This window comes from Chanos chanos, chromosome 4 (assembly GCF_902362185.1).
Source record: "Chanos chanos chromosome 4, fChaCha1.1, whole genome shotgun sequence".
Lineage (NCBI taxonomy): Eukaryota > Metazoa > Chordata > Actinopteri > Gonorynchiformes > Chanidae > Chanos > Chanos chanos.
Window position 1 is genome coordinate 6,325,813 of NC_044498.1, and position 69,672 is coordinate 6,395,484.

The 69,672-nt window shown below is 44.1% G+C and overlaps 4 protein-coding genes across 6 annotated transcripts; 2 read left to right on the forward strand and 2 right to left on the reverse strand.

Annotated features, from left to right (window-relative positions):
• Positions 1–722: 722 nt before the first annotated feature.
• On the forward strand, positions 723–15,100 carry firrm (fignl1 interacting regulator of recombination and mitosis). Its single transcript, XM_030770864.1, has 25 exons — positions 723–803; positions 954–1,061; positions 1,176–1,215; positions 1,449–1,537; positions 1,663–1,767; positions 2,156–2,296; positions 2,667–2,829; positions 3,016–3,100; positions 3,440–3,578; positions 4,259–4,348; positions 4,446–4,510; positions 6,728–6,876; positions 7,595–7,724; positions 10,033–10,219; positions 10,453–10,535; positions 10,719–10,770; positions 11,548–11,637; positions 12,003–12,188; positions 12,794–12,910; positions 13,153–13,248; positions 13,438–13,551; positions 14,063–14,167; positions 14,319–14,399; positions 14,529–14,657; positions 14,894–15,100. Exons 1-25 carry the CDS (start codon positions 723–725, stop codon positions 15,098–15,100), a joined length of 2,832 nt encoding a protein of 943 aa, XP_030626724.1.
• Positions 15,101–16,257: 1,157 nt separating this feature from the next.
• On the reverse strand, positions 16,258–26,829 carry scyl3 (SCY1-like, kinase-like 3). 3 transcript variants are annotated; one of them, XM_030771400.1, is made up of 14 exons: positions 26,813–26,829; positions 24,043–24,242; positions 23,652–23,837; positions 23,184–23,297; positions 22,707–22,763; positions 21,952–22,054; positions 21,144–21,255; positions 20,648–20,725; positions 19,631–19,770; positions 18,808–19,001; positions 18,540–18,711; positions 17,801–17,971; positions 16,798–17,591; positions 16,258–16,437 (listed from the first exon to the last, which is right to left on the reverse strand). In XM_030771400.1, the coding sequence occupies exons 2-14, from the start codon at positions 24,205–24,207 to the stop codon at positions 16,375–16,377; spliced, it is 2,349 nt and encodes a 782-aa protein (XP_030627260.1). In that variant the 5' UTR covers positions 24,208–24,242; positions 26,813–26,829; the 3' UTR covers positions 16,258–16,374. The 3 variants fall into 3 exon arrangements, with proteins under 3 accessions (XP_030627260.1, XP_030627259.1, XP_030627258.1); XM_030771399.1 differs by lacking the exon at positions 26,813–26,829 and adding an exon at positions 24,667–24,858; XM_030771398.1 differs by lacking the exon at positions 26,813–26,829 and adding an exon at positions 24,650–24,858.
• On the forward strand, positions 26,371–35,014 carry prg4b (proteoglycan 4b). Its single transcript, XM_030771401.1, has 13 exons — positions 26,371–26,593; positions 26,694–26,786; positions 27,277–27,393; positions 28,080–28,202; positions 28,757–28,840; positions 29,753–30,142; positions 30,371–30,976; positions 31,402–31,488; positions 31,821–31,957; positions 32,249–32,405; positions 32,558–32,659; positions 33,331–33,456; positions 34,275–35,014. Exons 2-13 carry the CDS (start codon positions 26,714–26,716, stop codon positions 34,394–34,396), a joined length of 2,124 nt encoding a protein of 707 aa, XP_030627261.1. The 5' UTR covers positions 26,371–26,593; positions 26,694–26,713; the 3' UTR covers positions 34,397–35,014.
• Positions 34,553–56,610, reverse strand: tprb (translocated promoter region b, nuclear basket protein). The gene is made up of 51 exons (XM_030771397.1): positions 56,460–56,610; positions 55,682–55,786; positions 55,490–55,563; positions 55,302–55,398; positions 55,011–55,114; positions 54,686–54,850; positions 54,259–54,351; positions 54,082–54,162; positions 53,818–53,905; positions 53,496–53,636; positions 53,190–53,284; positions 52,724–52,921; positions 52,295–52,402; positions 51,936–52,165; positions 50,784–50,947; positions 50,553–50,689; positions 50,210–50,358; positions 49,750–49,912; positions 49,525–49,659; positions 49,049–49,189; positions 48,726–48,902; positions 47,764–47,922; positions 47,496–47,648; positions 47,244–47,360; positions 46,761–46,964; positions 46,278–46,465; positions 44,933–45,080; positions 44,592–44,729; positions 44,334–44,465; positions 44,005–44,135; positions 43,458–43,684; positions 43,074–43,198; positions 42,685–42,883; positions 42,324–42,520; positions 41,706–41,767; positions 41,376–41,572; positions 40,638–40,916; positions 40,242–40,387; positions 39,985–40,065; positions 39,612–39,830; positions 38,447–38,587; positions 38,054–38,147; positions 37,532–37,692; positions 37,227–37,280; positions 36,968–37,071; positions 36,645–36,751; positions 36,168–36,266; positions 35,908–36,064; positions 35,294–35,418; positions 35,085–35,165; positions 34,553–34,834 (listed from the first exon to the last, which is right to left on the reverse strand). The coding sequence occupies exons 1-51, from the start codon at positions 56,608–56,610 to the stop codon at positions 34,791–34,793; spliced, it is 7,065 nt and encodes a 2,354-aa protein (XP_030627257.1). The 3' UTR covers positions 34,553–34,790.
• Positions 56,611–69,672: the final 13,062 nt, after the last annotated feature.

Below are 69,672 nucleotides of genomic sequence, written 5' to 3' on the forward strand. Positions count from 1 at the left end.
AAATATTTGAGACATTTCCGAGGGAGACTTTCTTGTTCCAAAATAATGTCCTTTTGAACACTGTATAGTTCCACTTTCCACAATGTTTTCAAACTTGTTTCAGGATTATTCCAATAAGCAGCAAAGGCTGTGGTAGAAATCAGACCTCTGTGAAGATTGCATACACTTTTCTTATTCATGTACATGTCTAGCTACTCCAAAATTCTTGTTATGTCCATAAGTTGATGCGCTTTTGCTCTCTTCAACGAAGAAAGGTCGCCTCGCAATTGATTGGATAGAAATGAACCCTGATGGAAATCGACCAATCAGTAACGAAAGTGCTAAGACTATGTTGAATTATGAGACATTTCTTACACAAGGGCGCGAAACTTTGAGCCGTACCATTAATTTCCGCTGTATAACGCACATATGTTGTCAAGATACTTTGAATACTCAACGTTACCATAATTTAACGTGTGCTTTTAACGCGTTCTTTTTTGTGTAATTGCATAGTGTTTCCTGTGCTTGCAGGCAGCTTAACATTTTTCCTTTCGAAACCGTACTCGCTAATGAAGTCAAGCAGGTTTCAAAGAAACTGGATGCTGAACATATAAAAAACGCCGAGTACCTGTGGACTAATATTGAATGAATAATGAAGTTCACCTCACTTCTTGGAAGCTAAAATAGTTTACGCATGCTTATGTGTCGTTCCTGTTAATGTCCAACAAAGACGGTAAGTTCAAATGAAAAGCGAAACTATTTCAGGCTGGAGAGTTAGCAAGCTAGTTGCTATATCAGGGGCAGAGCATTCAGCTGTGTTTCAAGTGAACGTTCAAATGACAATTCAGTAGATCTGAATCGATCACTTCCAACTTCACGATTACAGCCCCTTTCCATTCGAAGATAATCTCACTCAGCAGTGTAACGTTAGCTTTTAATGTCATTTAAAAATCTGTATTTCACTGGCATTGCAGAGCCCACAGACTATAACCATGTCCCAGGCCACACTGTTAGAGGAAGTCGTCCAGTGGAGTCCAGAGACGTGTCAACGAGAGCTCAAATCTGTGCTGCCTAAACTTATCATATCCTTTCCCATGCGCAAAAAAAATTGAAATGTGAAACATTTACTATATTTTATTAAAGCTCACATAATGTGAATGAACAATTAAAAAGAACAAATCTTTAACTTTTTGTACTCCTTGCACCGTAACACAGAAAGCTGGAAAGAACACATCGGTTAGTACAGTTTTTATTTATTTATTTTTCATTTACGTAGCGATACCAGTTGCAGTTACTTCACGAGGAATGTAGTGCTGCTCGACGTTGTTCAGAAAAGAGCATGTAAATATTTATTTTGGAGCTAGCATTAAGGCACGTTAGGACATCGTTTCCAAAATAACAAAGTGACAACGTTTGCTTTGAAGCGGCATATCCGAAACTGCATGGTGCTTATTTGTTTCCGATCACAGATGTCCTTCGCATCGTAACAGACTTGTTCCTCCCTCATCTTCCTCTGTCAGAGATGGAAGAAGAATGTTTCTCCAAAGTCTTACCCAAGGTCTGCTTTAGAATGACAATCATACACTTATTCTCTTTGACTCAGATTGCATCATGTACACATTAATTTTTTAACTTTCCTAATTACAGTTCTAATGTTGTGCTGCTGTTTATCCGTGTCCATAGGCAGTAAGGATTTTCACGAACCTGCTGGAAGAGATCTCTAAACAAGTTGGAGGCCTGTCTAGTCAGAACACAGAGCTGCATGCATCTCTTCGCAACATTCTTCAGGTGTGTTGGCCATGGATGATCATTAGTATGTTTAACAAAAATGGGAGACCAGAAACCTTATGAAGCAGACTGAAGATAGTAAAAACAGTACAACAGAGACCTTGTTAAAGATATGTCATTGTTATGGTTGAGTACCATGATGAAAAACGGGCTTGTAAATGAACAATAGGTATGTGCGAGGCAAGGTTTCATGTATAATTTTCACAGTAACATTTTAGAGGAGCAGTGACTCTCATGTGGAGTCAAACCCGTCAAGTCACTGATTCCCAGGTTGGACGACCTCAGTGTGATCAGTGCTTTACAAAGAAAGTGAGGGGGTTGTGGCTTGTGAATTCCACTGAGGTTGGTGTGGATCGTCCCATGACTGAAGTGATCACTGTATAACCAGATGATGGTGAGGACCCTAGAGGCTCTGTCCGGTTGCGTGCGTCACGTCTGCTCGGTCGAGGAGCCGGTTTCCCTCAGCGCCATCCGCACCCTGCCTGCCTGCACTCTCAGGATCCTGAAGGAAACCTTCCGACATTGTAAGGTACTGCAGAGGAAATAATGTAATGGCCATTCATCTGTCACTGCTGACGTCACCGTGTTTGTCTTAGTTCTGCTCTGTCACATAGTGGTCATAATTTTTTCATTTTGTTTAATGTGTTTTTTTTTTTTTAACTCTGTTGCTTGGTTTGTTTAGGAAATCTGCCTACAAAATTCTGTTCACTGGAAATTTTGTATTTACCGTTTAGCCTTCTATAAGAGCTCTAGTAAGTTGACAGAAAGGTCTGACAAATGCAGGTACGTTCAGTATTTTGTGTGTGCGTGTGCGTGTGCGTGTGTGTGTGTGTGTGTGCGCGTGTGTGTGTGCGTGTGCGCGTATGTGTGTGCGTGTGTGTGTGTGTGTATGTGTGTAGGAGAGTGAGGTGGTGTACAACGGACGGCTGTCTTTAGTCGGAGACCTGCTGCAGGGAATGTTCAAGGAGGCCTACTCACTACAGAAAAACCTCATGGAGCTGCTGGAAAAGATCAGCCTGGAGAACAACGCCTCTGAGGACGAAATAGCAGACATGGTCACTGGTGCGTGTGTGTGTGTGTGTGTGTGTGTGTGTCTTGGCCACACTGTTTAAAACAACCTCTTCAGTTTCCATCAGTATAGCTCAGCTGTGATGGACACACACGTTGATTGTAATGGCCATTGAATAACTTTGAATAACACGTAACACAGCAAATAACTTTTCAACTCAAATGTGCTTTCACCCACAGTCATACACAGCCTGCTGGATATTTGCTCCATTATATCAAGCCTGGACATCGCTCTGCACGCCAACACGTGGAAGTTTATTATCAAGTGAGTATAGAGGCTCCCATTGCTTTCACCTCAGCTCGCAGTAACATCACCTTACGATTGTCCGGTCAGTGAGGACATTTCCGTAGAGCTGGCTGTAGAACAGTTAGTCTGTCTACACCTTGCGGATTCACACGTGATATTTCCTGTCTCATATTGGCCTAGGTCATTGGTTTGGTGTAGTTTTGTTGATAAATGTCTCATAGGTTTGCTCAATATTTTGGGGGGGGGGGGGCAAAGTACAGTGAGCCATTCCCAACATTCAGTCAAAAGGCTCATCTCAGACTCAAAGTGTCTGACTTAGTTCAACTTTGACGGTGCATTGATTGAGTCTTGTTTCAGGCAGAGCATAAAGCACCAGTCTTTGGTGGAAGAACGGATACAACACGGTGACATCGTCTCCAGTTTGTGTGAGGACTTGTTAGCTTCCCTGCGTAGCTGTCTGGAGCTGGCAGAGCAGATAAAACGGGTGAGGCTGCAGGTACACAACACAAAACAAATAAACAAAGCCTCCTTGTACATCACGCATTACAATTTTTGATTTTGTAAATGATTTTTTTTTTTTTTGTAACCCACTAAGATGATTCAAATGCCTTTGATGTCAGATTTAGTTTTTTCCTTTGTTCATTATTTGGCATAAAATAGGTAATTGATGGAACAATGGCACACCTTCCATAAAAAAGATTATTATGGTTAGTGGAACCAGTCAGTCTCAAGAGGAGTTTCTTCTTCTTTTCCTGCGTTAATTTCTGTAGAATAACGATTTGTGTTTTTCTGTCAACAGTACTCTGCCTTTGATAAATCATTATTCAGCACTATGTTACTGTTGAGTAGGAACGAGGAATAACACTTCTAATACTTTCAGATTCCAAATGAAACAGTTGTCCTTTTACTGAAAGTTTTTTTATCTCTATAATGCCGGTTTTATGAGAAATTATGTTGTGACTGAGAAGGATCACAGACTTTTTTCTCATTTGTCTGATTGTCAGAGGGGATGAAAGAATTTCTCATTAGTTCTTCCTTGCATTGTTTCTTGTATTTTGGGACTTTTGCTACTAAAACAGGCCATTGGAAGCAGTGCAGTTAGTATGTAGAAACCATTTCAATAATCTGCTGGTTTTCTTTCCTGTTATGCTTCTTCTCTGTCTTCCTGCTTTACAGGAGACAGCTCACAGCCCAGAATATAAGCTTTTCCAGAAAACCACAAAGATGTGCAGGTTTTTTGCCAACACTTTGGTCCACTACATAAAGGTACTTCAGACAAACTTTTTATTTATGAATAAATTTAAAACTGTAAATGCCAGTGTCACTCAAAGACATTTTGTGTTTTCTCTTTTCCTGCTGACAGGAATTTAAGGCTTTCCTTGCTAAACAATGCAGTCGTTTTCATCAACTCTACCTCCAAATCCTAAGGTAACTTTTATGATGGCTTTTAAACATGTGAAACTAGGCCTTGGCAATATGGACTAAAATTTATATCATGGTATAATTTGTAGCACAGACGGTGACGGTATATATCACGGTATATTCGTTTTTCTTAAAATTTCAATATAAATGCGGCTGAAAGGGGTAAAGCACTGGTATGGCAACTGCATGGCAGCTATTACTGTCCTCTTAGCTGTATTGCTAGGACATAGTCTTCACCTAGCACAGAGGTATTTTAAGAACAAGTATACAGTGATGGCATTTGTTATGTCGGTCCACCACTGACATTTTTTTCTCGTCAGGGCAGCCTTTGGAAAATGCCTCGATTAGTCGATAGATTAATCTATAGAAAATTAGTTATTAGTGGCAGCCTGAGCAGTCATTACGTAGTGATATTGAAAGAAAAACATTTGTCATAATGAATTGAAGCGTTTTAGAAATCAAAAAGGTAAAATCATGAAAACAAAACAAGGATGTGGCCAGTTTAAAAGTATTGATGTCAACACATTTTCAGCGTCCGTGTCATCGACTATGTCGACTAATCGTGGCAGCCCTACTGTCTAGGCTTCCACGCAGTGAAACACCTCATGAATTTCGTCCTACCACTTTTTGCTCGAGGGACGTGGTTGCGAAAACAGCAAGAAAGTGAAGGTCTGCAGTGGTCTGTTTGCTCTGACCAGAGCCGTTGAGAGAGTTTCTGCTACGGCTCTGGCCCCGACTATGTTCATGTAACATGTAAACAGCAACCCGTGTTGATGTAGACTGAAATGGTTGCCCATACATCTTTTAATCATATACATGTTTTCATGCTACATGGAGCCTTTAGCCTCTGCCATCTTGGTCAGACTTTTTTTGTTACTCCCGTCTCTCTAGAGAATGTCACACACCAAACACAACTGATTGGTTCTTACATGGTTCTCATTTGGATAAAGTTGGGGATTCACCATCTCAATTTCCCTTTGCTTTGCCACATTCGCTCCGATTTCGCCCAATCAGAACGAATTTCGCCCCCCCATACAAGCTGAATGAGAGCGAAACAAAATTCGCTGCAGTAGAAACCTACCGAAGGCTCTACTGGTCAGGGCGATATAGTCAAAATCCATACCGTAGGGCAAATTCATGCCGGTGTGCTTTCTATATCGTTTATACCGTCCACCCTTACGTGAAACCTGTCTGTGCGTGTGCTCCAGTGCTGCGCCTTATTCTACCCACCCTGATAGCGGGTGCGTTTTATTATTTGTTAGTGTTGTTTGGTAATTTCGACTGTTTTCATGGCAACGCTCTTATTTGTTTCTGTTAAATGTCATTGCTAACTCTTTATTTTACTGTTATAGCTTTTTATCTTGCATCCCGTTATTACGCCCCTCTTTTCTTACTCATTCTTGACTCACTTTCTAAACTCACTCTCTCTCTTTCTCTGTCTCTTGGACCTCCTTTGTTTGCTTTTCCAAAGGGGAGTTGAGTGTTTGACCTGAGTGAGATTTCCTCAGTAATTCCCTGTAGGAAATGCGTAGGGATAAGAATGTCAATACTGCCAGGTCATTCCCGTGATGGTGCTTACAGCTGATGTTAACGGCCGACAGCCACTGCCGTCATGCTTGGCTCTCTGGTCCTTTCATGTGCGTACCTGTGCATAGATGCACTTACAATAGTGTTTGTTCTTTTATTTATTTATTTTTTTAATTTGTCAGTAGATCTTATTATTAGATCTTATTATTGATTATACTTATCAACCAGGCATTTTCACTGTTGGTTTATTTTTCTTTTACATTTTTAGTTGGGTCTTTGCAGAGTATGTGTAGATTGAAAGATTTAAATCTCCGTGATTGCACACACAACCACTGGGCAGCACCCGGGGGGGGGGGGGGGGGGGGGGGGGGGGGGATGGTTCCCTGGGGAGTTAAGCACCTTGGGCACTTGGTCGCGTATGTTATACTGCCAGTCCTGGGAATCAAACCAGCAACCTTTTGGTCTCAAGCCCACTTCTCTAACCATTAGGCCACAGAACCTGACAAAGGGAACTAGGCCTTTTTGGGAAACTGGTATACATACTGGTATTATGTGATACTATGGTCAGATTTTTTTTTTTCCGTAATCAATTTGGAAAAGTAAGACTTTGTGGGTCAAATGACTTCTTTCTTTCTTTCTTTCTCTCCCTCTCCCCTTTCTTATCCTCTGTTTTTTTTCCTCTCTTTCTCTCCTCAGTAAATTCCCCCCCAGTCTGTTTGTTGCGGCTGCGCCTCCTGCCCTGTGTGAGGAGCTCAGTGGAGCAGTCCTGGTTCCCATGGATGCCCTGCTGACTCAACTCTTACACCTCAGGGCTTTCGCTGAGTCGGTTCTGGCCAAACACCAGCGTGAGTCGGACTCACCTCAACCTCACTTCACCTCACCTCACTTCACCTCAACCCCCCTGCCCCCAGCCCCACAACCCCCAAACTAGATACATGAACACTTCCCTGCCACATGACCTTCGTCAGAGTCCATCAAAACAACATGATGTTTCTCATGTTCACTCCTCAGGTCTCAGGACCCCGACTGTGTTTTGTTTTATGCCAGCGTGATGGTTATGTAACGGTGTTTGTGATTTAGATAGATTGTCCTGAAGCCCCTTGCAGGCCGTCCGCCGTTGGCTTTGCGTTGGCTGCATCCTGTGCTGCCCCGTACAGCGCAACTGCATGGTCACTTATGACATGCCGTTCCACGCACTGCATTGTTGAAGTGTCTTTTAAACAGAACTAAAGGTCAAAGAGGTCATGACTGTTTGTTCTGTTTCTAAAGACAAGTTTCATTGTTGCTGTTTTTTTATTTTCTCATGTTTGTCCTTTGGTTGGAGTTGTAGGATTATAGATAAAAGTTTGATAATTGTATCTAGTAGATACTTCTACCCTAACTAACAGTAATGCAGCTGATCATAATTCTAGATAGACATCAAGAGAATGGAGTGACATTAACTAGTGTAGAATATTTAGGTCTATCAGTACATTGTTTGCAACTTGTAGTATTGTGTTATTATTAATAACTAAAAAAAAAAAAATCTATTTATGATGTAATATTGTCTGTTTTGTGTTGTAGATGTCAGTCCGGAGACTCTTCTCCCTCAGTGTCTGCTCCTAGTAAATGTTATCAGTAAACTGTCCTCCCAGCCAGAGGAGGCACTACAGCTCTGGGCGGATGGAAGCCAGTTTCCGGAGGACACACCCAGGTGAACATTTCTATTTCTAAACATTTTACCCAGGTAATATTTCTACCCCTATTCTAACTTCATTTTAGAGGTCAAGGCATACTCCTAAAAAGTTTGCAAAACCATTTTCGTTTGTTGATATTTTGGGGGGGGCGGAAGCCTGACAGTGACATGGTTCACACGACAGGCTCAGCTGATATGAAATTCAGAGTTACACTAACAGATGTTTAGTCTTTTTCTCTCCCCCCCCCCCCCCCCCCAGTGTTTGGTATTTCCCATATTTAGGGCTGGGTACCAAACTTAGATACTTTTATGGCACAGACCGACTTAGATACTATCGAGTATCGAAAAATGCCTTCTCATTTGGTGCCAAATTTCGATATCTAAGGAGTAAATCTTATCAGCATCAGTGCACCAGTAAGCATGCAGCATGTTTGTACCAAGCTCAAATAATGCTGGCGATTGGCCGTCTGCCATAACTTTACACAAACACGTCGTAGAAGCATGGAGGAAAAGGACTACATTATGCCCAGAGACGGGGCTCACGTTCATGTGTGGTGTTGTATTTTGAGAGGCTTGACTACAGTGTGCGGTGCATAGTAGGTACAAAAATGTCCGAGGGTGTGTTCACACGTGGCGTCTCTTTTGATGTATAACAATGGGCGGAGCATTTTTTCAGGATGAAAGAAACACTGGCAGCGTTTGTTCCAAAAAGCAGTCGAGAGCGTCTTTTGTCGCCATAACAACAACAGCTAACAGGCTAGTTCTGCTAACGACAAGCAGTAAACACAAACGCTTCTCAGAAACTCCCAGGATCCGTCCATTTTGACTTCAAAAGGCCTCTTTAGGGTGAATATTATGATACAGTTGAACTCTCATGTCGTACAGTCAAATGTGCCAAAAAAATAGCACAATTGACTTCTCCACTGCTACCTTCTCCATTTTTGGTGGCTGTTATGGGAAACGACAGGTCTCACTACTCTGCTTGTGATTGGTCAGATGTCAAAAAGTGCTTGATGCAGAGTGCTTTGTACTGTAATATTTTTTGTTGGGGTGGCAGTGGTTCAGGAGGTACAGCAGTCATCTGGTAATCTGAGGGTTCCCAGTTGGATTCTAGCTTTTATACATTTTTACTTATTGATATGTTAACAGACAACAACAAGTTGTGGTAAATAGGTTTATGTTTTTTATGTTATGAAACTGCTTTAAGTCTGTAAAAATGCTGAAAAATAAAACAAGGAAAAAAAAGATTTGTACCGTAATGTGTAATGTAATTTTCTTTTTCTTAAAATGGAATTTTGTAAAATTGATATCGAAAAAAGTATCGTTCGGGAACCAGTATCAAAGTCAAGGTAAACATCTTTGAACAATACCCAGCCCTATGCATATTCGCAGCTCTTCTTGTTGTAGATCAGAGGCCTCATTACAGAAATTTCCTAAGTGTTTCTTGTTAAGTCTGTATGGCAATGAAGATGAGGAACATGAACACAGAAATATAATGATTGAAACGCTACTCAAACCGTACGATGACGCTTTAAATTTCCCGGACCATGTATTAAGGGATATATATCGACTGCCAAGACGATTAATTTCGAATTTGATTGTTGTGCTCCGCCCGGCTCCGCCCTTGGTTCCTTTTAATAAAGCACTTCTTCGCTTCGCTTCGCTTTTTTTTTTAACTGCGCCTGCGGTCCTCAGATCTCCGCACGCTGATGAGACGGCATCCGCCGCCTCTTGCCACTTCAAGTCTTTGTCATGAGACGATAACTGAGGAGAAAACTTCCCGTAAAGGTGGGGTTTCCTCTCCTCGACCGACATGATTAATGCCTCCGACTCCTCGCGGCTACAAGTGTACACCCATCTTTTTTTTGTTCATAATTGCAATGAGAACCGTTGATCTTACGCTGAGAGAGCCGTTGATATTTTGGCTCGTCCATCTCGAGAGGCCTACCAGTACATTCTAATCAAAGGTACAGGCAGTCTGGTGTACATTCTAAGCATTGATACAGGCATGACGGGACGACTGCTGATCGAAAAGTCGAATTTACAGTTGTAGTTAAGATTTCTTAAGATAAGATAGGAGACCTGAGAGAGGTTAGGACACAGCCATGAGATTAGGAACTACTTCTTTAATAGGAAGAAAGGAAAAATCCTATCTTTGAAACTTAAGAAACTTAGGACAAGCAGTTAGGATATTTTTCTGTCATGAGGCCCCAGATCTGTAAGATGTGTTTAGTCACGGATACAGATTCATTATCTTGAATGAATTTGCACATGAATTGACACTGTGTCTCTCTCTCTCTCTCTCTCTCTCTCTCTCTTTCCCCAGACTGTCAGTATTTGAGGCGTTGCTTCTCAGTTTCCGGCGTTGTCCGGTAGAGCGGGCCGTGCCGGTGCGGTTGCCGGGGGTGATGCTGCAGGGGCGGGCTCAGGGTAAAGTCAGTCTGCATCAGCACGTGTGTGTGCATCTGTGTGCCTGCATAGCCGTCCTGCCCCCTCGACACTTCCCCCTGTTGGTGAGTATGCTCCATAGCTCCTGTAGGGCTCTCATTACGTCACACTTTTCTATTTGTTTTATAACCTGCTCTTCATTTTCACCCGTTATTGTCCAACCTGATTTCCATTTTCACATCGTTAGTTGTGGTAACTTCAGGGGACTTGGAGCCAAGGAACCAAAAGTCTGAAAATATTAGGGATAACCTAAAATGGTCTCTCTCTCTCTCTGTCTGCCTCTCTGTCTCTCTCTCAGGAGCGGTCATTGTTGGGTGCCGTTCTCCAGTCAGACACGCAGACGGCCGTCTTGGCCACCGACGTCTGGTGTTTCCTGGCGCGGTGAGTGCGTGTCCTGTCAGACATGCCCACTCTTGAACCGCAGGGCGTGCATCTGGGGGAAAGTCCCCAAATCAAATCTATTTCTCTCATTGGTCTGTGTGTATGAGATATCAGGCATGAGAAAGGGTAAAATATCCCTCTGTCCCTCATGTTCTCTCTCTCTCTCTCTCTCTCTCTCTCTAGTTATGGTACAGCGGAGTTATGTCTACACCACAGCCTCCTCTGTGTACACCTGGTGAGTTTAGAATGTGACCTTTTTCTAAACTCCTGGGTTTTTTTTCTGGGACTCTGGTCCGGCGCAAGGGACCAGAAGGCGGGCCGTCTCTCACCGACACCCCAGCAGAGGCGACAATTGGCGTCAAATACAGCAGGGGTGAACCCGGGCGCCTGTCTGTCAGGGTATATGGGAGCTTGTTGCCTAAAGCTCCCAGCCCGATCCAGTTTTGGGTTACTCGTGAGGAACGAGAGAGGCCCTACACAACACTACAAAATGCTCCAAAAAAATCTCTGGGCCTAACAAAGTTACAAGCAACAGATTGTCTGGCCTGTTTGGAGCAGAATGTGTGTTTTCAGCTCCTGGTGAAGTTTCATCAGGAGTTAGAAATATTTTTTTGCCTCAGCAAAGGCAGTTTTGGTGCTTCTCGTTCTAAGACATGTCCCTTTCCTCAGCAACCATCAGACAGGCAAGACTGCCAGTTCATCTAACGCGTCTGTTCTGCTAATTTAAGTCTAACCTTGGCTTTTGTCTCCATCAGTCGCCCTTCAGATAAAAGAAATGTTCATTGTGATGTTAAGAAGCATCTTATAGCCACTTGTCCACAAAGATAATTGAAGTGACTCTTAGAGCAGAATGTGTTATCTCTGAGCAAGGGCAGCTCACCTCCTTTGTGGTGTTTTTGGACTATTCAAAGCTAAACATGACTGATGCAAGGACGAGTCATGAAGACTCAGGATAGCGAAACAGTAATTGTGGCTATGATGTGTGGTAAGGAGTTATTGTTTGGCTTGTCAGATAAAGTCCTGTCCTGGGGAGAGTTACCAGCTGTCTCACCTGGCACTCCTGCTAAGACGTCTGCTCTTTCTCATGACACCAAACCACCAGGTCAGAAACTCTCACTTCACAGGACAATGCTGGACAAGGGCACTATTGTTTTCTGTGGCCTTCTGGCTCTCTCTGCAAGAGTTATGTGACTGTGTGTATGTGTGTGTGTGTGTGTGTGTGTGTGTGTGTGTGTGTGTGTGTGTGTGTGGAGTGTGCATCTTAATGTGTATTATTTATGCGAGAATATATTTTTTAAATGTTTTATGATTTTAAAGTGTTTAACTATGTTTAGGTAATGAATTGATGTAAATGGTGGTGTGTATTTCTCTCAGCTATCAGCTAAGTGTGTGTGTGTGTGTGTGTGTGTGTGTGTGTGTGTGTGTGTGTGTGTGTGTGTGTGTGTGTGTGTGTATGTGTGTATTTAGATGGAGTTGGTCGAGCACTTTCCTCCATCTCAAGAGGATCACCTGTGTGTCTGGCGTCACATTCTCCTCAGGTCCCTCTCTCAGGACGCCCGTCAGCGGGTGGAGGGGGACGTTGTCGGCATGGCGACGGCGGCGGTGGAAGACTGGCAGCGGAGCGGTTGGAGACTGGACGGACTGGAGAGAGTGGTAAGTGCATCAGGACCCCAAATGAGAGAGAGATGGTACGTGAAAATGAGATTGTCTGCATACCTTCTGTGTTTTACCACCTCTTTGCTGTCTCTCGAGGCCTTCGTTTCGTGTTTTTTTTTTTTTTTTTTTTTACTTCTAGCGAAATTGCCGGCACTGAAATTCTAGCGTATGGTGTTTGCAGTGGTGGGGTGTGGCCTGTTTTGGCTTAGCTTTCAATTAAGAGTGGTTATCGGAAAGGGAAAGGGAAGAGAACGCGGGAGATCAAGGTTACTGCTGGAGTAATGTGTTTATATTTTTCAGCACCAACCCTGAACAAACTCAGATAAGCTGACCCAGAATTTTTAGTCCCAGGCCACTGGTTGAAATCTAAGTGCTTTTCATATGACCGCAGAGAAGTCAGGGACATAGTCTTGGCTGTTTTAGACATTGTTATACCGCAGGGTTTACCATCTGTCTCCCAATTACAAATGCATGAACCTTTTCATTTGATCATACAGCAAAGATCTATTTGTATCTCTGTGTCTCTTTATACCTCTTTATTAGTGTGTGTGTGTCTATAATGAAACATTGTCTCTCTGTCCTCTCTGTCTTTGCTGTTGTAGAACAGGGTACTGGAGTGTCTGCTGATGGTGATGAAAGGAGAGTCTCTGCAGACTGAGAGCACTGTATCCTCACTGAAGGTTCTCACTCAGTTATGGAGCCGTATGTGTGCCAGCCAGGTGAGCCAGACAAAGACGCACACACTCACACAGACGCGACTCAATAACATAAAAGTCAAAGTTTGACGTCTCACACACATTTTCAGTATGCTTGTCTGACTGCTCTACGACAGGAGATAACAGTAGATATTTTGCTTCGTTTTTGTTTGAGGGTTGGGGTTTTTTTTTTGTTTTTTTTGTTTTTTTTTTTGCTTTGCTGTTGACTGAAATGTGTCAAACTTTATTTAAAACTTGATTTTCAGGTTCAGACCTATCCTGGCATCCAGCGTTGTGTGAAAGTGCTGTTGTCAATGTCAGCAGTTTTGATTAAAAACATGGAGCCGCCAGTTATATGTCAGGTAGCTGCTAAAACACTTCCCTATCAGAATTCTCTCTCTTTCATCCTGTTCTTTGTCTAGTGTTTGGTCTTATTTAGCCTATAACAGACTTCAGTACTGGTGAGGTTTCACAATAAGAACTGCTAGTAAAGCGAGGCAGTTAACAGAGTATGATCTGATTTGGATTGTGGATGCGTGTGTGAATTGCAGGCCCTGGTGTGTCTGAGTGGCCTCCAGCTTCACCAGTGCCCTGATGACCTTCTCCTGGCTGCTTTACAGTTCCTCGCCTCTCTGGGAAAAGTCTTCTTTCCTTCCCATATTCAGGTGAGGGACTTTTTATTTTTGGTTCTGTTTCGTCAAGAACCTTTTTGTTTTCACAAGTTGGGTGTGTTTTTAACATCTGTGGTTTCATATCTCACCTTTTATCTTTGTTGGGTGTATCTTGGTTCTCTTTTCCTGCAATCTGTTAGTTTATGCACATGTCGGAGGCATATCTGCCTTTGCAGCAGAAGTTAGAATGTGCTTTAAAAGTTGCTGACTTGTGATATACGACGCTGTATCTGTTGCCATCAAACAAATATTAAATTAGCATGAGAAGCACTAACTCTCGGTTAACCAGATGACTTGGACAGACATCAACACTGTCCAATGAGGAGTGTTTCTTAGCTGTTCTCGTATTGGACGGTTTTGGAATGTTAAGTCAAGAGATTTGGCCAACCGTGTGTCCACCTCCCTCTAGTGTTCATTTCAGGTAAACGTGTGAGGCACTCCATATGTCATCCTCATCCTGTCTGTGCGTGCGTGCGTGTGTGTGTGTGTGTTGTGTATACCTCAGTGCCAGGTGTTCCCACGGCTGAGTTCTCTGTTCAGTGCCCTACTGGCACACGAGTCCTGGCTGCTGCACCAACATGCCCTGGAGGCTTTTGCACTGTTTGCTGAGGTGAGCCTCTTCTTTCACCCATAACGCATTCAACTTATTATTCAGTTGAACTATTACCATTATATTTATTCTCTGTCGCATTAGTCTATATGCATTCTGCTAGCTTTTTCTCAAAACTGCTTAAAGACGCCTCTTTAATATTGTGTTAAAGCTGACCAATCACGAAGAGGTGATTTCTCAAAGCTTAATATCAGAAGAGACCAAAACCAAAGTGGTAAATTTCCTCAGCAAGGTATGAAACTTTTTCACCCCTACAGAAACACATCTACAGGTTGTCTTTGGCATTGCGGAGTGAATGACAGAATTAATGAATAATTGTGTGTGTGGTTTTTTTTGTTTTTTGTTGACATGATATTTGTAGTTAACTGCGGCGCAGGAAGCAGATGAGGCCCGTGTGAGCAGGCTGAAGTCAGAGACGGCCGTGTTGGAGAGACACACCGACAGACTGGAACAAGAGGAGGATCCACCTGCGGACGTTTCTGCTCCCGAGGTATGGCTGTAATACACACACACACACACACACTTCTGACACACTTCTGTTACTCACACCTATAAATGACTCGGGCAGCAAACTTTCCCCATGCTCTGTCCAAACACTCCATCCTACTACAGTAGTCTTCCTGCGTTTGGGAAGAGCTCTATTGTTTGGCGTTTAAATGTGGTGTTCTAAACCAGTACAGAAGTCATTCACTTTGGGAGGATATTTACTTTTTCCTTCCTCCGCAGCCATGTTCAAAGCGAGCGCGGCAGGAGACCAGCACAGAGGATGAATGTGAGCGACACCTTCAAACAGCGGAAAGCGCCTTGAAAGCGCTGCGTACGTTAGTGGGGTCCGGCAACCCCCCAACTCCGCCGCAGTGGGTCACCGTGAGACTCCAAAACTTGCAGACTCTGATAACCCAGATCAACACGAGCAAACCCGTGAGACCTTAGCACTGACACACAAGCCATACTCCTCCTCTCAAGTGTACATTAACTCTCCTTTCACTTTCTGCATGAAAAGGACCAGAGGTGTACGTGTGGTGTTTTTTTTTTTTTTTTAATGTGTGTTTCTTTTGCTGTGCACATCAACATGGGGAAAAAAACACACACACAAAGCTGTTACATACTAATGTACATTTTTGTCAGGTATTGTCTGTGCAGAGTCCACTCTCGGAAATGCTGCCCTCACATGAACGTTGTTGTCGATTCTTTGTGTTTTCTTTTATTAAGACGGAAATGTTTTCACCTATGTCGACTCCTGAGACATTAAATTGTATATTAAACTTTATACCTCGATCATCTCGCTCTGCGCTGGTCTTTATGGCGACACGTACTGTTTCATGTCGTCACCCCTTAGCTTTGTCTCATTAACTGCTTAAACTGCAGAAAGGCATTGCTTAGGATCTACCCAGGAACGTCCTTCTTAATCAGGTTACAGTCTTTTCACACTTGCTCAAAGAAAGTTTGAGTGTTTGAGCATTTTGTATCGGCGTGAAATTGGGCTAATGATGTTGAATATGTGTCTGGGCAGATGTTTTTAAGGGGGGGGGGGAAACAGATCTAGGTCAGACATTACCATAAAACCTTTTTATTCCATCAGCAGCTGAAAATACAAATAAATTATCTCTCTTTCACTCACTCTTGCATACACATTTACACATACACACCCCAAAACCCGATCATGTGATAGCCAGTTTTCCACATTGGACAGGCGTGACCTTCCGTAAGGCTAATTGTCATACAGGTCAAACAGAAAGATGAGAAGAAAATGGCACAATGGGGGGGAAATGTGGTGACAGTTTACCCAGTTTATGGAGAGTTTGCTTCCTGTGTTGATTTGGCCAAATGCACATGGTAGAGTTCAAAAGAACCAAGTCTCTGAAAGTCTGATGCAAAATTGACATTGCTCAGAACTTGACCTATCCTCATTCCTGTGTTTCAGTTATAAAGCAATATCAACCACCAACACCCCCTTGCCCACCCCCCCACCCTAAAATCATCACAGTAACTAAGTTTGATTATTGTACTGGAAAAAAAAAAAAAGAAAAATCATTATTTTATATTCAATTGCAACTCTTCATCGTAATTCTACTCAATCTGAGTACAATGGTAGTTTAAGGTCTTCAGAGCTACTTGAGAATGGGAACAATAAGTGAATCGTTCCAGGATTCTAGCTTAACCCCCTGTATGGCTTTGTAAAAAAAAAAAAAAAAGTCAAGGTTCCATCACCAAGCATTTTCATCCTCCCAGCCAAGGTCATCTCCATCACCCCAACCATCTGCTTCCGTCTAGAAATAAAAAAAAGAAAAGTTCTCACATGAGCATGGTGAAGAACAACAAAATACACAACTAGTTTCTTTGGTCAGATAAGGTAAACACTGCTCTAGGCCTGCCCTCTGACCCTGCAGTTGGCTTTAAGTTTCCTTTACAAAATCAAACAACTCTATAAGGAAAACTCAATATCTAAACAAACCTTTTAACTTCAATTCACAATAAAAACCCTCTATCGCACATTTCACTGTATATTCATATCACGCATTTGTCACTCTTCATACAATAAATTGTACAAGGATATAAATACCTAATGAGCTAGTCTATAACTAGGACTCAGTTTACGGAAACTAGAAACCTCATAAAACTTGGCTTACCTCTGTGACGTCTGGAGCAGCAAACTTGTTGGCAAGAGTTAGTGTCCCTTTCGATGACTCTGTCGGCTCAGTGTGCTCGGTAAGCACAGGCGTAATTTCTTTAGCGTCGCCGTCTGAGCTCTCTAGCGACAGCAGCAAAGCTGTCGAGGAGGACAGCTTGATTTCGGGGACCATGTCAGCAAAGAAATCCATTTCCGGATCTTTCTCTGGCTTCTTTTTCACCTCGATGGTGAACTCCTCGCCCAACCCCCCAGTCCCTCCTCCTTTACGTGAAGGTTTGGCTTTGGGCTCAGGCGCCGGGTTTTGTTTGTGGGGTTTTGGATCGTCCTCCGCCTTCTCCCAGCCCGTGTTCCAGGACGTCTGGTTCTCCTTCTTCTGTGGGGCTGCTTTTAAGGCAGAGCCTAGTTTGAGGGCTTTGGAGGGCCTCTGGGTTCCAGAGGGAGGCTCTGACTTGGACTGTGCGGTGTCCTCCCTCAGAGTCTTTGGAGGTAGCGGAGTTGGCGCTAGGGTAGTGGGCGACTGGTCTGACGCCACCTCCGAATCTTCGAAATCCTCCCACGGCTCTTCGGCGACGTCGGCCATTGCATCTGGAGCTCCAGAGGCGCTCTGCTCCTGGCTGTCTGCGGGTCGGATCTGGATCTGGACCGACTGACTCTGGTCCTCTGTGTCGCTCCAGTCGGGCCAGTCCTCGGCGGGGTGCTCTGTTCTGCCTCCGCTTTTCGAGGCCTCTCTCTCCTCTTCTTGTCTTCTTCCACTGAACCCGTTCAAAGGCAAAACCATGTCTTGGCTCAGAGCTAGAGAGAACAATGCAGCTTCAGCAACACAACAATATGTAGTGTTCACATTTTAGAATACAATGGATTAGCTCTATAGCTCGCTAGATAGACAGATAGATATGATTATCACTTTTAGTCATATTTTTATATGTTGTACATATTATTACTACATATTATTATCACATAGACACTCTGTATTGACTCAAGTTCTGTAACTACGTGTGGACCTGGTTTTATTGTCGTTGGGTGTATCTCTGAAGCCTCTCTGGTTGGCTGTAGAGACTGCATGGTCTGTAAGACCAGCTCTCTGTGTGCAGTGGGTTTGGGGAACTGGTTCAATGCCTTGGAGGGCTGGGATACGTGAGCATGTGTCACTCCAGCGACGTGAACAGGAGACGCTTAAAAAAAAGAAAGAAAGAAAGAAAAAAAAACAAACACAGAGGATTTACTACAGACCTTTTCGTTCAACACTGATTGATTTAGATACTAGCAGAACGAGGTGAGATGGATGCCTGGAGAACAATGTACATGAATGACTGGGCCCTGTTCTCAACAGTGTCACATGACTCCTCTACTTTGTGTCTTTTTAAACTTAAGTTACTAAAATTCTCATAGGACTGAATATTTGGAGGTAACGCCAAACAGATACCACATGAATGTCTTACAGAGACTTTATCATGATCTCCTTTATGCAGCAAAATAAGATTAGTGGCCAAGAGAGCAAGCATTCAAGGTAAGGGAACACTGACGAGTATTGGAACACGACCACTTATTAAACTGAGCAAACACTTATTTATCCCAGGCCTGGAAAGGAGAAGTGAGTGCAGTGGAGATGGTTCCCACATGTCAGTACAGCTGCAGATTTCCAAATCATCCACAAGCAAAAACAAAACAACAAAAAGAGAAAACAGAATTCGCGCACACACATGGAACTGCTCAAACACACAACCTAGGGAACTGTCTTACTCTCGGGCGTGACTTCTGTCGACTTCGTGAAGCTTGGCGTTGTCCTTTTAAAGACCTTGGTCCTCTCTCCTCCGACAACTACTTGTGCGCCTAGCAACGGAACCAATACAGCCAGGCTCTGGAGCGTCATGGCAACCAGGGAATCATTAGTGTCCCTCATTCCAAGCAAAACCTACAAAACAAAAGATAAAAAAAAACACAGCCTGTTTTTCCAGCACCCTGTTCATTGTCCTTGCTTATCTATGCCTTGCAATACAAAAAAAGGTACCTGAGGTAGGACTTGGTTCTTAAGTTCGTCGTAAGAGAAGAACTCGGCGTAAATGTGGATGTAGGACAGAAGCACCATCCTGACGTGTTCCTCGTTGACTCTGAATAGTTTGAGGAGCTGAGGAATGACGTGCTTCCGATAGAGAGACACAGACAGGAGACACTCCTCCCCACCACCGCCGCTCACTCCCGAGTCTGTCGACCAAAGAGCGATACGGGACAAATCAGAGGAGAAAATCCTAACGACCGCTCATTTTTAAAGGCGGCCTGACAGAACAGTCAGGATACCTAAACAGGGCATTAACAAAAAGCACAAAGGAAGAAATGAATCCTAAAACGGTGAAATTTAAACAGAGCACGTGGGTCCATCAGACAAAGATTAATACATATTTATTATATGCATAAGGACCATTTAAATGTAGCATATTTATAGATGCTTATTCGCAGGCTGAGGGTCTCATTTAGAAAAACTCATTTTAACGTCAGAGGTCACAGGCCTCTGGAGCAGCCTTGGGAGGTAAGAGCATTGCTTCAAGAAAACACGAAAAGAGCTTCATTTCAATAGAGTTTCATGTCAGTAGAGTTTCAGGTTTGGGAATCATACCCTCTCCCCCTCTGTGATGTTTCGTTTATTGCTCCTCTACAACCACTAGTTGCATTAGCCACCAAACGGCCGTTGTGTAGAGTATTGCCGAAGTCAAAGGCTCAGGTCTTACAGGACTGACCGCCATGATTTACATGAACATACACACTTTCTCTGACAAGGTCTGACGTGACTAATTTTTTTTTTTTTTTTGGAGAAAAAGAGAGGCTGATCATCGTACCCTGCTTGGGCCTGAGGAGGTGGGGGAGGAAGCTTTTCACAGCAGTGGGCTCAGCAAAAACCAGAGAGTTGAGAAGCTCTGGGACTAAACGCGCAGCAATTAGCTCCTCAGGGAGGTTCTGGACCCGGTCCAGCAGAAACCTACGGTTACACACACACACACACACATATACACAAAAACACAGAAGAAATACACACACAAACCAATTAGACTGTTACTCCATTTGTTATACAGTCACACAGAATAATTGCAATGTTACAACTTTATGTCAGAGAAAAAGTATGGCTGAGTTGGGAATCCCTCATAAATCTAAATAAGAGAAGAGATGACATTTCCCGCACAGGGATAACGGTGCAATAGGTGGATGCGTCTTTGTGAAAACAGCAAATGTGACATGCCGAATAGAGGCCAGTAATGTAATTATTTTGTTTCCAAACACATACAGCAGTAATGGTACAATATGATTACATAATGACATTTGAGTCCAACTGGCAATAAACATGATATTTAACAATCAAACTCTAGATGGTTACACAACAAGTTAGCCTGACAACGTGAACCAGAAGTAAAAACTGTCCAACAGGAGAAGAGCTAAGAAACATTCCAATCGGACAGTATTAACTGACTAACTGACACAGTCTTTTTTGTGGAACACGTCTCTGGAGGAACTGAGGGGTATAACACCCGACTCATTTCACTAAATTGTCATGAAGCCTTTTGAATATAAGGTTTCAGTTGTGTTAGATTAGGACCGAAACACAGTGTGGCAGGACTAGTCATGCAGAAGGAAGCTTCAAATGTAAACTCAGAGAGTTAAACAGTCACTTTATCTTGTATCATCAGCACATGGCAGATGGTTTCTGGCCCTTTCCCTCTGAAAAGAGGAAGGAAACCAAAGACGGTCTAATCCTGTCAGTGTGTTCTGCCAAGATTTGAATGGAGAGGCTAAGAGAGAGAGAGAGAAAAAGAGAGAAAGAGAGAGAGAGAGAGAGAGAGAGAGAAATGAGAGACACTCACTTAAAGAACTCATTCTTTTCGTCCTCCGTTTTCAGCGTCAAGCTCTTCAGAAAATTCACAACCTCCAGAAAGTCATTCCTGCAGAGGACAGATTAAACAGTGGCAAACTGGACGTACGTGTTTAATAAGAAGCTCAGCTTGGATAAAAAAAAGAATGCTGTAACCTCCCCACATTCAATACTTTTCCACATGAATATTATGACGTTATTGGAGACCAATCAACTCATACAATAAAAAAAAGGAAAGAATTCAAAATACAAATACAAATACAGTAAGACATGTGTAGACTGAATGCACAGAGATTCATTCTAGAAATGAAAATACGCAGTAAAATTGATTTATTTGTCCTTTCAATTAGTTTTACTCTGGTTTTTATGATAAAATGTATCTATATATTAATGATGGTGAGGGAGACAGACTGGTTAGAAAGAAAACCGGGGGGGGGGGGGGGGGGGGGGGGGGGGGGGGGGGGGTTGTGTTTTGAAACGGGGCCTACCTGAAAAACTCATGAGTCAGCAGACTGCTCAGGGACGGGCGGGACTGTGGGTCAGGGGTCAACAGGCTGACCTGCAGCGTGCTTTTCAAACTCTCAGACAATTCCTCAGACACTGAGAGAGAGAGAAAGACAGAGAGAGAGAGAGAGAGAGAGCGCACGCGCGAGAGAGAGAGAGGTTTTAAATGTAATGTTTGTTTTAAATTTAACTAATGATGTAAGTGAAGAGAGGGGAGCTGACAACAGGGTATAAGAACACAGACAGGGTATGTTAGCACAGACAGGGTATGAGAGCACAGACAGGGTATGAGAGCACAGACAGGGTATAAGAACACAGACAGGGTATGAGAGCACAGACAGAGAGAACAGGAAAATGAGGCAGACTGAAAGAGAGAAAGGTATCAGCGTAGGGGCAGAGAGGGAGAGAGAGGGGGGGGGGAGGGGGGGGGAGTGAGTAAGAGGAGGGAGGTGGCGATGATGGTGAGGCAGGCTAAAGAAGAAAAACAAAAAGTTCTGTTTAATATTCATCAGCATCAGTCGTGACAACATATCCCATTCATCAAAATGGAATTTTCAATAGCTTTTTCCCCCGTTCAAAACTATCAGACCAAACGCTGGCCGAAAACACTCGTGACACACAGCTGGAAAGGTTCACAGACATGACCCTGTCAGACAGCCTAATTCTCAATTAATACCAGTCATACTTATTTATAAACTGCAATGACTTGACAGCATTCATAACAGGAAGTGTTCCAGTCGTATTAGGTGGATAATTTGACACATAATTGTTGAATAAGCAAAGTCTACTTACCGTACCCATTCAGCAAAGGAATCAAAGCCTCCAGCATCACTCCAAAGGAAAACGCATCTCTTGAGTGGGCGTACTTTTCGGGAAGAGTTTTGAAACCTTCGTCCTAAATGACAGTTTAATCACTGAATACACAGATCTTATTCATTGAACCTGTAAGTTCCATGTGAATACAATTTGTAAGTTTATTAACATGTAATATTTTTAAGGACCCTGGGAAGACAGTTTTGAAGAAGGCTAATTATGTAACATGAATGCATGTTGTTTTTATCTATTTATTAATCTACTTTTTACATTTACTCTGCATTTTTCAAGTTTTTATACACGTTTATTCATCCCTTGCTGTATACAGAAAATGCGACAAAAATACTCTAAAATAATTTTGCTTTGTTTATCTTAAACATCACAAATCCTCCAGGCCACAATCTTTCACGTCACTGAATAATTTATTGTGTGTACAGTCAATAACGGCTACAGTGTATGAACTGTCAATCCAACATATACTTTCTCCCTCTGTTTTTAATGGTTTACCGTAACTGCACATAACTAGCACTGGTTTACGACAACTGCACAGACCTAGGGAGAGATTATCGGTTGGAAAAAGTGAACTGCCCTATGATGGTGCAATAGAAAGCGCTGAATTATATAAAAATACATCAATTCTGATGCACAAGTTAAAAGTCTGAAGTCAATTCCCAGGAACCCCAACATTACAAGCACAGATGGCTGATAAAAACAATATAAGAATGTTTTCATACCGATTCCTCTGGAGGAATGCCAGTCTTCTCTCTGACAGTCTGAAGGCTACTGAGAAACTGACCCCCCACAAAAAAAAAACAAAAATCAAAAACACATTTAAAAAAAAAACAACAAAAAAAACAGATTAACCCTTAGGGAAATATTTTCTTTTGCAGTTGAATGTCTAGAGAACTAAACTGGTTCTACTCAGAAGTACTAAAGCTATAAACCTCCGATGAGATTCGGACTTGGACCCTTATGTTATGCGTTACTGCTTAAGTTCATTGTAACCTGTTATACTGTTTCTCTGATGGTACGCTCAAAAAAAAGAACTACTATTGAAAAAAAGCTACTTTGTGCTAACATTTAAGAGAAACAACTCGACATCAGCGCTGACAGAGAGAAGAGAAATGGAAACCTAAGTTTGAGAGCAAAATGAATCTATTGAATTACAAATGTATGAAAAATCATGTGCTGTGCCATTCATTTTGTTTCACCTCTGGTGTTGCTTCTGAAAACTTGCACACTGTTTCCATTCCTCCCAGTTTCCAGTGACCGTCTTCACTGACAAAGACTGAAGACACACACACATTGTTGTGACTGGATTTGCCCTGATTAGAGAGAGAGGGAGGTGCACAGATAAGCACTGAAAATACACCTGAAGCAACGGACAACAGGTTCTCTGTGCGCTTCCTGTTCCTTGACCAATAGAGCTGTTACAAGCGATTATGTGTTTGTGTGTGTGTGTGTGTGTGTGTGTGTGTGCATGAGCAATGCAATGCTGGAATAAGATTTTCACCAGATATTATGTGTTAATTTGAGTGTCTGTAATGTGCATGTCTGTGTGTATGTGTGTGTATGTCTATGTACTGCAGGGCTTTCCACCTCACTGTGAGGGGCACAGGGATCTGTGTGTATGCTTGTGCAAATGTGTACGCTCTATTCTGTTTGGGTCTAGTACTCACCCTGTCATGCAGGAAGACCAGTGCCTGCAGCAGGTCGTAGATGCCAGCGCAGATCTCCTCCGGAGTCAGAGAGTCCAACAGCAGCTCCAGCGGCTGCACCCGCTCCGTCACCAGATGAATGCCTCCGTCCTGCACCGAACAGGACAAGAAACGCAGCAAACACGGGTGCCTCAGGGTCTTCAGGTGCTGCGAAGCAACAGACAGAAGACACCTTTGTTTGTCTGAGCTGGTACTATCAGGCATCAACCTGCTACGACTGATGCTTTGAAACATCAATGGTATGATTGAGCTACATAGCACAGAAACTCAATGGACTTCCTTTCAACAGAAATAGCACAACTGACACTACTTGTCAATTGGTTCTTATTAATTGGTCTGTGTCGGTGTGTACCTTGGCGGCTTTGTTGACTTTGTCTTCGTTGCCCTGCTTGTGAACGAACACAGATGCCGGCTTGCCATCGTGGAGCAGGGCGGAGTACATAGTGAGGCCGGAGGGCAGGGTTAACAACGGTTCCTGCAGCACGCAGCCCCGCAGAGCGCTGCTCTCCGCACCCATAGTCGCCCCAGGTTCTCCGAGTTCTGCTAATCACGCTGACAGCGTATAAAACGTTAATTACGCTGTTCAAAATATTTACGTGCGAGTCACAGTAATATCATTGCTTTAATCTTTACAACAACACATTGTGAAAAACTATGTCTTGTTGAAGACTTGAAACTATGTCAAGGTTGAAGACCAGGTATTATGGTTTTTGGATATCTAGATTATCCGGCTGTCCTTTCACAAACTAGCATCGACATGCCATGCAAGTCAAAATCGGACAGATTTCACAAAGCAGGCGACAGAGCAGATCTGTTCACAATTTGGTAACAAATATGTCTGGATGGAATCTGTAATGCATTCCATTAGTTTTCTCTTATATTAATTATATCTGTCTCAAAAGACAGTCAATAATCAGTCCACTAACGATTTCGGTATTGGCAAAGGATCTGTCACATACCAAAGTTAGTTCGCTACCTGTCTCGGTGTCACTTCTCCAAATGAAAGCAGCTGATGTAAGCTAGCGAGCTAGCCACTTAAGATACCCACTTATCCTCTCCAGCAGTAGCATGCCATGATTGCATGAAAACATCAATGGCCGACCCAACGAATGTTTGGATTTTACGGTGATCAGGTCATTTGAAACTTTGAGCCAGTTTCGGAACAGACTTCTTTAACGTTACAGTAAAGACAAAGTAATGACATATATGTATAGATTTCTTCTAAGCACAATGTTCAGCTTCCTGTCCCGCGACAGTAAACACACGTTCTTCCTGTCAGGCTCAGGATTTGGACCAAACCATTAGCAAATATGACAAATCAGCGGGAAACGTTAAAACAATTATTCCCGGAATTTTACAAATCCTTGTCTGATAATGCTGGGTTCAGTATTTCGAGAAGATTAAAAAATCGAAAGTACTCAAAATGTTGGGCTTTTCACGTTTCTCTTAATGAAAGTAGACAGACAGTACTCGCTACACTGCACTTATTTTCGCTACGGTGTTGGTAATGGTCTCTGCTATAGTGGTGTGAGGCAACGCACGCAGGAAGCTGTGCTGCTCTTCAGTAACACGCACTGCTTACCCAAAATTTGGAGCAGGTGTACAGTGATAGAGTTATCTTATACAAATGTAATTAGTCGAATATAGTTGAGCAGAACAAGAAATTCTTTTTTTCGCTGACAACTATGAGAATATTAAAAAATAGCAATCATCGCAGTTCTCTCTGATTGACAGATGTCAATCCTGTATATGTTTTAGTTCTTTTTTTCTCCCCCCCCCCCCCCCCCCCCCCACATTTTTAGACGTTGCCTCACTGTGGGAATGGCACACGAGACAGAATTTCCATCGTGCAAAGCATTTTTTTTGTGGCATCTTCAATTTTTTTCGTCCCGTAAACCTAGTCCCACCCAGACTTCTCATACTAAAGTAGCCATTTCGTCATTGCGTGGGATGACATCTGCAACCCTAGGGGCACATAATGGGCTGATGTTTAGGTATCACCGGTCAGCCTTCAAACGTCTCATCCTGTAGGCCTAACTCAACCGCAAGGTATCCTTATCAGTGTGGAGCAGTCTGGATAAATATAATACATATCACATGTATAAAAATACATATTCATATAGTAAGTTATGTAGCAGCACTAAATATGTAATTTCGGTAACGGATAACATTAGCATTTATTGTTTTTTGCTCACGACTCAGAGAGAAAATTACTTGTGTGGCGTCGTGTCTATTTTCAGTAAATGCAGACAGAAATCATGACTTAAACGTCTGATTGTCTCGAGCCATAATTAAATTAAATGTACTGTCCTCTAGTGATTTATTGACGGGATGTTTTGAGTAATAGCTTTCTGAAGGTTTCTCGCCAGGGTAAATCTTAATATGTACTTCCAGCTGTTTTGATAGAAGTTTTCTTATTAACGATGATCGAGAAATTGGTATGGTCTTGATCACTGTGTGGCCTCTGACATATTGAGTATACCCCAAACACTTTCCCATAATTTATTTTATTCCTTTCTTATTCCAACAGACTTCTTTTGGACGTAGAGGCGTAGTTCTTTCGGAACATTTTGTTTTTAACTTTGAAAGACAAGAGAACCACTCTGTGATGTCATACCGCCCTGTGCAAGCAGATGTTTTTGGTTTGTGTCCAGCTCTTGCCCAAAAACCCGACAAGGGAAAATGTTCACGGGTGCGTTGAGACTGATTCCCACTCCCTTGCGCGCCAGACATCTACAGATTCAACACGTAGTGTCTAATTGGACCGGATAAACCACGTCTAGAGACCTGCCCCACCAATAGCCCGCCGGGCCATTCACCAGTTATATAAAAACGCACAGCATCCCTAAAGCCAGTATAGGTAAACTTAAACCTAAGGATAAAACTCTTCTCCAAGGACACAGGTACTGTTTAGATGAACTGATATATTTTTTTATTCTTATGTTCACTTTGTGACATTTTCTGAATGTTCCATTAATGCATTGCCTTCTTTATTTTACACAGCGGGAGACAAGTTACTCGTGATGTCCCGGCTTTTAGCGCTCTCCTCTTTGCTGCTGTTGATGTGTGTGCTCTTCACAAACTCAGCGGCTCAATGTAAGTTATAGGAAAGCAGTACTTACCATCGCTAATCTGCTCAAATAATGCTCTCCTTTGTTTTTAGCTGGATCGACTAATTTAGACAGATTATATGACAAATCAATGTACTTATCTAGTTTAAAATTTGATTTTTTTTTTTTTTTAATTTTGTCTGTGTGCTTAAATGTAAAGTGTAGCTCTCTGGGCTGTCATAAAAAAGCAAAACGAAAAAAAAAACAAAACGAAAAACAGTTTGTTCAGTTTGCCTCCCACATGTCCTAAAGGATGTTGACAAAATTGCAAATAATTAACCACATATTACACAAATGACTTTGTCTAAATACTCACCTTCAACTTGTACCATTTCTGAACCATGAAGCGTATTCTGGTCTCGTATTCTGGTCTCACATCAATATCATATTTTCATCATACTTTGTGACACTTTTATAAAGTTTGCCAGAACAATCTTGAAACGTTCATTTTGTTTCTGTTACTGTCCCACACACAGTGAGTTGCAGTGGTCGCTGTGGAGAGTCCTACTACAGAGGTCACATGTGTCACTGTGATCATAGCTGTCTCTCACATGACGAGTGCTGTCAGGACTACGAATCCCAGTGCACCACAAGTAAGGTTCCTGTGATTCCCCTCACAGACTGAGGCAAAAAATTAATTAATTAATGCCGTGTACTCAAGGGTTAACATTAAGTTATTTTCTTTGAAAATGAGGATAAGCTCATCTTGGTTTCTGATAACTATTGCTTGTTCTGTGCTGCTAATGTGCAGTAACATGTATTGACTGAAACCAGTTCTTCATATGTTGTAGATGGGTGCTGTGGACTAATATTGGATAAGTTTGTATAGAGCTGTGGTATTCAACACTACATTTATGACTTTGTGAAGCTGATCCTACCTCCAGCTTAAATGACTGTGCATACCCTTGATCTTCAGAGAAATTTGCACTTTAGCACTGATGTAATCAATAATGGCATGACTAATGTTAGTAATAAATTTGTGGACCGGTTTCTGTATTAACACAGTCACTAGTAATATAAGGAAATGCACACTGCAGTATTCTTTACTGAGAGAGAGAGAGAGAGAAAGAAAGAAAGAAAGAAAGAAAAAAAGAAAGAGAAGAAGAGAGACAGAAAGAGAGTGAATGATTTATTTCAACAATACCGTAGATGCTTATTAGTTGGCTCTTATCTCTTCCTCATTGTGAATACTACATTATTATTTTTCATCTTTGTGTTCAACCTAGAGGATATTGAGTGGAAATCAGATGTGTGCTGACTGGTTATGTTTCGGGGACAGGTGGCTCGTGCAAGGGGCGATGCGGAGAACCTTTTAAGAGGGGCAGAGACTGCGACTGTGACGAGGAATGTGACAAATTCAAAAAGTGTTGTCCAGATTACAAGAGCTTCTGCAGCACGGAAGGCAAGCTCTCGTTTACTTTTCTTATTCAGCACAATCTTTACTTTAAAACGCTCAGCGTTACTCTCTCCTCACAGGTCAATTTACATATGTATTCTGTTTGCACTGTACAAATTCTCAGCTGTTTATTTTAACATCTCACACTACTCAACACTTAACTGAACTTTTGCCTTTTACAGTGTTGTATTAGATTTCGTTGATGCTTCACCATGTATGACAAAACAGATCTTTGCATGATCAATATCGAATGATAACTGTGCATGCTGACAAAGACGCTGTTATTGCTTATAAAAAAAAACCCTGATTATTGTGATCTCCTGATCTCTGTGATTGTCATGGAAACTGCCATAGGGCCAATGAACAGAGCAGTTCAGGCTACGAAAGGGACTAGCATATGCTACAACTTACCGAATAACACAACAGCAGGTATAATCACCAGTGCTTAATCACCCTCCAAACAAGGCAGTAATGTGATCATTGCATGTGATAATTACATATTTTTGGAGTTTGGTAAGATTGATCCCGTCAGTTATATTAACGTATATAAATTTTAATAGACGATCCACAGCTATCTAACGACCCAGAGGATGTTACTCCCAAACCTGAACAGATCTCAGATCAGAACGAGGGGACGGGGGAAGGTAAGCATTGCTGCCAAAACGATGAGAGAAAATGTGTTGTAGAATGTAATGTAAATGTTTCTTTTTGACATTTGAACCATAAGATGAAGTCATGATTAAATGGTTTTTTTGCTCCCAAGTTTTGAAAGAGTGGAAAAACATTATGTCACAATAATGTTTGCAATTAAGCGTTGGAAAATTGTCCAGAAAGCACAAGGGTGAGAGAGTGAACTGAACATGTTGGAGTTGGCTGGATGTGACTGTCGCTGAATGTAATTTGCCACATGTTGTCACCATTCAAAGCAGCCAGCCCAAAAACAGTCCGGTTAGCCAAAAGAAACACCGGGACATAACATCATTATGAATGGACCAGAAATGGGGTGTGGAGTATGGTCATTCAGGGGTCATTCACAGTCTGTTCACCCTCCTACAATTACTGCTGTCTCTGCTCCGATGGAGAACGGATAAAACTGACCCTAGACCAGTGTTCCTATTACATATGCCAGAGTCATTTTCTTAAATACACACACACAAAATATGTAACAGCCCTGGTTTACTGGTATAAATGTGACATTTAAGTTGTTTTTTGGGGGTTTTTTGCATAATTAACTGCTGCCCAAGTATAGAAATGGAAAACAAGTGGTTTCACCACAAAACATCTTTACTTCCAAAGATTAAGAGACATTGAAAATATGATCTGAGAAACTGGTGGTTGACCAGGAAGGAATAAACTTTGTAATAAATTTCATGTGTCAGGTTGTAATGTCAGAGACAGTGGTACTACAATGTTATATAAGAAACTCAAAATGATGGTGGTTCTTCACATGTACAAGAATATTTTTAACAGTTTTAACAGTGTTCTGGATACAGTAGAGTAATTCTTTACAGAATTCTTTAAACATTACAGAAGAGTGAATTATCTTTGAAATTTAGGGAGCACCGATGCCACGCCTGCACCTGACGAAACAAGTGGGACAGAGGCGACGTCGTCTGTCACCCCTGAAGAGGATGCACCGATTACTGCTGACGTCCAGCCGACACCTCTCCCAGACCTGGACGGACAGTCGCCATCCGTCATTCCTGAGCAAGATCCCAACACCGGCGCTGACAGCTCTGCAGATCCTCCTTCAGAGTTAACTGAAACAGGGGAGACTCCAGAAACTGACACCCAGGGGGATTTCGAGGCTGCCGGGACCGGGGGTTTTACTCCTTCACTTGAAGACCTGGCAACCCCTACCATGCCCACGCTGGCACCGTCGGAGCTTGGCAGCACCGCGCCCAACTCCTCTGAGTCAACCAGTCAACCTCCCAGCGAGACAGGAGGTGAAAGATTTACTGGCAGTCGCTCCAAAATCACTTTCTTCTCTCTTTCCACGGAATACTAGTCATAGCTGCTTTCTCGTCAAAAGCCTGATAGTGCAACGCTCAGCCTCGTCCCAGAGATAAGATTTAATGAGCTATTTAACGAGCTATAGAGGTTACCACGGGTTCATTGTGGAATCTTGCACTGTGGAATTGTAATGTGATTTTTTTTTCCATTGTGCTTTTCAGGTACTGGCACTCCTGAGGATCTGAAGACTGTTTCTCCGACTCCGTTTGAGCCTGAGCAGCCTGACGTTGCCACCTCCATTCCCGTCACCCTCGAGGTTTCTGATCAGGCCCCCACGGAAACCGCGCCCACCCAGAATGGTCAGGACTCAGTGTCGGATCCCGACACCGAGAATCCAGAAGCTCTTCCGAAGGGAACCAGTCCATCTCCGGAGCTCACAGTCAGCGTCGCCATGACCACCACTTCCCCTGACTCTGTTCAAACAACCAATCCCACAAATGCACCTGCCGAGATAGACCAGGAGTCTCAAGATCCTAATTCGTCCACCCCCAAGCCTGAGGAGCAGGGAACTGAAGCCCCCCCGATTGCGAAAGGTGAAGACGGGTCCCAGAAGGAACAGGATGGCAGCGATGACATCCCTGGCCCTGAAAAACCAACTGAACCAGCAGAGAAAGACTCAGGGGCTCCAAAGAACCTGACCACGACCCCTGCACCGCAGAAAGTTCCTCCTGCTGCAATCAAACCACCGCAGAAACCCACTAAACCCAGCTCCCCCACAGATCCGAAAAAACCCCAAGTGACAGAAAACCCTCGTGATTACCAAGGAGGTGAGATGGAGTCCCATGACTTTTAATGTCACTTTTTCTCTACTGTTCACCATCTCTTCTCCTGTTTCATTCACTCTTCCACCATATCCTTCCTTATCTTTTCCTGAACTGGTTTTGTGTGCACCAGACTGGGATTTTATGGTGTACTGTTAGACCTAGCTCTCTTGTAAGGATAGTAATCCAGTACAACACAGTACATGGCAAAAGTTACAGTACAAAATGATCTTATACAGTTTATTTTCTATGTTATTGTTAGTACTCCAAAGCTATAAGTTAAAAAACAATGGTTACAAACTAGATGTTAGCAAGGAAGACATTTCTTGTGTTTTAAGCCTATGTAGCATTTGACCCTCTAGTGTTACCTTTTTGTTTGGAAATGAAAACATAAGACTCCTTCTTTTCATTCATTCTCATTTGTTCTCTAGACGACAGCAATGACACCAATCTTTGCAGTGGGCGTCCCGTCAACGGTCTGACCACACTTGGGAACGGCACAGTGGTTGTTTTCCGAGGTCGGTGCCAAATACCTCATGGTCTCTTTTACCTGTCAGTTTTTCATATTTTTAGGGAAAGCACAGAGTTTTATGGGCTCAGTAAATGTACAGGCAAGAACCCAGTGCACAATAACAAGAATGTCAGCTCTTACACTTCACTAAACAAAGTCAAATTACATTTGACTGAATCTTTTTTTATCTGGCTGATAAACGTTCTTGGCAGTCAAGAGAAGAATTCCGATGGAAAAAACCATTGAATGTACGGGCTCAGCAGAGGAAGATGCATGTCCTTTGAGTAAGCTATGATAACATCTAGACTGTGGTCCTTGTCTTCTACCCCTTCTCTGTAGGCCATTACTTCTGGACTCTGGATTCAAACAGGGTCCCCAGTCCTGCCCGAAGCATCGCAGAGGTCTGGGGAATCCCATCGCCCATTGACACTGTGTACACCCGCTGTAACTGCCAGGGCAAAACCTTCTTCTTTAAGGTGGGTTTGAAGAAAATGTTTGAAAAGAGTATTTCTCCCAGATAAGCAAAAGGCATCCACAGTCACAGACACAATTACGTTCTGAGAAATCTTCCAACTACCGACTGGAAAAATGACTGTTGCCTCTTATGCTGTTTTCCACTGATCATTGGTCATCTTTAATTTAAAAATGAAAAGTTTCTCCTTTTCCAGTCTACTCTACAGAATGCATTTCAGAAGTTTCTATGTGGTACTATAAGTGTAGGCGGACAGGGAAACTGATGGTAGCCATGACACTCTCTCTCTCTTTAGGGAAATCAGTACTGGAGGTTTGAGAATGATGTGATGGATCCAGGCTATCCTAAACTGATTAGAGTTGGCTTTGATGGACTGTCTGGCCATATTACAGCGGCTCTGTCAATGCCAGAACACAGGGGCAAGAAGGAGTCGGTGTTTTTCTTCAAAAGAGGTGACGGCCATTTCTACCCCTTCCAAGATTTTAATCTTATTAGATTATTCATATTTGGGCTTTGGTTATATGATGTATGTGCCCTCCTGAGCAATGCTAACGGTAAATTAAGCGTTAATCAATGCCCCTCTGCTTCATGGCTCTTTTAACAGGTGGCCGGGTCCAAAGATACACCTACCAAATGAGGCCTACCTGTCCCAAGACGACAAAGATTACCGTCATTCCAGTGAGGAGACGACAGTACAGGCAAGCAGGTAACGCTCATCTTCTCAAAATGTATTCTTTTTTTTTTTTTTTTTTTTTTACATCACTGAGTGAAAAGTGTCGAGCTTGTCTTTGGTTTGTTAGACGTTGTTTTATTTGTGAATCATCTTGAGTCAAAGCACGTACTGAGTGGGAGCAGGTGGTGAATTGGAGATAAAGGAGAAGGGGGAGTAAATCAAAAGGCAGAGGAGGGAAAAGGGGAACCAAAGGTTATGTGTGCACAAGCGTTTTTACATTAACAGGCGAAGGGGGGAAACTACTTCGGAGTAGATTTGTTTTGTTTGTTTGAAATGAAGCAACACTAACCCAAGTTCACCCTCGTGGTTTGTTACGAGGTGAGGATAACAAGACGCAGTTCGGCAGGAGTGACGTGACTCTGGATAAACTAACACTGTTCAGTTTTCAGAAATCTAGAGATCTTGATCCGTGAAGCTGAGTTGCTACCATTTTGCTTGAGTACATGAATCTTTTTTCATTGGCAAACGTAAGACTAAATTAATGCGCTTTAGTGTTTCTCTGTCCTGTAAGACATTACAAGAAGTAATTTCAAGATCGACGTGTCTGGGACAAAAAGTTTTTTTTTTGCCGCTGTTAAAAGAGATAGAAATAAAAAAAAAAAAAAAAAGGACATCTGACAGACTGATACGTCCATTCCTTTCAGTGCCTTCTCTTGGGAAAGAGATCAACATCAGGGTGAGCTGGAAAGGTTTCCCTTACCCAGTTACCTCTGCCTTGTCTGTTCCCACCAGAGGAGGGGACGGCTACAGCTACTACGTCTTCTCTAGGAGTAAGTTGCCTGTTATTTCAATGGCTGTCGAGTCCAGCCTTGGGGACCAACAAGACATCTGCACATTTTTGCTAGCTTCCAGTGCCACTACTCACAATCCAACTTATCTGCTGTTTACTGAGCCATAGGCCTCTTGAACTTGGTCTGCTGGTTCCTTGGCGTAAGCCCAAAATGTGCAGTCTTACTGGGTCCCCAATACTGGAAATGATTCACACATCATTCTTGTTTCATAGATTGTAAACAACTGCTTAGGAAGGTCTTCCAAAACTGTTTTGAGAACTTGTTTGATGTCATGTCTACTCCAGTCGTGTGGGTGAGGGGGTGGGGTTCTTCAAAGTTGGCAGATGTTTTGAATAGAAAGTCCACACCCTTGTGGAGCAGCTCCTAGTGTTTAGTCATGTTGTCACTGAAGAAACATGAATGACCAGCTCTGAATTACCACGAGGCTTCCAGAGTTCATGCTTGTACCACGCAGTGGGTATAGTTATAGCAGTATGCTCTACTACTACTGAAATATTCTCAGAGATACAATTATGCTTTGATTTTTGAATCATCACTTCAGGAGGACAACTACTGAACCACTTAGATAACTACTTACGTTGATACCACAAAAAAAAAAAAAAATCTAAAACAGAAGTTAATGAAATACTGTTAATAGAAGATAAAGCTAACTGAAACACCTTTCCTTCCCTCCGCACAGCCTGGTAAGGTTGCATGCGAGTCATGAGTTGTATGAACTGTTGCAGTCTAAAATGGCATGGTTTGTATTTAAGTGGAGTACATGTGTTCTCACTCTGCCTGTGGGTGTTTCTCGTCAGGTAAACACTACAGCGTGAAGATGGATGGGGATAAGCCCACTGTCGTCACACCCACAAGTAACACACAGCAAAAAGACTCTGGCAAGAGCTTTTTCAAGTGTCCAGACGTCCAAAAAGCTTGAACGCAACACAGTACTATGTTCAACCTAGAAGGGTTTTCTGTTTTTTTGATATTTACAATACCATGAAGGATTGTGCATTATATATATGTGTGTGTGTGTGTGTGTGTGTATGATACTGAGCCATTTAACATTCTGATATGGACTCAAGTACTCTTATTTTCAATCAGTCTTTATTGTCTTTGCCATAAAATTACACACTGCTGTAGACTCTTCACAAACATTTCAGATAAAAAAAAAAAAAAGGAGACACGTTTATGATTAAATTCTCAAAGCTTTTAAGAGGAAGAAAAATATGATAAAGGTACAGTCTGAAAGGAACAGAAATGTCTTGTGTTGCCATGGGGAACAGGAATGATGATGACTCTTCTGGTATTCTCTCTCTCTCTCTCTGTGTTCACCTGGTGAGAGGCCCTCGTACCCCCGACATGCCGAACCCTCCTGAGCAAAGCAGGAAAAATTACTATCACTGTCACTAGTCTCACCTCATATATCATTCTCATGTTCAAACACATCAGATTACATTTGTCTAAAAAGTCACAAAGTTATTCGTGTGTGCAAAGCAGTTGTTCACTGTGTTTTGATCATTCAAATAATAATAAAAAAAAACAACTAAAAACAGATCAGTCTGTTTCTGCCTGATTTAAGAGTGTGTGTGTGTGTGTGTGTGTGAAAAAGAAAAGGGTCTTACCCCTCTTTTTTTGTCTGTTTCCTCCTATCCATGCTCTTCCAGAGCCAGTCCTGGCTTTGGGTGGTTGAGTACTGCTTGTATCTGAAACAGCCAGCCAGCCAGCCAGCCAGACAGACAGAATCATTAACCGCTGTGCAGTACTTCAGAGCTGATACAAGCAGGCAATAGCATGTGAGTGTAAGTGTGTGAGTGAGTGTGTGTGTGAGTACCTGCGGAGCTGGACGAGGGCTCCTGGCTGGTAGAGGGGAGAGTGGCGTCGTCAGAAGGTTGGGTTGACTCGCTGACCCTTTGAAATCCCTCAGTCTGGGACACGAGCTCCAGAGACAAGCCCACACTGATCCGACACAAAACAGCACACGTTACAGCACACGTTACAGCACAGCAACGCTGCAGAGACATCACCCTTCACCACATCAGATACAAACTCCTCATTTTCTCCGTCTGTTCTGTTCCCCCCGGTCTAAAGGACTCAAATGTCCGTGGTTTGGATCCATTCTTATGCATTCATACGAAACCTGACATTAGCAGCATGGGAACAGTGTGTGTGGCAGGTTTTGGGGAGTCGGTCCCAATAACGATGAGGTACAGCCCAGGTTCCACATTACGCCACGGTGCTCTTTTCATATGTGGCTTAGTTGAGTTGAGTTGAGTTGAGGACCATAGAGAATAAAGAATCTCTGAACTTCCAAATACACGCTCACTCTTTCAAATATTCTCAGGGAGACGGTGCTAATCAGGAGAATGCAATTCTTTCAAGATTTAATATTTTAGCCTAATGGCTAGTTAACGATCACCCCACACACACACACACACACACACTCACCCCTCTGCTGCGGCCTCCATGAATATGTTATCCCGATCGTCGCCCCCGCTGGGGCCCCCAGGAGCGCTCAGGCCCGGTGTGGATGTGGTTACCATGGGTACCGACTGCGAGGCGTGCTCGGGCACGTCTGACGAGAGCGTCTCTGAGAAGGCGGTCACTGATTGGACAAGCAACGCAACACATACGGGTCAACCAACTCAAGCGTGCGCCCCAGTGCGTGTGTGTGTCAGCGTGCGTGTTTTTTGCAGAGAGGGGGGTACCTGGGGCAGCCACCTGTAGGGGCGTGGTGGGAACGCTCCGGCCACCCGACTCCTCCTCTTGGGCTGTGAGAAACAGAGGACTCTCATACATGCCCAGACCTGCACAGCACAAACCCCATCATCAGATCACACTCTACACTGTACAGCACACACACACCATCATCAGATCACACTCTATACTGTACAGCACACACACCATCATCAGATCACACTCTATACTGTACAGCACACACACACCATCATCAGATCACACTCTATACTGTACAGGACACACACCATCATCAGATCACACTCTATACTGTACAGGACACACACACCATCATCAGATCACACTCTATACTGTACAGGACAAATACTCGTGTCTGGATGATTCTGAGAAGGCACGATCAGAAACGTGACAGACTGGGCAGGCTTTGACAGCGGTAATTTCGCGTGAGTGAGGCAGGGGTGGTGGACTCTGATGGAAGGACAGGTTACCTCCTTGAGAGGCCAGCTGACCCAGGTCAGAGTGAGAGGAACTGGTGTGGGGCAGCTCGTCTGGGGGGCCGAAACGGAAGCGCTGGACTCCCGCCACCTGTGGAGAGCTTGACAACAAAACCAAAACCCCGTTAAGAGCCTGCACCGCAAGTCCAAAACAAAACAATAAAAACTCAAAACAAAACCCAGAAACAACAAACTAATCAGAACTAAATGTTGCTGGAAGTGTTATTAGTTGTATTTGCGATGGTACCAATATTATCATTTTGTTGGGGTGGGGTTCTGAGTGACGACTATTGTCTATGTGCGGCGTGAACACTTACTGGATGCCGTCACCGAAGCCGTCTGAGCGAGGAGGTAAAAACAGAGTGGGCGTGCTGGGCACCATCCTGTCATCGTTGTCAGATGAATGCTGCTGCTGCTGCTGCTGCCCAAGCAGGTACAGAGGGAGAGAAAGAAAGAAAGAGAGAAAGAGAGAGAGAGAGAGAGAGAATTTTGATTGAAAAATAGCTGACTGAGATACGTGTGTACTATTTGCCATATCAGGGTTTATTAAAAGCTATGGCAGATCTCCAAACTCACCGTACTGCTGGACATGCTCTGGGTGACCTGAACACTTCGTCCTGCAGGGACTCGCTGCAGACACACACATACGAGTGCACGCACACGCACAGATAAACACACACACACGCACAAAAAACATACGGAACTGATTAACTATCTCATTCTCACTTTCCATCAAACACATAAATAAATCTGATCTCACTTGCTTTTGAGCACACACACAAATCGCCCACTCTGAGTAAATGCCAGTTCTCTTGCCATCTCAGGGCCGTTTCCACGGATCACAGAGTGAGTGAGTCTTTATGGAATTAAGTGACACTCACCGGGACCTGCGATGGCGGGCCCAGTTCGTGAGTGGCCGGGGCTGAGATATTGAGATGAGGCGGTAAGGGGTGTGGCGGTCTCCGTGGCGACTGTGAAGGCCGGGGGCCTGTACTAGTGACTGGTGGTTCAGTTGAGAAAGCCTCCACCACGTCACGTTCAACTGAGGGAGAGAAAAAGAAAGACCGAGAGAGAGAGAGAGAGAGAGAGAGAGAGAGAGAGAGAGAGAGAGAGAGAGAGAGAGAGGGAGGGATGGACAGAGAGGTGAAAAAAGTGAATTGGGCTAGGGGTAATAAAGGTTTGACAGACTACCAGCGAAAGAAATTTCTTTACAGAGACAAAAACTTTGACCCAAAGTATGATTGTTTCTATTTATGAATCTTAGGAAACGAATGACCTCTGATTTTGAATGAGCGAGTTTATGTTTCTTCCTGTGGGTGGCAGAGGCGGACAGGGAGGTACATTACTGATTATGATTGACCTCTGAGCTGGATTTTCCACAGACTGGACCAGAGCGTGCTTACCACTGACGGAGTGAGAGTCGGCCATGCGTTGGGTGGAGTCTGTCGCTCCAAGACTCTCCTCTGTCTCAGTGCCTGGATCAGTCACATCAGCACCCTGAGAGAGCGAGACAGAGAGAGACAGAGAGAGAGAGCGAGAGAGAGAGAGAGACAGAGAGAGAGAGAGAGAGAGAGGAGGAAAAGCATTTATAGCTCTTTTCTTATGCAATTCTCACTAGACCCATCGAAAGGTTTGAATTGAAAGAGACGGTGACAGAGAAGGGCATGTAACTTCCTCTTTACGAACCAAAACCTTAACACACACACACACACACACACACACACACAAAATGGGGCCTGCATCAGTCTTGCCAATAAATTTGGGATAACAGGAAACACACAGGGCTTCCTCCTGACCTCTGTGTCGTCGCCTTCATACGCCTCATTGCCGTCTCCACTCCCGCTTCCCTCGTTGCTCTCCTCTCCCTCCTCTCCAATCCCACCATCATCGTCTTCATCGTCTTCCTCATCGTCCTCCTCTTCCTCCTCCTCATAGTCCTGATGGAGAAAATACATATATTCACTTTGTGTATTTGGTCAGCTAGGCTGTGCCCAACACACTGTACAAAGAATATGCAGATTCAATTCTTATTATTACCATCATTCTTGTACATGTGTTGGCTCCCATGGTAACCTGAGGGAGCCTTTACCCTGGTTTGTAGGAACATGGTCCTTGGCCGCAGGGCTGACTGTGCCCAGTTTACAACACAAGTTTAATAGTTCTGCCAGTTTAATTAGACCAGTCCAGCAGAAAGGCCTGTAGTGTGTGGGAGTAGCCTGTCTGCTGGCAGTCATATTTCAGAAATTAATCAACTACACTAGAGCCGCTGGAACCATGGGCTGGTGCTCAGAACACAGTGTCTTTTAAAAAAAAAATCACATCAGAGAGCGCACAGACGACAGAAGAAGCCTTATTCAAGCCGCCACAGACTTGCCAAGCCCGAGCCTTTGAATTCTGTGTAAAAACAGAGTGAGACTTTCGTGTTAGAGCAGGGATAATGAGGCTAGAGGGATTAAAACTGGTTTTGGGGTCTGGCCTTAAAGGGCAGTTTAAGGTCCAATGTTTCCATTTTTTCTTTTTTTTAACCATCGTCCTCTGCACTTAAAAACAGCTCCACGGACCAGGCGTGGTGTATTCCCATGGCCGTGATAACTGAGGACACTAACAGCGGCTGCCTTATTCCTGGAAAAAGCAGGAGGTTATGGGGAAAACACACACACGCAGGGCTGTAGATATGAAGAGTTCAGATTATTCTTTTCCAGCTATAATACTAACGATCATTAGCCTTATCTTTAAGCTCAGAGCCAGTCGAACGCATCCCGTGCTAAGCTGCAGAGTTCTGTTCTGATAAGAACACGGTGATGAGAGGATGGGGAGGCCGGCCAACCTCGCCCCCCGGGACGGGCTTGGGTTTGGGAGAGCACAGCCGGGCCTGACTAACGTCACTGCGGGAGTACTTTGCTGTTCTACCTGGAGCGGTGTGTTTTTTTTGTTTGTTTGTTTGTTTACGATGTCACCCACCTGCTCCTCTTCCTCCTCTTCGTCGGTCTCCTCCTCCTGCTCCTCTTCGCTGTCCGTGTCGCTGTCGATGACTATGACGCTCTGGGTGTGGCCAGGCTCCTCTTGCGTGTGTGCTTGCGAGGCGTCGGACGGCTGAGATAACATTGGCTCGACCGGGACTGACTGAGAAGCCCCCGCCTCCTCCACCTCCTCCAGCAGGGTGGGATAGGCCTCCAAATCCTGCATACACACACACACACACACACACACACAGTCACACAAACACACACACAGTTGCACAAACACACCCACAGTCACTTACATGGATTCCTAATAAACACAGAGTGTTACAGGATATGAGTGACAAATAATGCTCACACACACACACACACACCTGGCTGGCGTTTGGTGCTTCCTGCATCTCCCCTGGCACCACGCTCTCGGCTTCAGTGCTGTCCTCGGCCAACATCTCCTCCTGTACAGACAAAAACACCCAATTCTCAGTAACTCTCCTTCCCTCACGGCGGTACGCCCAGCCTGGGACAGTCATACGGGAAGTCCAGGGACACATGCCCGCTGCTTTCTCTCACTGCCTGGGCTTTGGCAGCAGACACCGCAGCGCCAGGGACAGGGACAGGGACAGGGACTCACCTCCACGCCCATTCTCTGGATACGGAGTTTTTTGGAGTTGGGCGGGTCGGAGGGGTCTTCCTGCGTGGTCTCCGTGTCAGCCGCGGCGCTCTCCTGCTCCTCGTCCCGTGGGCGTTTGGTCATGGAGTTTCCGGGCGTCGCCGAAACTGCGAAGAATCAGAACACAACTCCTTAGTTCAGTATTTTTCTTAGCCTGACCGCAACCAAAGTTAGAATCACTCCATCTTCAACCATCACATCAGTTAGAGTAATATCAACACCTAAAGAGAGAAATATACACCCTGGACTTTCAACCAGATCCGAATCTTGATGTAATACCGTGTGTTGGGGGGGGGGGGGGGGGGGGGGGGGTAATGATGACTTTTTATCGATTGTAGTTGCATGGGGGTGTAGTACCTGTCCCAAACACAGCTGTGGACGTAGACGGCCTCTCCACCTGTGAGCTGGGTGCTGCCTCCATCATTACGGCAGCCGCCTGTTCCTGATTGGCCGGCTCGGCAGGGGGCAGGCTCTGTTGCTGGGTGGGTTGGACGAACGCGGTGGCTTGGCTCTGCTGGACAGACAGCATTGGTTGGGCCAGTGTTGTCTGAACGTTAGGACTGGTCGAACGCACGGAACCGCTGGCACTTCCGTACACGGTCACATGTTCCATTGAACCTTCTGATGACTGCATCGCTATCGGGGCCAAAACGACAAAAATAGGTTAAAACTTCCAGTTAATAAAACACAAGAAGGGCCATTACCACAAGCGGACAGTTTCCCCTACACTACTATAGTCAAGTATGGGCATTCTTTTTCATGCTTTACACATTATCAAGAGTGGACAGTATTTCTCTGGAAACTACTTAAATTCCTTTCTATCCATGGCGTTTCTGTTTCATGTAGAATCAAGGATGCCACAGTTACCAAGCACATGGATGTCCAGGTCACCATGTCTTACAGGAATCAAACAAAACAAACAAACAAAAAAAAAAAACATCCACCAGTACTAATGCACCAACTCCACCTACAGATGTCTTTACCATGTAAAATATACAAGCGTGTATATCTCAGTTCTCACTCTCAGAATGACCCCATGTAAAGAAAGCTGAACTTCTTTGACAGTTTACGTTAAGTTCAGACTGCAGGCCTCACCTTCCTGGGTCTCCACCTGAGTGGTGGGCATGACGGTGGCCGTGGGTGTGGGTGTGGGCACCGGGGCAGGGGTGATCATTGGGCGAATGCTGGCCCTGGGCGTCGGCTTGTTCCCGGGAATGGCAGGAGGCTTGCTGGGGGTGGCCACCAGCGGAGTGGGCTTAATGTTGGCAGTGGGTGGCTCAGAGGTGCTGGTACTGCAAAAAAAAAAAAAATTTTTTTTTTTTTTTAAAGTCAACTGCATATGAATGATTTACACAAGAGGAACACTAATCCGTGTGGATTTTGGTCTTACTACAGGATGTAACATCATCTGTTTTTCATTCTTACCTTCCTCTGTCGGTGGCTGGGGTCGTCTTTAGTGTGATCTGTCTCTGCTCCACGGTTCTCTGCTGTTCTTGAGTCTGAGACAGATCATAAAGGCTTCATTTAGTCATCAATAACAGTAACCCTTCAATTTAACTTACCAACTATCTCTCAGTCAGATCATAAAGGCTTCATTTAGTCACCAATAACAGGCCTTCAATTCAACTTACCAACTATCTCTCAGTCAGATCATAAAGGCTTCATTTAGTCACAGATAACAGGCCTTCAATTCAACTTACTAACTATCCACCAGTCAGATCATAAAGGCTTCATTCAGCCACCAATAACAGGCCTTTAATTTAACTTACCAACTATCTCCCGGGTACACGAGTGCAAAACTCAAACTGTCCAACTGTTTGAATTTGCTCATAAAAACGCTAAGCCCTGCAGGTGAAAATCTCCTCATGTACAGAGATCACATCTACCCTCAACACGGGTTTACACCAGCCAGTTTATTTTAAATGAGTTGTACGTATGTAAGCTGTATCCAGCTGTCTTTTGCCTTGGATAAAGCGCTTTTCTGCGGCCTTGTTTCAGCACGGCAGTGTCTGTAAGTGAAACAGGGGTCTTATTGTCCTGTACCTTGCTGGGGGCTTGTTCTGTCGGCTCATCTCTTTGCTCGCCGTGTCTCTCCTGTTGCTCACGGAGGTCTCGCAGTTCTCTCTCCTGCCGGCTGAGACGTCCCTCGTAGTTGGACTTGAGGGCACTGACTCTCACCTCCAGCTCCTCCCTCTGCTGCTTCAGCTCCTCATTCTCCTTCACCAACTGATCCTTAGACGCTACACACACACACACACACACATCGAGGCACGCAAAAAAGAGAGAGAGAGTCATTGATGAGAAGAGATGACAAAAAAAACAAGCTAGAGTGAATGAATAAACGGATGACTGAATGAATGAACAAACTCAACACGACACGATTCGGTCTTAGGGAGAATCTCACCGATGAGTTGGTTGATTTTCTGCTTGGCCCCCAGGAAGGCTTTCTTGGTCTTTTCCTCCTTCTCGGCCAGCTGCTGTCGAAGCTGCTCTTCCTGAGAGCCTTTCTCCTGCAGTTCCTGCCTCAGTCGAGACAGCTCCCCCTGCAGGCGGGAGGACTGCTCCTGCGCGTTCCTCGCTTCAGTTTCCCGCTCAGACGCCGTCTGTGGAGGACACACATACCTCCAAATATAAAAACTCGCTGATTAAATGCATGGGAGCTGAGGTAGCATCACACACTGGTCAGATGTGACGTACAAGTCTTTTCAAACGAGATTATAGAATGTAAACATCCAAATTTCACAACACGTTCATAGCTCACACCACCTGTAGTGTCTCTAGCCGTCCTCTCACCTTGTTCAGGTTTTCCACTTGACTCTCCAGCTCCCTGATCCTGGTCTCTGATTGGCTGAGAGAGTCTCGGAGAGACTGGAGCTCCTGGTCTGAAGCCTGCGGGCCCCTCTGAGTTGGAGCTGTGGCTATGGCAGCGACCATCTGAGGGGCAGGAACCGTTAGAAAGTCCTTTAAAAATCTATCAATTCAAAGTCTAGCTCAAACTCTACACAGCAAAGCACTACAGATCAGTCGGGTCTGGAAAAGGAAATGTTGTTTGAACGGCGGGAAAGGGGGGCGGTCCTAAACTTTGGTCTTTGCTTCAGGCAGGCATGGGTCTACGAAGCTTTTCAGCGGATGCTTTTTTGGGGGGGATTTCGTAAAAAACCCCCCAAAAAAGAAGACAGGCTGAGGAACGTACCTTGTCGTGCTCCACCTTGAGCTCCTCGTACTGGGTTTTATATCGGCGTCCGATCTTCTTGACCTGAGTGATGGTCTTCAGTTTCTCTTGGATGTCCGCCGCCTTGGTGTCCACCTCCTTTTTCAGGCTGTCTCTCTCGGTGGAGACCTTCCCCAAATTCTCCCTCAGCGCCTGCAGCTGAGACTGCAGCGTGGTCACCGCGCCACTGCTCCTGCGGAGCGAGAGAGAGAGAGAGAGAGAGAGAGAGAGAGAGAGAGAGAGAGAGAGAGAGAGAGAGAGGGATGGAGGGAAAGCATGAGTGACGGCGTGAGAGAAAAGAGTGAGAGTATGTGGGGAGGAAAAAAAAAACATAGGGATGCTACAACTGATAAGAGCTCATACTTAAAACTCGAAAGTCACATTTCAAGTTTGGTTTGAAAACTCCATGACTATACAAAAAAAAAAAAAAAAAAAAAGAAAGAAAGAAAGAAAGAAAAAAGAAAAGCTGGAAGAAAAGAGGGGGCGGGGCCCTCTGCGACCCTGTGACCTGACCTCGCGGCCTCGGCCTTGAGGCGTGCCGTCTCCTCCGTGAGCTGCTGGATGCGTTTGACGTGAGCCTCCCTCTCGGAGTGGAGTCTCTTGTACTCCTCCGGATCTGTGTCCTTCTGCTGGCTCACCAGGTGCTGCAAACACAGGCAGTCACAGAGCAACACCGTTTTAAAACGTTTCAAAACGGGCATTTTTTCCCCCCTCATATCGTCAATGTTACGTTTGAATAGTAATAAACGTGGACCATCGTTCGTGTGGAACACAGATCGATAAAAGAAAAAAAAAGAAAAGAAAAAAAAGGTGGATGTTTGAGAGCAGGTGGTGATTCTGACCTGCGTTCTGGCCTTCCAACGCTTGATTTCTTCTTCTAGAAGCTTCTTCTCGGCCTGCAGCATGCCGCTCCTCTCGCTCAGCTCCGCGTTGGACTCCTGCATGGGCGAGATGTCTGACTCCAGTTTACGCACCTGTCCAGCCAAAGGCCCGGGGGAGGGGGGAGCAGGGTTAGAACACGTAACAATGTCAATTCTCATTGTATTTCTCTTCTCTAACCCAGCTACCCTGTGGTTAAGTGCCTAATGCCTCTCTCTTGCCTTGGCCTGGGTCTGCTGCAGCTCCTGTTCCAGCTTCTCTTTCTCCTCACGGAGCATCTTGTTGGTCTCCACCAGCACATTCATGGTCTCGGTCTTCTTCATCAGTTCATCGTGTTGGGCCAGAGTCTTCGCAGTGACCTTTAAGGAACGACAGGTCAGATCATCCACGTGAATACAACTGCACTCAATCTTCAAACACAGACATTTGACGTTACCGGTTTGGATATTAATACTGCTAATTTCACGATTGAAGCAGCACAAACAAACAAACATGTGATTGCTGCTACTGCGTATGTGTTTAAAGTTTCCTCTCTCGTCACGGTTATTCTGCCTGTACTCACCTGCATCCTCTCTCTCTCAGCGTTCAGGCTGTCCTGAAGCTCCTTCAGTTCCCGCTCCAGATGCTCCACTCTCAGTCTGTGTCTCAGGCTCTCACCCTGGGCCATCTCGAACCGGGACTCAGCAATCTCCTTCTCCCGCCGCACGAACCTGAACACGAGGGCAAGGAGAGAGAGAGAGAGAGAGAGAGAGAGAGAGAGAGAAGCTGATGAGAGAACTTCCAAAAATGAGGAAAGTGCAGATACAGACCCACACACAGAGAGTTAAAAAAAAAGTAGAAAAACACAGGGTACAGAGAAAGCACCTAAGAGGGATGAATAAAAGAGCGACAGGAGGACATAGTAAAGGAGAAAGAGGGAGCTGTAGAGACATGGAACCGAGGTTAGAATAGTTTTCCATTTTCAAATTCGTTTTTATTTTGATAATATGTTTGTCTTCAATCTGAATTTCCGTTTAATTTCCGTTAGTTTCACCAGCGGGATCCTTAGTTTCGGTTTAGTTTTTATTTCATGGATTTCAATTCTATTTCATTTTAGTTTCAGTTTTAGTAACTTTAGTGAAGGACAAAAACTGTCAAGGATTAACGCAGAATGAAAAAAATAATCTGCGTATCGTTGAAGATATCAACATTTAAAGACTAAACTTAACAAACGTGATACATTTGTTTCCGACTGAAAGCCTGTTAATACACATAAAAGGTAAGAAGATGATTAAATATTCCAACCATTTACTTCAGGCAAAAATGACACGGGTTTCCATGGTTAACCCTGCCAGTACAGTTAACTAAAAAGTATCACTCACGCGCTGTCTCGCTACATCTTTTTCCATGAACACTGTAATGTGTATTCCTGTCGACGGCAACTTTGAAGGGGAGCTTTAAGATCCGAGGGATTTTCCCTTTCATTTCTATGCCACAGAAGCTGTTACTTGAATTTACCGTTCATTTGCTTGTACTGCTTTCACAATTAAATTCGAAATAGTCCCACACAGGGCTCACACCTTTCCTCCCTGACATATCTGACTTCTTCACTTGCTAATAAGGCCTATTTCCATTGGTCAGCAAGTGTAGGTCCTGACATGCAATACCGCCATCTTATGGTTGTCAGTTGTAGCTACTCAGAATTTTGTTCTGTCTTTTGTTATTTTGCTTTTGTTAGTTTTTCAGCAATCATTATTAGTTCCCTTTAATTTCAGTTTTACATTTTCTTCGGGGAAATGATCTAATTGCAGTTGAGGAAAATGTCTCAAAAACCATTAGCTTTCGTCTTAGTTTTTATGATAATAACCCTGCATGGAGCATAGACATACTCAAAGGGCAGGAGTGTGGAGAGAAGATCTGGGGAATACCTGAGGATCTCCAGCACTTGCTCCTGGGACTTGCCCTCCTCGCTGAGGGAGACGTTCAGAGGACTTTCATTGGCTGCCTGCTGCAGGGTGGTGGCCATCTTACTGCTCAGGCTCTGAACCTGCTCGTGAAGGAGCTCGTTCTGTCTCTGCAACTCCTCACAGCATGTCGTCACCTTACCCTGCTCCTCCTGAGAGAGAGAGAGAGAGAGAGAGAGAGGCGCTGATTAAAGTTTACTAAAAACATGTTTTAGATATTAAACTCCTCCCAGTCAGAACCAAAAAGTTACCTTTTTGGGAAAAAAAAAAAAAAGTAAGCTATATTTACAGAGTTCTAGAGGCTCAGTGGAGTGTAATGACCACCAGCAGAGACAGAAGATAGAGAAAGAGAAACAGAAGGCGAGAGAGATTTGGACCAGTTTCTTGGCCGTCCCAATTGCACGCCAAGCCTGTTTTTACAGGTTTCTGATCATCCCGAATGCTTGCCTTGAGTATCTTTTCCTGTTCCTCCCAGGAAATGCGGGCCTCCATGAGCTGGGCGCTGGCTCTCTGAGCTCTCTCCTCCAGCTGCTGTCTGAGCTGGGCTGCCTGCTGGACCTGAGCCTTGGCTGCCTGGAGGGCCTCCACGTCAGCCGCGTGCAACATCAGCTCCCGCTCGTACTTATCCTGGGCCTCGGCGGCCAGCTTAACCTATCAGCGGGAACGGAGGGGGTTACCATGACAACAAGGGCGGACAGGTCGCAAAACCGTAGTGATTGACTGAAGTGGATAAAGTTGATGCGATATGGGAGAAATGTTGACAAGTGATTCTTCTGACATATGAGTAACATTTCAACAAAAGTCTTAAAATAAAAGACTCTTGGAAAAACGAAGAGGACACTAAAAAGTGACCTTTGTTTTCATACCATACTTTGGAAGTAATCCTTTCAACATATTGTCATATATCCATGTTGGCGTCTAGCCGCTCACCTGCTGCTGACAGTCCAAGATAGCCTGCTGTTCCTGGGAGGCAGCGACTGATGCCCTCTGCAAGGCTTCCTGTAGTTCAGTCTGGACGTTGGTCAGATTCCTCCTGAGCTCAGTCATCTAACCAACACACACACACACACACACACACACACACACACACACACACAGAAACTTCAGCTCTGTAGCTGTTGAGGCTAAATTTCCATCCAACTCTGCCTGGGAGCATTGTCTCGATTGTTGAGCTTAACACACCTGCTGCTCCACTGCGGACACGGCTTTGCGGCTCTCCTCCTGCATCCCCTGTTTCTCCTTCTCCACTTCCAGAAGCTTCTGCTCCAGTTGCCGCTGCTGCTCCTGAGCTTCCCTCATCTGGGCCTCGATGGAGGAGCGCACCTGCTCCGTCACCTGACACACCGAGAGAGAAAGAGACAGAGAGAGAGAGGTATTGCAACCAACCTGAGAGAATACACAGATAACATCCTGAACTCCATGTCTTCTCTTCTCTCCATCTCCTTCTCACCTGTTTCTCCTTCTCCAGAGACTCCTCCAGGCTGAGGCTCATGGTCCTGTACTGCTCCATGCTGGCGACGGTTGTCCTCAGTCGCTCGGCCAGCTCCTCCGCCTGCGCCTCCGCCTGTCTCAGACGGCCACGCAGCTCCTCCACGTCAGTCTCCGAGCCCTGGAGTCCTGCGGGGAGGAGAGAACGGCAGGGACATGGGGAAGGAGTGAGAGTCAGTGAGTGCGAGAGGACAACAGAGGAAAGCTGATGTCAGAGAACGCCGATGAGGTATTCAAAAGTATCCCACATTCCTTTGGATACAAGGATGTTAGACATGGTGACCGGATACCCTGGAGAAACAGCGCTCTGTGCCTTGGACAATAAGTTTCACAATTCCATGTTTAAGAGCAGGGATCAGAGTCTTTTTAGAGTCTTAGAAATGACCATGAGCTAACATGAGGTGTACTCTATACACAAAACAGACCCATTCAACTAGGCTACTTTTTATGGCCCAGATGGGCCAAAACAGGCCCCTGTATGGTTACAGCATTACTGCTTTACAGGCACCCAAAGCCATAAGAAAATAATCAAACGTGCAAAACAAAGTCTTACTGAAGTTTTCATTCATCACAAAACAGTCTGAACCCTGCACCACATTCAAATTAAAATGAGCAAACGGTTGAGGCATCACAGTCCACAAGAGCGGTGACCAATCTGTGGCCTGAAAAGAACTACGGCCAACCTTTAGCTAGCGCACGACTACATTACTCTTATCAGTGGCGTAATATGACCTTCAACGCTTATGTAAATCTGACTGCTTCCTGAGGTAAACAAGTTGGACGATTACAGGAAACAATTCTGTTGAACACTTGATGCATATCCTAACAGCAAAATAAGGAAGAGGGAAAGCGTAACGAACAAGTAATCGATCGTTTGCACAAGCGGCAAACACTGGCGCTCCGGAACGTTCCGGCATGTTGTGCGTTCTGACCTCTGAAGGCCGCGCCCTGGGCGGTGGGGGAGGACATGCGGCCATCTCCGCTGTTCAGCTGCAGCCTGAGGGTGTTGAGCTCCAACTGGGCAGCACTCAGCAGCTCCTTGGTCTTCTGGTGGAGAGCAACCTGTGCCTCCAGCTGTTTCTTAGCATCCAGCACCTGTACCTGCTCCCGGGAGAGGAGGATGGAGACGTGTGTTACGATTAAACGGTCCAAAGAGGTGGTGGCTATCGAGAAGATGCCGACCTGAGGTCAAAACGAGAGATTTCGGAAGGAGGGGCGGGCGAATGAGCGAAGGGGGCCGCGCTTACATCTTGGTTACGGCTCTGGAGGTGTCTCTGCTCGACTTCGTGTTCCAGTCTCTTCTGGAGCTGAGCGATCTCTCTCTCCTGCTTCTCGACCTGAGCGTTCAGACGCTGCCTGGTCTCAGTGTCAGACCGTTCCAGAGTGGCCTGGAGACAAAGCACACAGAGCACTGAATTCCCTGCTCAGACACACTGCTAAAGTGCACAGTTACCTCTGTCACTCCAGTGTCCATACAAAAACACTAGAGTTCCTCACACACAGGTACTACAACAAACAATCTGTTTCACAGCGCTGTGACATTCATTCATTTAATTCGGTTCCTTGCCTTTTCCGGCCATTACACCGAAAACCAGACTTCTTTTTCAAAATCAACTCGGAAAAATATCACCGTAACACTCCAGAGCTTGGTTCCACCAAAGACAGGCAGGTGTGTCTGTTCTAAGTGGCTGAGTGGAGGAGGCGGGTGGGCGTCGGCCAGTACCTGTATGGATTTGAGGTTGGTAAGCAGCAGGTTCTGTCCACGCTGCTGACTGAGGATGGATTCCTTCTCCTGGGTCAGTCTGGACTCTGCTATCCTGAGCATGTCCCTCTCTTTACGCAGGCTCTCTGCCTGAGACTGAGGAAAGAGCGCTGCGTTAAAACACGCTCAGCTCTCTCACACACAGGAAAGAGAGAAAAAAAAAACAAAAAAGAGCAGATCGCTGACCTCAGCCATCGACAGTTTCTCATTGGCTGCCTGCAGGTCCTGGGTGAGCGTGTGGATGGTCTGCTCGTTCTTCTGGGCCGTGGTCGTCAGCTTCTGACCCTTTTCTCTGAGAGAGGCAATCTCCTTTCGGTAACTCTCGACGTTATCCTGCAACATCTCGTACCTGGGGCAAACAAAACCAAAATAAAACAAAACGAAAAAAAAACCCCTGCATATTACACTCAATCGTAGCTTACCTAAAACTTAAAATCAGAGTATTTAGCTACAATACTAGTACCACCGAAAGTACGGAGACACAATTCTCCATAGAGGAAATTCATCCTACATAAAGGCATTAATGTGATATTTGATCTGATCATGAAGACTCAGGGGATGTGCTATTCACATTGGCGGTCAGTTGCTAATTATCAGTGTGGTGATGCATTTGACTGAGGTCTGAGGTGAACTTTGAAAGACTGACCGTTTGGAGGCAAACTCAAGCTGGGTGGAGATTTTAGCGTTTTGGGAGCGCAGCTCAGAAACCTGCTCCTGCAGTTTCTCGTTTTGCTCCGTCAGAGCCTTCTCACTCTCCGCCTTTTCCTTCTTAAGGCCCGCAAACACCTCCTGCAGCTGCACACACACCGACACACACGTTACCAGATGGCAGAGTGCAGCTTTTATAAATTCCACTTTGTAACCCCGATATGCTGAGAGCACGTTGATGTGGCTCACTGCTGCCCTCTAGTGAGCAGATTCACTACCATATGAAAAATGCTCGCTGATTGGTTTACGACATTCCTTTGGCCACAACTTCCTGAACTTACCTGTTTGAGGGCGGCCTTAGCTTCAACGGTCTCAGTGGATTCCATGGCGACCAGTCCGGTGGGTGTGGCCGCGGTGGGCGTGACTGCAGGAGACCGACGAGGGGTGGAGGTCAGGGAGAACTCCTCGGAAGCTGCTCCTACAGGAGAACAGAGTGTCATGGTGGAGTGCGCGTATTGTTTTGTATGCAACTGACTTTGAGCGTCTTGAAAGGAGGTATGTGCGTATATTACCTTGCTGGGGGAAGCTGACTCCGGTGGCTTGGGCCAGCAGGACACGGTACATGTCTCTCTGGCGGACGATGGATTCGGCCAGCTGCATCTGATGAGCGCGCTGTTCCCTCAGCTGTTCCAGCTCACTCTGAGCTTTTTCCAGACTCTTCTCCAACTCTGCACACCTGAAAGAGAGAGAGGGGGGAAGAGTTCAGCTCTTCACTTTCTCATTCACTCTTCCTCCTGTCTGTTCTAAACGGCCAGGCACCTGCTCTCCTGACACTGAAGACTACAGGTCTCACTCTTCCTCCTGTCTGTTCTAAACAACCAGGCACCTGCTCTCCTGACACTGAAGACTACAGGTCTCACTCTTCCTCCTTACAGGTCTCACTCTTCCTCCTGTCTGTTCTAAACGGCCAGGCACCTGCTCTCCTGACACTGAAGACCACAAGTCTCACTCTTCCTCCTGTCTGTTCTAAACAGCCAGGCACCACCTCTCCTGACACTGAAGACTACAGGTCTCACTCTTCCTCCTGTCTGTTCTAAACGGCCAGGCACCTGCTCTCCTGACACTGAAGACTACAGGTCTCACTCTTCCTCCTGTCTGTTCTAAACAACCAGGCACCTGCTCTCCTGACACTGAAGACTACAGGTCTCACTCTTCCTCCTTACAGGTCTCACTCTTCCTCCTGTCTGTTCTAAACGGCCAGGCACCTGCTCTCCTGACACTGAAGACTACAGGTCTCACTCTTCCTCCTGTCTGTTCTAAACGGCCAGGCACCTGCTCTCCTGACACTGAAGACTACAGGTCTCACTCTTCCTCCTGTCTGTTCTAAACAACCAGGCACCTGCTCTCCTGACACTGAAGACTACAGGTCTCACTCTTCCTCCTTACAGGTCTCACTCTTCCTCCTGTCTGTTCTAAACGGCCAGGCACCTGCTCTCCTGACACTGAAGACTACAGGTCTCACTCTTCCTCCTGTCTGTTCTAAACAACCAGGCACCTGCTCTCCTGACACTGAAGACTACAGGTCTCACTCTTCCTCCTGTCTGTTCTAAACGGCCAGGCACCTGCTCTCCTGACACTGAAGACTACAGGTGTGCAAACCCCTGAACCAGATCAGAGCGTAACATGGTTTTAAGATCTCCTCTATCTGTGGGTCGCAGACTCACTTGGCTGAGTCCGCCTCCAGCTCCTTCGCCTCCTGCGCCTCGCCGAGGTCTCGGATCGCCGCCAGGAGGCGCTGGTTTTGCTGCTGGAGCTCCTCGACGCTGCGGAAGGTCACCAGGTGCTGCGAGATCACCTCGGACGTGCTGCTCACGTCCGCCGAGCACACGGGTTCGTCGTCCCTGGCGACGTGGTTTCCGCGCGCCTCCTCCAGCTCAATCAGCAATACACGCACCTGGGGAGGGGACAGAGAACAGAAACACTCTCAACGGGCGTTCAGTAAGCGCGATAAAATGGAATGAAACTGGACATTTTGATGAGGGTGACAAAATGTAGCTTTTATGTGTTGGTTTTTAGGTCTTACCTGTTGAGCCAAGTCAGCTTGGTGGACCTCAAACCTCTGGTTGTCTCTTTCCAAATGAGATGCGCGCTTGTTGGCTTCATCAGCCTCCCTCTGCAAGCGATGCACCTCCTGAGAGGACAACCACACACGAAAATGATTTGAATTTTCTAATAAAGTGCATTCATTTTCACTGTGCTCTAGATGAGACTTCTTAGAAGGCTAAAGAGGGTCCCAGACCCCAAACAGCAAAAGGAAAAACTGCTCAAAAATCATGAGCTACCATGGTTTTCATCTTGTAAAAAGGAGTAAAATAGCGTAAACATGTAAAATAGTATGTGCGCGATCCATTTCAACATTCTCCAGGAGCTTTAACATGCGTCGCGTTTTTTTCCCCCCTCTCTCCACCACATCCTTCTGTGACAAGTCCCGCCCTTGCTCTGCCCCTCTCACCTTGACGGCTTGTTCCAGTTTGGCTGACAGACTGGCCACGGACTTCTGCATGCGCTCGTGTTCGTCCCTCTGTCTCTTCAGGATGGGCCCTTTGGCCTCCACCTCCTGCACGATGTCATCCAGATACTTATTCAGCCTCTTGTTCTCCAGCTTCTCCAGCTGCAGCTGCTCCTGTGACTCCACATAGGCTGTGTACAACTGGAAACAAACAGACCAGGTATTATCAGCAGACGGAAAAACTAAATACATACAGAGACAACGGTCAGTAGAAAACCACCCAAACTAGACTCTGATTTTTTTTTTTTTACCATTTAAAAGTCAAAAGTCTGACGCTCTCTAATGCAAAGCAGGCACTCTCCCACAACAGGAGAGATATTTGACAAACAGAAAGAGAGAGAGCGAGAGAGAGGCCAGAATAAGGCTCTGTGACAGTCTAAAGCTGGCAGAAAGGGTCCTGGTTGAGTACCTCTGTGAGTTTCATGCCAGGTTTGATGATTTTGGAGACGGCCGCGGCGGTCGGAGACATGGTGGTCAACTGCTCCTCTGTGAGAACAGAGGCGGCTCCAGCCCCGCCTAAACAAACATCACACCAGAGTCAGAGAGCCATTCAATCAGGCGGGGAAAAAAATCATTTGATGACTAAGACCCCAAGCACAATAAGCACTACCATTTAAGAATAAAGCAGAGCGCACACACCGAACGCTAATGCACGTTTGTCTCCGATGACAGAATCAGTATGCGCCGGACGAAATATCAATTCTGAATGACTCACCTCTATGTCTGGTGTCTGAGAGCAGCTCGTTGGCGTTGTCCAGTTCTTTCTCCAGGCTGCTGACTCTCTCCTTCAACTCAACCACCAGTTTATCCTTGGAGCTATCCATTTCTGCCATCTTCGCCTCCAGAGCTTTATTAGCTGAGAAGAGGAGAAACAAAATGAAAAAAGGCGAATCCAAAAGACAAGCCCAAACCTGGCCTCAGGCTGAGCGTAGCTCTAAGGTCTAGGCTCTGATTGGGTAAGGGGGAAGCCCGAAAAGGGGGCGGGGCCGATACTTTAAGGGTTGTGACGAGCAATGATATAGGGGAGTCACTCTCACCTTCTCCTGCCTCCTTCAGGAGTTTGTGAAGCTCCTCCACGGCTCCGCTCAGCTCCTCACTTTTAGCCTCCGAGTCAGCGGCCGCTCCCTGTCAAAACCAGTAATACATTTTAAACAAGGGTCCGAGAACAGTGCTGCTAAGGAGTCGGTGGAGAGACTCCTTATTGAGAGGGAAAAAAAAACAAACAAACAAACAAACAAACAAATAAACACACCGTGATCACACGAACACAACATGAAGAGTTGCAGCATGGAAAACTTTACCTTGTACAGGTTTGAGAGCTTGATGTTAGCATTTAGCTCATTCTGAAACTTCTCCTCCATACCGGTTTGCTGTTCTTTGGCCTAATAGCAGGGAGGGAAAATGAAGACATATTTTAAGGCTAGTGTTTCAGGTTGTGTCATGTTGACTTTGATTTTGGAAATGCAGAAGGTCCTGACCTCTTTCAGTTTGCTAATCAGCTCCTCTGCTTGTTTCTGAAGATTCTCATTGGATCCCTTCTGACTGGCAAGCTGCTCTTGTAATCTGGTAACCTGTGATGAGATGAGCAACATAAAGCAGAATTATGATAATTCATCATAAAACACAATCTGAGTTGTAGTTGGGACACAACATTTAACAGCCAAGTCAGAATTTCTGTTCTAGAATTGAATCACATTACAAATGAAACATTACATTACAAAATAACTAACAAAACTGCTACAAAAGATTTCATCAATGTTTTGGAATAGAAAATTAAAAAGAAAAAAAAAAAAAAAAAAAAAAAAAAAAAGAGAGACTTTATTACGAAGTATCTCTCAACTTTCTGAAATAACCCTACCCCAATTCTGAGGGCGTTATGTTTGACACGGGGGATTTCGACCTCACCTCGTCATCTTTGTTGCTCAAGCTGCATTTGAGCTCTAGGATCTCGTTGCCCTTCTGTCGGGAGAGAGCCAACAGCTCCTCGCTCTTGGCCTTCAGCTCCGCGTTCAGCCAGGTCACCTGACCCTGAAGCAACTCCTTCTCCTGCTCCACACGCTTCTCCCTGTACTGTTGGGAGGTCAGACGCAACAGTCAAAACATGACAATGCCACACAGCATGCAACAATGTAGCCGCGGTATTGATCGTTTTTCTGTCTCTGCTATAAAACCAGCGCTGCGTGCAACCGTGGTACGTAGCTTTTCTGAACGAGTGGCTGCCCGTTCTTACCTTTATGGAGACTTCTGCAGCCTCCAGCTCATCCACTTTGATCTGCAGCTCTAGTTTTGCTGCGTTGACCTCCATCAGTTTGTCATTTAGCCTCTTAAGGTCCTCTGAAACAATCAGGACACCACCAAACGAGCAAGTCAGTTCTCCCACATTAGCGACACAACAGTACTGCGAATGATCTAAAGCGGTACAACTTAAGCTGATCAAACCACAGAGAAATGAGCGTTTGAGAGCATGGCACGTTTTAAAAGCATAACTAAAAAAAAAACCCCAAAAGAACCACTCTCGTACCGCTCTGATGCTCCAGCTCCTGGGACCTCCTCTCCAGGGTCCGAACCAGCTCTCGCTTCTCCACCTCGAGATCATCCTTGGCTTTTGACAGCTGGCTCTGCATCAAGGTTGTCATGTTAAGTCAAATCCCTCCTATACAGCACAGCCATGTTTAAAAAGCGGTTCGTTCCAGAGGAAAGACGACCTACCTGCCGCGCCTCCAGTTTCTCCTGGGAAGTCTCATACTCCTTGTTCCTTTCCCGTAAACATTTCAACTCATCCTCTGCGAAACAAAAGTGCAATCAGCCATTTGTGTGGTCTGGTTTAACAGAAGGGGTAATGACTTCGGGTTTGGCCCTGGATAGAGTGATTACTTTTAAGTTGAATCCTGTTACACTCACCGAGCTTGCTGAACTCCTCTTTGAGTCTCTGATGTTCCTGTGTTTGTGACACAAATTGATCCTGGCTTTCTGCAAAGCGCTTCTCTATGTCAAAGTACTGTTGTTCTACGAGTAAAAGACATGCAGTACGGAATGTGATTATTCGGTAGCCAAGAGAGATAATTCCCTGAACGGTCTGAACACTTGTCTGTTAACAGGACATGCTGCTCATATGTAGGCGTCTCTGCAAGACGAACCGTTAATTGTTTGTAGGCTACACTGGAGTGACCTTATTAGTGGTTTGTGTTAACCACGTATTCCGACCGGGTTGAAAATGAAACTTTCAAAGCTAACGTACGACTAATTTCTTACCGACTAAGCTACAAAGATATACAAATGGTTCAAATGGCCACCTCCGAACAGATACTGAATTTTCAGGGAGTCGGTGTACTGTGGCTAGGTAACTTTACAAAAAGCAAATGTGTTAATTTACCACCAAAGTTCGAGTCTGGTTAGTGTTGATCTCTGCCGCTAAACTAGCTAGCAGTCATTAGCACGCTTCGTATTGAACTTGTCGGAGGTTGGCTAGCACGTTGCTCTTAACTACAGTTAATAAACTTTTAACCAAATTAACGTAGTGAAAAACTGCTTGCGCTGCTTATGAGAGGTCTGCGAGCAGCCCTAAGCATGTGAATTGAGCAAAAGAAGAGCTGTCCACCAACATAACATTAGTTTAGCTAGCAGGACTGGAAAGCACCGTGAGCTTCGCATACTGACAGACACATTAACAGATCTTTACCACTGTCCACTCGGTATTGCTCCTGGTGGGCTTTCAGAGAATCGATTTCACATTGCTGCTCAGACAAAAACTTTTCCAGTTTACTCTGGATGGCTTTCGGAAGTTTTGTTATTTCAGGACGTTCTAATATTTGCTGCAACACTGCCGCCATTTTTCATGTCAACTACGTCGCCCGTGGTTTGTTGCTGCGCTACACTTTCACGGAAAGTTGTAAATAAAAAGATAAAATTACCGCCACCTACTGGACCGGAGATGAAACTTGGGTCGGTCTGTGCTTTATCCCGGTACACAGACAGGATGCTATAACAAATCAGAATTTCTGGTGTAGACTATACCTTTGATATTTAATATAACAAAGCCGTGGGTTGGTTATTTCTTTTTTTATTTAAACCGTTAAGCACTGCGGGAAATTGGAAATGGGCGAAAAGTTTATACATTTTTCGTTGCGTGGAACTCAAACACTCAGATACTAACTTTAAACTCTGTTTCATGCATCAAACAGCCAAGTAACATTAACGTTAATATTCATATTCCAGAGCCACATGCTCCTCTCAGAAAATTTCCAAAGGACGAGTCAGAAATCGCCCTGCGTGTTGACTGTCACAATGCATTTGCATTCCAGAACTCCATTCATACTGCGTTCAAAGAGCACCAGACTGCTATTAGTCTTGACGTATTTCTTTCCGTCGCGGTAAACCCTTTGTCCGAGATGAATCAAGTATAACAGGGAGACCACAAAAATTTGTCGCTCAGTTCATCCAAAGGTCACAGGTAGGCCTTGTTTCAATATTCACTCTACTCGTGGCAATATTTTTCAGTGTCAGTCCATTTTACAAAGCGTGCAGGATTACAAATACTATTTCACTACTCCAGAACTGCTACCGGTCTCAGTCTGTAAATAGAATGGAACAGAATAGAATAACAGAATATTTATCCTCACAGTTTTATCAACACATGTTTTTTTTGTCTCAGGGTATCAGAAGTGAAAATGGGTAAAGGTCTCGTCGTGGATACTGTGGTCCAGAAGTACCTGCAAAGCATTAGTGAGAATGTTACTTACGCCTGTGGCTTTCTAATTGGTCAGGTATTGGTCAGTTCAGATTTCCCAGACATATACCATCAAGGAGTGAAGAATACTTTAATATTGTTTTCATTGTTTTCGTTCATGTTTCTCATTCTGCGATATCAGAAAGAATTTGTGGTGCTTGCCGTGCGGACTAAATTTGGTGAGACGGCTTCAGGAAAAGAGCTATACTACCTAATTAATGACAATGACAAGCAGTGGATCATAGATCACGCTGAGCAGGTCAGAAATCAGACACGAGAAAGACAAGTCTTGCCTAGTTCGTCTCATTCGGGTTAATGTGATTTATTTTCCAATGATAATTTTCATCGATATTAAGGTACTTTTTGATGTGAATGAGAATCGAATGTTAACGACACAGGAAGTTCATTTTGTTCGGGGATACTGCATTCAGTAATGGTGTTTTAGGAACTGTTGTAAACTGTCCTCTCTGCATTGCTGGATGTGTCAGGTTGACAGGATGTTGCCTGGAGGTTTGTCAGTGATTGGTATGTTTCTGATCACGTCATCCGGCCGTCAAAAAGACATCCAAAGTAAACTTACACGGGTAAGACATTTTTCACCCCGTAGCTAACCGCTTACTTTAATCCTCACTGTTGAACTTTTTTTTGCATTCCTTTGGTTGTTTTGTGAATTGACCTTATCTAGTTGAATTCAGGTCCTCTTAATGAACTGAGATGTGAGTAAATGAATGAATTTGTATGTTGAATTGTTTCAGTCCATGCTTGCTGTTGAGGCTCACCTGTCAGAGGACAGGTTTTGGGAGTCATCTGAGGAGGACACTTCTGAAAGAGCAATCGTCTACATGTGCTCAACCACCAAGAAGTATCCTCTCCCTACTGTTGGCATAATCACAAATTAAAGCTTTTTTTTTTTTTTTTTTTAAATCTCTGGCCACTTAGTTGAATGGTTTTGTTTATCAGTACCAAAGACCCTCTTTTGATTTTTCATCAGGATGAAAAAATATGTTTTGCAGGGTCATTTACAGTAGAATTTTGCAAACAATGCTTGATTTTTGTTGTTGTTGTTGTTGTTGTTGTTGTTTTCGGTTACTCTTACGCTAATACAACTTGATGCTCTGCCATGATTTAGGAGAGGAAATATTTTTCTTTAATAGTTTTATGACAGAATCAGCAGCTGGATGATAGATTGTCAAAACCCAAAAGTGAGTTCTTTTTTTTCTTTTTTTTTAAGCTTCCTACCTACTTTTATAGGTGATCGTTGGTCACTTAAACCCAGACGTCAGCTGTAAGGACAGTATTATCTATACGTGATTTGAAATATACTTGTATGTTACATTTATATAAGAAGGAAAAAATTAATTTATTGATTCCCCCCCCCCCCCCCAGCGATCTCCAAAGAATGTGGGCTGGACTTATCAACAAAGAATCACAGACCTCTGGCCTGTTGTCCTCTGTACCGTCGGAATCGACCTGATGATTCCCGTGCAAGAGAAAAACCCAGAGAACTTACGAACGTGCGTTTCGGTGAGTTAAGGCTTGCGCCGATCGTGCCGGAACAATCTAGGATGTTAGCCTGAGGAAGGAGAAAAAAACGATGATAAATATTTTCCCTTCTGTAAACCAGCAAGGCCTTCAGAACTGGGCCAAACAAATCCAGACTAGTGTTTGTCTTCTTAACAACAAAAAACTGCCTGACACCGCTGCCTTGAACCCCCCCACAAAGGTGAGTTTAATTAGTGAGACCATGGACAATTTAATTTAATCATTTTTTTTTTATATAAATTGTCTTTCCTTACAGCGACGCTTAATTAAACAATTATGTTTCATGTCAATTCCAGAGAAAACAGCCCAGACCATGCAAATCAAAACTAAATGCTGAAATCCTTATTCCAACTGTAAGTATTCCACTGGTAGTCTCTGACTCTTAGTCATTGTCTCCTTTATCTGGAAATAAATGTCCTCAGGTTTTTTGGGGGTTTTTTTTGGGGGGGGGGGTGATATTATTGTAGTGGGAGGGGGAAGGAGTCCAGTATCAACAGGGTTGTGGGTATGATTATTTGCTGCCCCTGAGAAAGGCACTTTACCCCCCTAGTGTCTCTAGAGAAGTGTGGCCTTTTCCATAGTCATTCTGGATAAGGGTCCAAAGAGTCCATGGAAATGCTGGAAAGATAAAGAATTGAGATTGTCGCGTTCTTAATGATCCTTTTCATTTTGTGGTGCTCTACAGGGTCACCCATGTAAAAAGTTATTTTTTTCTTCCCCACGTCCTGTTTGGTAACATCACACATGTTAAATACAATCTTTTGCGTCTCAGTGTGCTTCACATTGCTTCACATTTGTGGCAAAAACGGCAATACTTCAATATCCAGACCAACCTTTGCATCACTGCGGTCATGAGCTCTTCATGAAGTATTTTACCTACATTTAACTGTCAACTCTGAGAAAAATTCATAATATATTAGCAATTAGCAACGTGGGTGGGATCTAAGGGAGAGTTTGTCTGACACGACGAATCGATGCGCTAACCGTCCCTCTCTGGAGATGTCTGCGCAGGCAGTTGATTGTAGATCAGTGAATGAAATGGTTTAAAGGCCATGTTTAGTTTTTCTTGTATTCTTGTGAGCCTGGCTGTCTTGAGACATTCTCTCTCTCTCTTTCTCTCTCTCTCTCTCTCTGTGTGTGTGTGTGTTCTTATGCGTGTGCTCTGCAGTCTGATCAGCTGAGTGAAAAACAGTCCTCGGCATCACTGCAGACATGCAGTTGCGTCCTGAAGCTGCAGGGCACGTTACAGTGCAGAGCCTACTTATGTGAAAAAAACACAGCCAAGAACGCCGTCACGGTACGCATACGTTTAGTCTGTCTCTCTGTTTCTTCTTTCACCCCCCCCCCCCGGCTCCTGGTTTTTCACTTTCGCACTTCCTTTCTCACTCTCTCTCTCTCTCTCCCTTTCTCTCTTTTTCCACTCCACCTCTGAACAGCGTGTTTCATTAATGCTTTCTCGCCACATCTCATTTCTAGGCCATTAAGAGGGATGTTATAAACTGTGTGTCCAGCAGTACCAAAAGTTTTTTGCAGCATAGCACATACTCAGGTAGGACATTTCGGCCAAGAAGCCGCTTTAACACTGCATGTCCTCTTTTCAGGCACTAGATGTCACTGTTGAGCCACTAAAAGATTTGAGCCATCTTTCGTTGGGCCAGCTTTACTGAATTCCCTGACGTGTTTTAATGTTCATTACCATTGCTATTTTGTGTGTTATAACATATAGCAACCAAATGTTGTGTGCACTTCCAGCAAATACATTTGTGGGATCACAGCCTCTTCCACAGAGAGTGTTTGCCCTTGTACCAGAGGTGGGCATATGTGTGTGTGATTACCTGTACCCAGAGGACAGTGAAGATACGGCACGTCAACGGATCAAGGAAAGAATGGATATTGACATCGAAAAGCTCCAGATCACTCAGAAAATTGTGTCTGGCAGTCTGCAGTGGCACCAAGGTGAACACCAGAGGGCGCTCTATCCTAGTTTTTGGGGTTTTTTAAAAGCACAGCATGGTTTCATTGCAGTCGGGGATATTAACTCTTTAATGAGCGACTCCTCATCACTAATGGAAATGTTTGCTTGTAAAACCAGACCCCTGGGTTAGATGAGCAATATATTACAAAATCTTAAATTTTTCCTTGTTAACCTTTTTTTTTTTTTTTTTTTAACTTACTGTATCGTAAGAACTTAATCACTTTTCTGTCATGAAAAAAATTAACGCAGTTGAACTCACATGTCTGTGTGAGATTTTTAGATTTTCTTCAAGAAACGACACAAACTGTGGGGTCAGAAAATAATGTTGCTTAACGCACAACACAGATGTATTTGAACTCTTATGTCTATTCTATTCTATTCTATTCTATTCTATTCTATTCTATTCTATTCTATTCTACTCTATTCCGTTCTGTACATGTGATGGCATGCCTTGAAGATCCATGGAGTATCAGTCACACCCTTGTTACAGTTTGATCCTAGTTCCTATTTAACACTGACATTTTTTTACTTTTCAGGTGATTAGTCAATTTGGAATTCTTATAATGAAAGGGAGAAAGCGAGATAATGCAGTTAGTGTTTCCCTCAGGCACTGAATACGAGTTTCTATAGAGGTGTCTGGATGGAGCCTTTCAGTCTACTCTTCTCTAACCCTTTTCCATGTTTGTTTCAATTCACCTGTCTCGCTCAGTGTCAGTATTGGGAAACCGAAACCCCGGGTCACATAATTCTTTGCCCACTCACCATTAACTGACGTTTTTTTTTTTTCTTTAAGTTTTAGGTGGGCGTTTGATGATATAACGAAGTGTTCTCTGTCATGGGCTACCCCAGCCTCCAACAATGATGATGAATCTATTTCCTAAACAGACTTATCTAACGCAAACACGTTCATCTCTGTTTATGTTTGCCTGTGTCTTTGATCTCAGATTCGGAGGTGGGTATCTACAGCATGTTGCTGCCATTACACAACACTGAGAAACAGAGAAAGTTGACCACAGGTATGGTTGTGTCACGGTTTTCTATTGTCGTAGAGAAACACATTTATTGACCATTCACATGAACTGTTTGTGGGTAAAACCAATAGAGGGACAATCCACAATGCCAAGGGGGACAGAAATCATATTCATGTTGTAGTAATGAATCAATTATTTTAAATCAGATGAAAGTTATCAAGTAAAACTTTCATCAACGAATGTTTGTATACCAATATGACAGGTTTTTATCGAGAATCAAAGCATCATGAAGATGTAAATGATGATGATCTGAATATAAATTAGGCCCAGACTGTCCTAGACTATATTTTTTTGTTAAAATCTTTAATTCATGAATGACAAAACTGAGGTGTTCTGAAAATAACAAATGTAATATTGCATATGTTGAGTTTATATTGTGTGAACATTGGAGTTAGCCTAATGGATAAGCCTAACTAAGCATACATACACACTATACATTATTCTGATTTACCTTCATTTTGAGTTCCTTTTTAAAATGTATATTAAGATACACTGAACCTTCAACACACATTTTAATGTCACTGTCTTTGTCTTGTTTTGTGTGATTTGTTTTAGATTTACATGCGCGTATGTTTGGGGGGGATGGGTAAAATAGCCACTGCTGAAGACTGATTTCTGCTCAGTTTTGACAACTGTCATTTAATTTGTATTGTTTTTTTGCCCCTCAGCAAATGACAGGAATTTTACATAAGTGCATTTTTTTTTTCTACTGGGCAAGTTTTCCAGGAATCGTTTTACTTTACTTTTATTCTTTCCCTGCGGATGACGAGCTGCCACGTTTGGACGTCTAGTCGTGACGGAGTCTTGCCCTATTGTCACGGGAAGTCCATTTGTGGAACGTTTCTTTGGTCACTTATTTTGTGTTTTAAACGTTACGTAGCGTTGCTACGGTAACGCAGCAGGAAAAATAAACTGCCGCTCCGTTATAGCCTCGCGTGACATAAGGACACTGAGTGGGAGGCTTTCCGCTCCTCTGTGTGTGTGTGTGTGTGTGTGTGTGTGTGTGTGAGATGTCAGGAACCAGGGCAGTAGTTTTCTCTTTCTTTTCTGTGAGATTGTAAAGTGGGTGTGCTCATATTATATGACACACCCTTCCCTCCTCACCCATTGACTCTATCTCCCTTCTCTCCTTACCAGTGCCTCTAACGGAATGTCACATACACTTTTTTTTTTTCTATTCTGACTGAAAGAACTTTTTTCGTGACCTGTTTCCCACTTTACCTCAGTCTGGAAGATTACTCTTCTCCCCTCTCCTCTCTTCTCCCTCTTACGCCTCTTTCTCATATCTGCCTCTCCCTTTCTCCTGGCTTCCAACACCTCTCCTTACTTCTCCCGTTCTTCGTGACTCATTCATTATGTCCTTCAACCTGATCTCCATACCTTTCTTTCTTTTTTTTTTTACTTTCTAATTCAGACACTTGATTCTGAAGAATTTCGAAGGGCGTTTTTAACATTGTAGCTCCAAGGTCACACGCGTTAATGTGAAGCTCCAAGGTCACACGTGTTCTCATAACGAGAAGTATATTGTAGGCAAAGGAAAAGAGGTGAATTGAGAGAAAAAGAATAATGAACTTTTTTTTTTTATCCTGTTTGCTGTGTAGGTTTGTTGGCAGCCGCTGGAATAGCTTTGGTAGCGTATTTACTGGTGACCTTCTTGCATCTGATGTGAAGGACGGCACAACAGAAGGCCGGGAAAAGGGCCAGGTTTACAGCGCGTGACCATTCAATTAAACTAAAGCTAGGAAATGCTAATGTCTGTCTTTACTGCGCAACTCAATGTTTATTCCTTTGTCTGTCTGTTTGTTTGTGTGCATACAAGTGCGAATGTGTGTATGTATGTGTGTCTGTGCATATGTGTGGGAGAGAGAGAGAGGGGGCAGAGAGATATATCTTTCTTTACCGAGTAACTCAGTTTTTATTTGTTTATTTTGTGTGTGTGTGTGTGTCTGTCAGAGGGGGTGGCAATGGCAGTAAGATTAGTCACCCGTCAAGTAAAGGTTATCACTTCTCATGTGTACTTAAGTGCTATGAGTACATTCAGCGCTAACCAAACACTTCTCTGAGATGCTCAACGCGCTACAGGCTACGACTTGCCCGTAAATCCGTTAAAACGGAGCCCGTTGCCCTTTCGGGGTGACTGGTGAGCACTGAAGTGGAAAGGCTGGATATCTCATTATGATTACATCAGCAGGCATCCGGAAGCTTCATACATGCGTACAGCTCACGTGGAGCATAGGCAGTGCAGTGAGAGTGAATGACTAAACTCTGTGTAGTCAGCGCTGAGTAAACTCACTCAGTCGCATAGTGCTCTATTGTATGGTATGTATGGCAGAGGTGAATCATTTGTTAACATTACATGACTGGGACATAGTTTACAAACCCTAAATGGACATGTTTTACACCGGATGAATCAGTGCAATGTGTGTGAGGTACAACTCAAACGAAAAACATACATGTTTCTATGGGAGTCTCTTCTCAAACAGACCTTATGTTTGTTTGATGACTTCCATGGCAAATGTAAAAACTAATAATAATGGTGATTAGGGGTAAAGTGGTGGTAATTAAAATCCTTATGGCTGTGTAACATTTTTTTTTTTCTCTCATGTATTGTTCTTTATATCGGAAGAATAGAGAAATTGTTTCCATCTCAGAACTATATCTAAAAGTATAGGTACCAGTATAGTATAGGTGCCAGGGATCAGAAAAGTATTCATAAAAGATAAACAGCGTCCAAGTTTCAACATATTCCTCTAATGATGTTAATCGGCCTTTTTTGCCATGAAGTAATGGTTAATTAGCTGGAATAAAGCATTTGTGAAAGCTGTTTTTTTCCCCTTTTACAACATGTCCACCAGAGGACTGTATAACTTTTTAACATTAAGCAATGCTGAACAAGTATTAGCAAAACGCCGGTGTCAGATGAAAATTGTCCTGTACAGCAAAAGACTGACTGATTTGACTTTCATCAGGTAACTTGAGCTCCAGTCACAAGAGACGCGGGAACATGTCAGATCAGAGCTGAGGGAGAGACCAGGGCTTATAATGAACATGTCAAAGTGAACAGACCCCGAGAGAAAGACTGTTCTTTGAAATCGACTCAAAGGAATAGACCAAGCTGTCTATTTTATGTAACTCTCTAAGATGCTTACGGAACACTCTGACACATCCAGGCCAGACTTACCAATAACACGTATCTTCTCATAACCTTGAAGACGGTGCGCTTGTATAAGGGGGACTCACTGATTAACTACCAGGGGCGGCCTAATTGTATAGTGACAAACAAGAAAATAAAAACAGATTACGGAAATGACCAAAACAACACTCTCAATAAGCTGTCATACATTAGACCCTCTCATACATTAGACGCCCCCCCCCCCCCCCCCCCCCCACTGCAGAAATGACAAAAAGAAAGCTCCCAATAAGCTCTCATACATTAGACCCCTCACCCCCCCCCCCCCCCACCCACTGCGGAAATGACCAAAACAAAACTCCCAATAAGCTCTCATACATTAGACCCCTCCATCCCCCCCCCCCGCCCACCCCACTGCGGAAATGACCAAAACAAAACTCCCAATAAGCTCTCATACATTACACCCCTCCATACCCTCCATATCCCCCCCCCCCCCCCCCCAGTTTCCTCCAACAGCCCTCCTGATTATTCTAACAGAGCACCCCAGAATGACCTACTGCTCCGTCCACAATGACAAACAGTTCCTTTTTGGGAAATTCTTTGGTACAACATGAGCACTTCACATGTTACTACTGGTTTTTGAAGTCTAGCACTTGTTAAAACCTGATAAAATATTATAAGTGATTTTTTGAATGATGAAAATATTCTACGTACACATGGTTATCCCCGGTCTTCTTTACAACCCAAGACACGAGTCAAGGCTGAAAATGTTGGGTTACATATGACCACAGCGTTCTGTTCATAGAGATTCATATTTGAGTGAGAGAACTGTTGATAATGCTTGATTCCTCGCAAATGATACGTTTATGTTAACTTTGTTCACATGGGTTGAAGGAATATAATAAATTAATGATTTGCTTTTACATTCCAGAAACATTAATAAAAAGCTCAACATTGACTACAGTATTAATTTAATGTATTTGTTAATGTAAACAAATAAACTGCAGAAATTGTCAATTAAACATTTGTTACTGTTTCTGTTAATGGCCTAGCTAACAGCAACAAAAGCAATTTGATGCATTGTGTTTATATATGTTAGTAAATATTTGCACATACTGACTAACCCTGTGCTCATACCGGCAGTGGCAACAAGCAACAAAGCAACAGGAATTCATTCATTTCCAGTGGTCGCTGGGCGTCACTGACACGGCGCGACTAGTCGCCTGGCAACAAAATCGCCGCGACTCGGCGGCAAAAAAAAAAGTGAGCAACGTTTAACTGTGTGTAAATGAGCAGCGACAGAGTCGAGCGACGGCCAATCAGAGGGCAGATGTGTTCCTCTTATATTCTTTCGCTGTGAGATGTTTTCTTAAACTTTAGTTCCTATATGAGCACTTTCCCAAAGTTGTCTCTGTGCATGGATAGCGGTGATTGCGAGCGCTACTTTGCAGTCCATGGTGAAACGGTAGTGCCTGAAGCAAGATCACACTATTTACAGGAAAATAAATTCCCCTCCAAAACATAGTTTTGTGCGGGAATGCACCTGATTTGTTCATGCACATATTGGGCGATACATTAATAGGCCTGCCTTTCACAAAATACAAACATACAACTCCACGATACAGCAAAGATGACGTAAATATAGCATATAAATAAATATAACACAGGGCTGTCAACTTTTGAGTTCAGCTTGGAGTAAGATGTGTTCCTGTGGGGGCCATGGGGGGGGGGGGGGGGTGCGTTATAGTACTAATTCTGTGATACAGTGATGTGCTTAACCATCAAAAAAAAAAAAAGAAGAAGAAGAAGAGGAAGAAGAGAAAAGGGAAAAAAAAACCTTGCATCACAAGAATTGTTCAGCGTTACCTCCTATTTATTGAGAATGTCATCTGACAGCTGAACAGTATTTCCTTAACTGTTCTGACAACATGGAAAGCTCAATGCACATTTCTTTCTGAGGTTGACTGTCCTAAAGCCCACTAAAACCCTAAAACCTACAACCAGAGAGTTTAACAGAAATGATGAGTTTTTGACTGATAACTTTTTAATCAAAATGAATATATAAATAATGTGGGAGAGAATTCTCACCACAGACCAGATATGGCTAAGATTCTAACCACATTGTTCACATACTTTAAAAATAAATAATCAAAGTCCTCAGAGTGTGATGCAATATACGTTTATTGCATGAACTCAATGCAGCATACAACAAATGGAGCTGGTCCTGGGAGTGGCTGAAGCCACCTTCACAATGCACCAATGCACCAGTTCCTTCCAAAAGGATATGCATTACCTCATCTCTCTGAAGTTGGGCGCCCCTGCAGTACCAGCCTCGCAGAGTCCCCGCCCACTCTCCAATACGTCATTTATGTCATATCCTCCCTTTACAACAAGCATAAGTTGTCACCAATATTTACTGCTCCTCTCAGTAGTGGAATGAGACATACCATGTTTCACCGTCTGCATGTTTTGTCAATGACCCCACCACACACTGGCAGAGGCCCCCTCTTTATCTCACATGCAGCCCCTAAAGGGCCTCACAGGCCTCTTCTTTTTGAACACACAAAACTTGATATTTCTTGTAATACAAAAAATTGTATAGTTACGACTTTTAATACAAATGATTACATTGATTCACCCCTATAACAATGATTATGTATTGTTACAGTGTTTATCATGATTGTTACAATGATTATCTTAAGGGAACATGTTATTTCTCCGACAATAAGATAATTTGAGCTGAGTTGTCTTTGACAGCCGTGGTCTGTTTCTTTAGAAAACAACAGTTAACAGCTAATGTTAAGTACTCATGTCCAGATGTTTGTCTGGTACCGTATATATGTTTTATCATGTTTTTACGTATGAAACAATGTAAATAAGTGCTGCAATAATTTTGCTAACCTTGCAAGTTGTAGGCCAGCTCTACAACTTGACACCGCCAGATCCTGAGTAACACCCGACGAATACATAAATTTAGCCAAATGACCATTGCACGTATGTATTTGTTCCTCTAGCCTTGCTCCACTCATGCCCAGCGGGTTAGTTGCTCGACCTCAAAATCATCGTGATTGGCTGCTCCGCTGGAACGCGCATCGCAATGATTTGTCATCGCACGCATTCCTGTTCCTCCGCTTAAAAATGACAAAAATTTTAAATCGAAGGACGCGAAGGTGAAAAGTTAGCGTGAGAAAAGGCGTGTGTGGCGTGAGATCGTGAAATCTGTGTCAGCTGCGTAAATCTCACTCTCAATGCGTGAGAGTTGGCAGCCCTGTATAACATATATATATATAATCTTTATTAGTATATACTTTTTTTTTAAGGAAAATTGATGCATCTCTTGTCAATACATTTGTAGAACACTTCCTCAAAACTACGTTAGCAACGCCCACAAGCTAGCTGCAAGCGACAGCGACACAGCGACTTAGCGCCAAAAAGTCGCTGCCAGTGTGAGCGCAGGGTAAGACAGTAGCTCATGTCAGTTAATTGTCATTTTATGTAAAGTCCTACCAATTTTCAGTGGTAAACTTGTCATTACAGATATGCTTTGTAATAAAGTAACCACTGCAGTTTAGTCAGAATTGTGCTCAACTATGCAGAACAAAAGATATTCATGTTTATTTTCAGGTGGAAAAAAAAAAAGAAGAAAAAACTCTGATGTCACAGTCTGGCAATGTCGGAGTCAGTTTGGATCATGGTAAACATCACTTGTGTACAACCTGATGTGCGACCTGATACGTCACAATGGACAGACAAACATGCCAAACAGCTGCCTCTTCTTAGTAATTTTCCGTACATTACGCTGTAGAATAGCGCCCATTGATATGAAAAGGGGGTTGGGGGGGGGGGGGGGCGGTGTGTGTGTGTGTCACGCTGTTTTTCTTTGTGTTGAAGTATGCGCTTCATGCCTTTTTTTTTTGTAGTCTCTCAGCCTGCCCTAGTGGTTCCACCACGCAAAGAAGAGCCTTCGCTGATGCTGAGGCTTGGGACACGTGGTGACATGTCTAAGGAATGGAGTCCAAACGGGAGAAGGGCTGTTTGGGCCATTTCACCGCCCATGCTGAGCAGCCATGCATTTTGGAGGGATGGTGCCCGGGCACGTATTAACCCCAGCACACAGATGACCTAGTTGCACGAAACAGCGTGAAGATGGCTAGACACGCGATCGGTTCCTATTGCTCCCCCCTTACCAAAAAAAAAAAAGAAAAAAAAAAAGAGACCTGCGGGGTTGTCTGCGAAACAGGGTGTATCTGTGTACACACACACACTGACCGCCTCAGAGGAAACGTGCTAGTGTGTCAAGAAGGTTTGCACGAATATTCTGACAAATTAAGGGGGGGGGGGGAGCCTTATAAGCTAAGGTCTCTTTAACTAAATAATTACAAAACAAATTCCTGGTGTTCAAAGGAAAATGGAACAACATCTTTGTCGAGCTGTTTCTACAGCCCATTTACTGCGTTGTTTATAAGAAAATGCCACGTCTGACGACGG

What these genes read in the sequence shown, in the direction of transcription:
- prg4b (XM_030771401.1), top strand. Translation starts at nt 26,714, where the DNA reads ATGTCCCGGCTTTTAGCGCTCTCCTCTTTGCTGCTGTTGATGTGTGTG. An exon ending in GCAAAACCTTCTTCTTTAAG is followed by an intron (nt 31,958 to 32,248) that starts GTGGGTTTGAAG and finishes CTCTCTCTTTAG; the next exon opens with GGAAATCAGTACTGGAGGTT. An exon ending in GGTGTTTTTCTTCAAAAGAG is followed by an intron (nt 32,406 to 32,557) that starts GTGACGGCCATT and finishes CTCTTTTAACAG; the next exon opens with GTGGCCGGGTCCAAAGATAC.
- tprb (XM_030771397.1), bottom strand. Translation starts at nt 56,610, where the DNA reads ATGGCGGCAGTGTTGCAGCAAATATTAGAACGTCCTGAAATAACAAAA. An exon ending in AAGAGGAGGAAGAGGAGCAG is followed by an intron (nt 38,588 to 39,611) that starts GTGGGTGACATC and finishes TTTCTCCATCAG; the next exon opens with GACTATGAGGAGGAGGAAGA. An exon ending in ATGAAGGCGACGACACAGAG is followed by an intron (nt 38,148 to 38,446) that starts GTCAGGAGGAAG and finishes TCGCTCTCTCAG; the next exon opens with GGTGCTGATGTGACTGATCC.
- scyl3 (XM_030771400.1), bottom strand. Translation starts at nt 24,207, where the DNA reads ATGGGTGCGGAGAGCAGCGCTCTGCGGGGCTGCGTGCTGCAGGAACCG. An exon ending in AAGTCAACAAAGCCGCCAAG is followed by an intron (nt 23,838 to 24,042) that starts GTACACACCGAC and finishes GTTGCTTCGCAG; the next exon opens with CACCTGAAGACCCTGAGGCA. An exon ending in GCATTCCTCCAGAGGAATCG is followed by an intron (nt 22,055 to 22,706) that starts GTATGAAAACAT and finishes ACTGTCATTTAG; the next exon opens with GACGAAGGTTTCAAAACTCT.
- firrm (XM_030770864.1), top strand. Translation starts at nt 723, where the DNA reads ATGAAAAGCGAAACTATTTCAGGCTGGAGAGTTAGCAAGCTAGTTGCT. An exon ending in TAAAACGGGTGAGGCTGCAG is followed by an intron (nt 3,579 to 4,258) that starts GTACACAACACA and finishes CCTGCTTTACAG; the next exon opens with GAGACAGCTCACAGCCCAGA. An exon ending in CTTTGGTCCACTACATAAAG is followed by an intron (nt 4,349 to 4,445) that starts GTACTTCAGACA and finishes TCCTGCTGACAG; the next exon opens with GAATTTAAGGCTTTCCTTGC.